This window comes from Nelumbo nucifera, chromosome 3 (assembly GCF_055504915.1).
Source record: "Nelumbo nucifera cultivar China Antique chromosome 3, China Antique-T2T, whole genome shotgun sequence".
In the NCBI taxonomy this organism is placed as follows: Eukaryota; Viridiplantae; Streptophyta; class Magnoliopsida; order Proteales; family Nelumbonaceae; genus Nelumbo; species Nelumbo nucifera.
The window spans coordinates 52,328,522-52,400,610 of record NC_142651.1 but is presented as its reverse complement, the minus strand read 5'-3'; the positions used below and the strand labels follow the sequence as shown (position 1 = coordinate 52,400,610).

The 72,089-nt window shown below is 38.8% G+C and overlaps 1 protein-coding gene across 1 annotated transcript; it reads right to left on the bottom strand.

Moving 5' to 3' along the window:
* Window positions 1-20,203: 20,203 nt before the first annotated feature.
* On the bottom strand, window positions 20,204-58,648 carry LOC104600879 (putative E3 ubiquitin-protein ligase XBAT35). Its single transcript, XM_010264025.3, has 9 exons — window positions 58,065-58,648; window positions 57,724-57,838; window positions 57,504-57,584; window positions 57,272-57,360; window positions 57,089-57,180; window positions 56,704-56,785; window positions 40,328-40,430; window positions 25,388-25,473; window positions 20,204-21,138 (listed from the first exon to the last, which is right to left on the bottom strand). Exons 1-9 carry the CDS (start codon window positions 58,164-58,166, stop codon window positions 20,434-20,436), a joined length of 1,455 nt encoding a protein of 484 aa, XP_010262327.1. The 5' UTR covers window positions 58,167-58,648; the 3' UTR covers window positions 20,204-20,433.
* Between the last annotated feature and the right edge of the window lie 13,441 nt (window positions 58,649-72,089).

Genomic DNA, 72,089 nt, shown 5'->3' with positions numbered 1-72,089 from the left:
ATTGTCACAAGCGAGTAGAACCACATTAGTTAAATCAGTTCTACAATCAATCCCTGTATACCCCATGTCAACATCTATTTTGCCAAAGTCAACCACCTCATCTCTTGAAAAAATGATAAGATCCTTCTAGTGGGGGGATTGTAACAAAACTTCTCATCATACCATTGCTTGGAGGAAGCTATGTCAACCAAAGAATCACGGAGGCTTGGGTTTCAGATCTTCTGACTCCATGAATCAAGCAATGTTTTGTAAGCAGATATGGAGGCTATTAACGGATAGACAAGGTTTATGGAGCATGCAAATCAAGTCTAGGTATTTTCCGAATACCTCTATCTTCTTTTTAGAAAAAGGCAAATTCAGTTCACAGTGGTGGCAACAAGCTCGTAGGATGGCACTTTTGCTAAGATCCAACTTACTGTCGTCAATCAAGGATGGTATGGCAATATCAGCCTACTATGACCCTTGGATACCTACACTACTAGGACAAGTTCCATCGCCAACCTCTTCACAACAACCTCAACGGCCTGGATTAAAAGTCTCAGAACTAATTAATTCTGATGGATCCTGGAACCTCCTTCAACTACAAGAATATTTTCATGCTTCCACTATCCAACATATACTTGCAGTTACCCTGGAGCCTAGCCAAACTAGCGACCTACTAGTCTGGAAGCACAATGCTTCAGGTATTTATTCATTCAAATCGGCTTACCAATTCTTCTCATCATTAGGGGCTTCAGTATCATCCACACATTTCAATTGGAAGCTAGTATGGAAGTTAAAGGTGCCATACAGATTCCAAAATTTTCTTTGGAAAGTTCTTTGGGATGGTTTGCTTACAAAACATAAGTGATCGTCCCAGTTAAATGAATATGACCGGCTTTGCGTTTTTTGCAGACTGCAGGAAGAAACACTTCATCATCTCATTTTTCAATGCCCGCTTGCACAAACTGTTTGGTTTGGTGCCCAGATTGGATTAAATCCCTCCAACATAGGTCAGGATCCGATTCACACTATCATCATTAACTGGTTTACAGGGCTACGTACAATGTTGGGTAAGTAGTAAGCAATAACAAGTCTAAGCAGATTTGCTTTGATCATCTACCATATATGGGAAGCGAGGAATAAGAAAATATTAATCTGGATCCTATGCAAGTGGTTAAATTAGCATTGTCATTCCAATTGGAGTACCCAACAAATGAGGCTAGGCCACCACTATCTTTTAGTAATTTGCCTCGTTTATTTACCGATGGCTCCTATGATCCAGCATGAAGTGCTGCAGGGTGAGGCTTCATCATCCAACATGCCACTAAAAGATACACCATCGCAGAAGGAGGACATTCGCGGGCTCTCACAAGCTATGACGCTAAAATTCGAGCCATGTTAAGTGGATTACAAATGGCTCTCTCTCATGGTATCACTTGTCTTTTGGTATATATAGATAATGCTGCTTTAGTAGATTTTGCAAGACCAGATCGAGTTGCTCACAGAATTAATCAGCTACCTAGAAGCCACTTGAGACGACTCATAAACTCTTTTGATTATATACATTTTGCACATGTTGTAAGGCAAGAGAACCAGGTAGCACATCTTTTTGCTTACTTATCTTGTAAGGGTCAAATCGGAGTTAACTACAACTCGAGGCAATCCCATCATGTAACTTTTTCTATATAAATATATTCCTTCCCTTTTTGAAAAAAAAACCCTCATGCAAAGTATTGATACAAGACTCTAATACCTTATTTATTTTTCCTACCTATCTTGTTGGTATATAGTGAGGTACGGTGAGATGAAACATTCCTATATCATATGCTTTATTTGCATGGAATCATGATCCATGCATTATATTGGTCTTGTAATGCCAAAATTCTATTAGACCCTTTAGGTTCTCTTGATGTTTCTACTATTGTATCATTGACTTTTGACACCATAGTGTTCTCTTGATGAAGTATACTCAAATATTCCTTTTTTATACAAGTTTTGAAGGAATGGTGTGTTTTTGTTATCGAAAAATTTTTGGAATATATCCTTAAGGCCCTATTCACTTTTCGGTAAATTATTTACCCAGGTAAGTATTTCCCAAGAAAAACTTACCTAAGTAATTGCATTTACCCACGTTCCTTTATTTCCTAGGTAAATAAGGTAATGATCATTTTAGCCATAAAAATCTATTATTAAAAGGGGCATTTTTGTCCCATTCAAGTGTTAGCAACTTTCCCCCTAGGTGGGAAAGTTATTTACCCACCTAGGAGATGGGTATCACTTACCCGGGCAAGTGATATCTAGAAAAATAAACTTTCCCTGATCCCCACATAAATCTGAAAAATGAACATGGGATTCTTGGTCAATGGGAACCAAAATCCCATTGACCTACTTTCCCCCTCTCAAAATCCAAAAAAAGAACACCCCCTAAGAGTCAAGACATTTGAGAATACATTTTTTATGTATAAAAAGTTTTCCAAAACTTTTCCAATTCCACTCTTGTGTTAATGGGGGAATTCTGCTAGTTGCTTGGGAAGCCAAGCTTGCTGTCCTTGTCCTTCCAAGGGCCAACTCAGTTGCAAGTGAAGCAAATAGTAGGTATAGTTTTCTTATAAGATAGCAGAGAATACCATTGTCCATCAACCTGAATACGAGTATTTAATGGTCGTTTAGCTCAAACCAATTTCTACACATACCCATACAAAACATCCTTTGGTAGCTTGAAGAGTTACACCATTCATCTTAACAAGACAACCTATTCACGCGATTACCTATAATCTGTAAAATCTCATGATTGAAATATATATTTGATGTAGGGATACTTGGCAAACTTGGATCGTGCCATGTGGTACTGGCCAAATTAAATCCTAACCGCACATCACCAACTGCTTTCAACCACTTCAAAGCAAGGTCAACTATAAAAGGGGGTGTTTATCTCAAGGTAAACATACTTACATTCAGAATCCCAAGAGAATCATTCTTGGCTATTAAGGACTAAGCTTTGGGTCCTCGTCTCTAGCCTGGTCCGACCTCTCTTAAACACTTGACTAACTTGACTGTCGGAGTCTCTGCCCTTGAGATAACACCTAAGGCCTTTATGTGTATTCTTTTCTTGTTTATAGGTTGGACCCATCGACTTCAGTCACCAACAATATTCAATAGGTAATTCTGCAATATAGAAACCCAAACAATCATTATCATTTTGGTGATGTCCTCTCGTACTGTTTAGAAAGAAGATTTTCGACAACTTACAGATAGCTTTTGTTTGGCAACTGTCCAAGGACCCTCAAGCATAGCTCAATGAACTTAAAGTGTAGAAATTGTTCAACAAAGTCAATGATATCAAGATGACCCGACGGCTTCCATGGTTGATTTATACGTTGAACTAGTAGTTTGGTAAGAAATTAAAAAGACCTACCTAGAATTTTTCCAACCAGTGTCAATTGCCAGGGACAACAAATTGTACTCCTTTATAGTTGGTGGTATAAAAACTGATCTCTTTGCTTCATCATTAAAGGATCTGACATCTTTGTATCCTTTAGAGAGCCTTGTCTCCAATGTATACTACTCCTTGATCATTCGATTAATTCTTCTGAAATTGAGTGAAACTACATGTTTTCTTTATTAGGAAAGAAAGTCTAAAAAGCAAAAAAAAAAAAAGAATATTATATAATCAATTGTTAATAAACTCATACAGTACTAGATGAAGTAAAAGCAATGATGGAAATGCAAATGATTTGTAACTTTAGATAGCTATAAAAAATAATTGGGAAGAAAGGAATGGATTCGGTATTAGGGTCTATCCGATTTAATTGGACAAGAAATCTGACTAATCCGAATTTGATAAGAATATATTGGATTTTGAAGATTATGATTCGAATTTGAATTTGAATATATTATCGAATATCTGATTTGTACCCGATTTGATTTGGTTTGTAATAAAAAATCTTGATGATAGAAAAAATGACTCATGATAGGTGTCCATGGTGGGGCTGGTAGCAATCGTAAAGAAGTCTGTTTTGGATGCAAAACCTTGGGCGATGGATAGGCATTTGAAATGACAAAGATTCCAAGAAGGAAAGCAATGTTTGACTATCGTCCATATTAAATTGGAATTCTATAGTTGGGTAAAAAACCATAAAATAGTATGTTGTTGCCTTGTTGGGTTTCAAGTTCTAATGGCGCAAATAATTGTCCATCAACTTAGTTCGAGTTATGGAACAACTTGGTAACATAAGACCTAAATGAGAGCTTTGATTTTAATATATATATATTGTTTTATCAAATTTTGATTGTTCATGGCAGCAATAGAGGTAGATTTGAGCCAAGCCATCTTGCTTTATGAGCTCAGCTCACTAATAGATTATTAGGCTCGAGCTCGATTCGAGCTAGAGACTAGAGTTTAAATTCAACTCGAGTCAAAAGTTTAGAATTTCGAGCTTGACGTAGCTCGAGTTTGATTCGAGATAGAGACTTGAGCTTGAATTCGGCTCAAGTCAAAAGCTTAGAAGTTCGAGCTCGATTACGAATTAAATGTTTTATAAAAATAAAAATTATACATATAATTTTTTTTTTATTTGACATATAAAAAATTAAGAATTATAAAAAATTAATTATTATTTTATATAAAAATTAAAATTATATATATATAATATTTTTATATGTATATATATTAATATATATACATATGTATGTATGTATACATATATATATGTATATATGTAAAAGCTTGATTAGGCTCGCGAGCCTCACAAACCGAGTTTTATTAGACTTGAGATCGGCTCAATTAGCAAACAAGCCTATATAGTAGGCCCAGGTTCAGATCGAAGCTTGGTTCAGACCGAGATGAGTCGTGCTCAAACAGCTCGTGAAAAGCTCGACTCTCAACCACCCCTAGCAGCAAATGATGGTTTGGTAATTTTCCCACTATAATGTCCGTTAATGATGTTAACTAAAGTGGTTTTCTTCAAAAGTTTAGGTACTATAGTGGCACTTTTTAGGTTCAGATACCCAAGTGAGATCACCCCAAATTACAGGATATGAGGGGTGGATTTGAGCCAAATCAAGCCGAATATTTGACTACTTGAGGTGGCTTGCCTAAAAGCTATGAGACTTAAGCTCGAATTTGGCTTGACTCACCTAAAAGCTATTAGACTTGAGCTTGAATTTAGGTCGTCTCAAGCTCTAATGTGAGCCAAACTTCCTATAAAATAAAAAGTAATAATTATAAAAATTAATTATTACTATACACACACGTACTCATGAGTCTTTATCAGGCTCGAACACAAGCATATATATTCGGCTCTTGAAACTCGATTTAAAATTAACAGATTTAAACTTTTCACAAATCAAGCTCCAACAACTCGCAAAACACTTGATTCGTGTCCACACCTACACGATACTAATATGTAATTTACCAAAAATTTTAACCCTCTAAGCATTTACTTGACAGTTTTAGCCAGCGTTGATGATCTCACACTCACATAGACATACTCGCGTATATCCATATAATCTTATGGATGGACTCATGGACCCCCAACGCTACACTGGATACTTTGTTTGTTCTTTTTGGAAACAGAGACGCCTTTGTAGGCTTGGACCGGCATTGATGTATACCCCCCCTTGTCGTGAATGCATCCAATCGCCAACATGTCCAAAGTTAAACCAAATTTGTTAATTCAAGTCCAAGCAATGAGCCAGCTTCTCCCCAGCCCTACGTTAATAAAAAGAAAACACTGTGATTGCCTCCGTGAATTAAGGGGTCGTTTGGTTATGGCTGAAGTTGAAGAATTTACACTTCATCAATCAAGGGGCCCTCTGATAACAACTGAATTGGCTGAACTGAGATACTTTTTGTTTAGTATTTTTGGAAATAAACTTTTAAGGAGATTGTGAACATTTTATTATTTAACTATTTTATTTACTAAAAACAAAATAATAAGTCTTTCAGTTCAATAACTTCATGTTAGACAATTATGCCCTTAGCATCAATTAGATTGATGTACCTTTTTGACATTTATTGTAAATGAATAAAGTACATAATTGATTTATGTCATTGTGGTGTGTTTCTGTGTAATACCCTTAAACTGGACACTTAATGAGACTTGTGTTAGTTTAGAATCTTCATAGCCGTTGGATAGATCCAGGGAGATTTATCCTGTCAAGGCTGACACTGATGTGCCGCCAAGTTAGTAGGGGTGGCTTGTCTTAGCTGCTAGGATGTGACGTAAGGTACATGCAGTGTGGTTTTTCTTGAAACCCTGAACCGAACTAAAATTCCAGTATTGCCCTGGGCCTTGGAGATAGATGGGCAAAACTAGAATGTTACACCTGACCCCTAGACTTGATTATGATACTACACTAGGTGTCAGATTTGGATGTCTTTGATATGCCAATCAGTGAGATCCTTAGAGGGGGTCAAAACCTGGGTATGCTGGGACAGTCCGAGAATTTATCTGAGTGGATGATCATAGTGACAGGATCAGCCCCTTTGCCGGACAGAGTGAATGATCGGGAATGCACTCTCTCTAATGGAAACCTAAACTGTCGGCAGTTGATTTCAACCGTTCAAATTTTTTTTGCAAAATATATTTATATACATACATACATACATACATACATACATACATACATACATACATACATACATACATACATACATACATACATACATACATACATACATACATACATACATACATACATATATATATTATGGTTTCAAAATGTTTGCAAAAGGTTTTAATTCCCGGGATCTATGTGAGTAAGAGTGCAGCACTATACGTTGCAGTCGAGGGAGAGGTCCTCTCTTGTCAGGTAGTGTTTGATCATTATGGGCTAAGATGTTAAATATAAGACCATTGAGAGTAATACCTGATGGGATAATCTTGAGTCTGCCTACAGTCCTTGGGTTTTCATAAGGTGGCTGGACCCAATGACCATTTAGTGTAAATGTTGGGCCCATTAAAAGCCCATGGTGATGGACTCAAGGGTTCACTGTCTCCTACAGTGAATTCGGCCAGGCCTTGTAACAAAGGTTGGACTGAACCCATGTGGTTGATGTATAGATCAATGTTTGGGTCCCACGCCATACAAGGATAGCCAACTGGCCAGTAGGTTAAGAGGTTAAGTGAGCACATAGACTTTATGGGCCTAAAGCCCATTCGAACTGTTTTAATAAGATTAATTAAATAAGGGGCGGTTCTGGGATTTGGATCAGCTGATAGGATAAGGGATTATCCCTATCCACTCAAAGAGTCTAGATCCAATTAAAGATTTGGATAAGGAAACTCCGAATTTGATTAGGAACGTTGATCTTTATCTGTAAATAAGATAAGGGATTATCCTTATTTCTTAAAGAGAGTCCAAATCTAAATACAAGATTTGGATTAGGAAACTCATAATAGGATTAAGAGAACCTCTCTTTAAGGCTATAAATAGGAGAGCAGGGCGGACCTCCAAACACACTCACAGTCTGTTGAATTAAGAGGGAAGACAACACACAGTTCGACTGTTCCTGTCTTTTGCTCTTTTCTTCTTGTTCTTGCTGCCCCTAGCTAGTTCGATCTCCACCTGTGGGAGTGATTAATAACCGTTCTTGATATTGCTTCTTGCTAGAAGAGGTAATCTGAAGTTATTCTCACCAGCCGTTTACTACATTCTTGTTGTAGAATTTGGTTCTTGTTGAAGAGTCGTCTTGTTGATTCTGCTTCACCTCACACTATGTCATTTTCAATGGGAGCAGATTTTGGTTTTCTCCTTGGGTGTGAATACCTTCGTTGAGAGTTACTATTACTCTATATCAGGTATATCCCTCTCCTTCCTTTTAGTTTCAGATCTGGTACGGTTTGTTTCAAGATTGATCATTGAAAATGCACTTTTCTAAAATAGGGAATGTGATTCCCAGATGAGAGAGAGAGAAGTTTTTGGAAATTTGCCCAACCTTCCTACAGGGTTCGGCCATCCATATGATGGATCTCTCATCCCTTCAGTGGTATTAGAGTCAGGTTCAAATCTTGAACCAAATTAAACCAGATCTGGATCTACACAAATGGGCAGAAGGCGTTCTACCCAATTTGCATAGTATTTCTAGGAAATTGGTTTCCAGTTTTGGGCGATTGATATGAAATTAAATCTTTATAAATATGATTAATGTTTAGAATTGTTCTATATATTTTTCTTGATTTTTGGGTTGTTCGTATGATGGAAATCGAATTCTTTAATGGTGCAAGAAATCTGCACTATTCTATTCATTCTTGGTTTGTAATTAATTATTTTTAATTTTTAGACAGAATGTATAGGAATTTAAATCTGGTGTAAACTCTCGAGATTTGAGTCTCTATAATTGTTCTTCTTTTTCAAGCCCGTAATGGTACTGTTTTGTAAGAGACTGAAGTTGCTCATGGCTCTGGTTATCTGTAAAGTTCACTTGGAGAGCTAAGATTTGTTCTGACAGCTTGAGAATGTGGCTTTGTATTCGATCAAAGTGGTCTTTATTCCATGATTTGAGGGCTGATTTGCAATATTTCAACTTGGTGATAACTTGATGAGCAGGAGAGCCTTGGACTAGTTGATTCCAAGAATCAGAAACAATGTGCTTACATTGTGGATGGTCAGTCCAAAAATGTAAGAAGTGGAAGTGACATTTCCTTCAAGGTGCCATTAGGGAGGTATTGATGGAAATAGGTGCATGGTCAGAAGTATTTATTGGAAAGTGGTGAAGCTGTGTGTTTGGGAATAACTGGCACCATGATGGGACTGCCAATGTCGGATCCAATGTCTTCGCGACTCTGGCTACCCCTTGTTGACCATTGGTCCATGTGAAAGGGGGTCCGACAAAATCAAAGTCGATCAGGTCAAAGGTGCTTATGAATTGGTGCATGTATTTGGAAAGACTAGGTTTGGTATTTTTAAAAGACTTGTGGCCATCTAGTTTGTAAATGTCATTCAATTCTCCGATTAGGAGCCAAGGGAGATTGGTATTCAATTGTAATTGCATTAACTGCTACCATAGATCTTTGCAAAGGTGGCGGACTGGATGACCGTAGAATAATAGAGGTGCCATTTGCGGTTTGGAGGATAATTTGTAATATCGAGGTGGATCAGATGGTTATCCACTTCAAGAATATCTGCATGTATGGAGTTTGACCAACAAGAAAGTAGACCTCCCGATTAACTGGATGCTTCTTGAAAGACAGACTTAAAGTACCCCAATTTTTTGGCAAGGGAAGAGCTTTTGTTAGGAGAGAGTTTTGTTTCGGATAAAACTAATATTTCTAGCTGTTCATGTCTCCTCTGCTAAGATCTCTGATCTTCTTCCGGTCATTTGCTCCTTGAATATTCCATGAATGATTTTCATTTTGGAAAGCAAGTAATAATATAAAAAAATAATAGAAGTAATATGTAATATATGAACCACAATGAAAATGAGAAGGTATACCTATTGCAATGTAGGACCTGCATGTGGTGGTGATGGATACGTTGAGGGTGCTGCAGTTGGGTGAATTCCCTCACCGGATATCATAGGTTGAGGGTTGCTTTAAAAAGCTAAAGGGAAGAAGAAGAACAACAACAAATACAAGAAGAGAGAGAGCAAGAGATTAATAGTGTAGAGAAGAGTTGGACTAGTGGTGGATATGGGAATCTATTCATTGTTGTTCTAGTTTAGCCTTGAGGAAGAGGATGATGAACAATGTCTTCTTCCAAAAGGTAATTTTAGGATTTTAAAATGTTTCAAATTGCATGTGACATCACGTGCATAGACAACTGGTTGGACTAAAGAGACATTTTTTGAAAGTTCAGGTGTTATAATGGCACTTTTCACAGTTAAGGTACTAAAGTGAGAACCCCCAAAGTATAGGGACAAATCTACCATTTACCCTAAAATTTTCATACACTCTTATTCTATGTTTTCAACCTGCTGTCACCCTTTTTGTCTTGTACTAAATCTGTTGCTGACCTAATGGGTCTGATTGGTGACCCATCACAATCTCATTTCGGATGAACCTTTAACCCATTACATTAAAACAAAAGATAAAATCTATGATGCCGAAAAGGATGATAATGGAAGAGCATTGACCAATCAAAACCCTCCATTAATTCTAATGAAAACCACCCTAATTGGTTTCCACTTTCATGATACCGGTTGATTAGCTATAAGTTTTTCTTATATCATAGTTAAACCCATATATATATAAGGAAATCTATGATACGGGAAAGATATGGTATGAGAAGAGTTTTGACCAATCAAAACCCACCTATGAATTTTGATAAATAACACCTAATTGGCTATCATGTTTATGATACCAGTTGATTGATCAAAAAAATTTCACATATGGCATCTTTCCCATATCATAATCGAACCCTTGTATATATAGCATATAAAATGATAAATTCAATCAATAATATGATTGAATGGTTGACCTATTCACTCTCTCCCCTATTTTGTATAATTGTAATTATTAAATATTATAATAATAACACCAAAGAAATGATTTATACACAATGAACTAAGGTTTAAAGTAATGAGACGCACGATATATACAAAAAAAAAGCCTATCATGCGTTGTCAAGCCTCATATTCATAGTCACCCCTTTTGTAATCATCTTCTTTTGACTATTTGAAAATAGCCTTAATATGCCATTAGTATAATTTACAATTGAGTAAGCATCCGAATTTATATTGAGTATCATTGGATTGAAAAGCCAACACATATCAATATTTTAAACTTATTCATAGAAATATAATCAACCCCATATACTTGGGACATGGCTTCAATTAAGGATGATGAACATGTAACATTGACTGATTGTAGGGATACAAACATATCAGGGTATGATCTCACAAATGGTGATTTGAATTTGAATCCATTAAAGATGCCAGATATTGGAACATGATCTAATCCAATTCAAATTTTGATATTTTAATAAATTATAAAAGAAAAAATAAAACAGTTTAAATAAAGAAAAACAACAAAAATATAAGTATTTTTTTAATTATTTTCATTATATATATGTATATTTATATATATGTTTATATTGCATTTAAAAAAAATGCAATATAAACATATTTATAAATAAATATGTTAATAAACATATTAATATATACATGTTTTTTATAATTAAATATGTTTATAAATATATACATATATTTAAGTTGGACCAGAACAGATCCTTTTAGATCGGACAGGAGTGATCTGAATTTGATCCGATTTTTAACCAGATCCTATTATCTGATTTAGTCCAATCCAAAAATCCCACAAAGGGTTATCCGTATCTCTCTAAGCCGGGTTTTAAAACATTGGTCTCATTACATGAATTTAGTTTTTTTCCCCTCTTTTTTTAATTTCCTTTGCCGGCCCGTATACGTCATGCTGCCGCAAACCATTAAAGAGATGGATCCGTAAACGAAATCACAATGAAGAAAGTGAGAGGTTGGGTCTCTTGTCAGGCCCCTACAAGGCTACAATCTATTTCTATTTCCCTTTCTTAGGCTCATGCCGTCCTTCCCTTGAAGCATGCCATGTGCTATCAAAGCCTGAAAACCATCTATGTTGGAAATATGGGGCCCTCGTATTTAGGTCCAATTTTCCATCTCTGGTCTCCCATTTCATGGCTGAGTGTTTGCAACTTCACGTGTTAATGATTGGTTTTGGATTGGACCCCGTTCAGTTCAAAATCAATTTGGATGGATTGAAGGGACCAATAAGATATATTGGAATGGATTAATCCAGTCTAAAATATTTATTAGATTAGATTGGACATGGTCCGTTTGTAAAAAAAATTATATTGGATTGGGTTGGATTAAGCCAATATTTTAATCTATTGATATAAGATAAGAATATATGTGTCAATGAACTAGATTTGGGTTGAAACCAATTTAAATCAAAATGAATTTGAACAGGTTATACGGTCCAGACATTAAATTGGACTGATCCAAATTGATCCAAAACATTCATTGAATTGGATTAGACCTGATCCATTTATAATGAATTCACATTGGACTGGATCAGATTGGACCAAATCGTCCAATTGACACCCCTATAATCATAGGAATTTCTCTTCCTTCACATAAAAGGCATTATCAAATTGGGGCATGAAATGGTCCCACGCCTGAAGTGGATCCAACCCAATCTGAATCCAGATTTGAACAGGTACAGCCGAACAGGGAACAGGCTTGAGTGATCCTCGTTGGATGTCATTAGCCCTGTTCATGGCCAGGTAGCCCAACCCAATGGGCTGTCCTGGTCCTGAATGTTTTTCAGGTCAGATACGGATTTTCTCAAATAAACTAAGTCCAAGTTTAAACCCGGTTCAATAATATTCTATATAATATATAATATTATTTCATCAAATATACTATAATATATTTATCTAGATCGGGCTTTGGACATTATATAAAGGCTGGGGTCGAACTCGGGCTTGGTCATTTTCTGTTGCAAAGTCCGATTCCAATTCAGCCCATGTACTGGTCCAGATCTCATAGGGCGAGCCCCAACCAATCCCTTTATGGATTTGAATGTCGTTTTGAATTTTGGTTGTACCCCTGTTATTGTTAATGGATTTATTCGAAATGTGGGTCTTTGAGAAGATCCAACCCTAACTGCATACCCTTACGGAGTAGAAGAGTGTTATTGGATACCGGGCCAATCCGCTCCATTTTAAGATTTGAGGTTATATGATGACACTAGTTGGCTCTTGATGGCTCAAATTGGCACCAAGAGTTCTCATAAATGACCGATGTTACTCCATCCTAAACCAAAATATGAGACTAACAGGCGGTAATTTATAGCCGTTGATTTTGAATTTCTCCCATCATGGGCCTGGGTTAAGCCGGTGTAAAGTTGGGTCCCAGCCCACAAGCAGAAGAAAAGACTCCAAAATACAAATTAACAGCTAGAGTCGATATAAATCAGTCAAATTCCTCTGTGGTAATGGCAAGAGATGATAAAGAGTGGGCCAAAACTTTATTGGGCCAGTGGTGTCAGAATGTCCATGCACGGAACAACATCATGTGTAAAATCTGTCATCCTCGTCAAACTTCACCAGTAGATCCAAAACACATCCTACGCTCAGGTGGTTTCAGACAAGAGCTCCATATGTTTGCTATGTTATTCTCTCCTTGGGGATTGAGGTGCAACTTGACCAGGTTAATCCAAACCCAATTATAAAATTGGGTTGGGTTGAAGTTCAGTTAAGGCTAGGGTTGAGGTATTAGACAATCTAATTTAATGTAGATTCATCATATCTTCATAAATATATAGTGTAGGAGCATGCATGTTATATACATGTATAAATAAGTTACTTACCCAGGTAACTGGTGAAGTTTTGCCGTTCGTTAGGGTAAGTTATTTACCCATCTAGATTTAAGGCCTAGTTTATTTTTCGGTAAGTTATTTACTCAAGTAAATGCAGTTATCTGGGTAAGTTTTTCCTGCGAAACACTTACCCGGGTAAGTTTTTCCTGCGAAACACTTACCCGGGTAAGTGCATTTATCTATAATCTTTTATTTCTCATGTAAATAAGGTAATGACCATTTTAGCCATAAAAATCTATTATTAAAAGGGGCATTTTTGTCATATTCAAGTATTGGCAACTTTGCCCCTAGGTGGGAAAGTTATTTACCCACCTAAGTAAGTGATAACCAGAAAAATAAACTTTCCCTGGTCCCCATATAAATTTGAAAAAAAACATAGGATTCTTGGTCAATGAGAACCAAAATCCCATTTTTCCCCATTTCAAAATCTGAAAAAGGAAACACCCCCTAAGACTCAAATTTATGGTTTAAAGTATCGACACATTTGGGCTCAGTTTAGAAAGAGTACAAATGCAAATTTGTAGAGTGCAAAACCTTGTATTTTGTAATATTTTGTATGCATTTGCTTAGTACATATTTGCATTTGTACTCTTTCCAAACTCAGCCTTGATTTCTTTTAATATTACAAGCGATTCCAATAATCAAAACATGTATTTATATTAAGTTTCAGTAAATGCCCACCAGACTACGTACATTTAACACCTGCTACCATATACAGATGCTTTGGACCATCCTCCGAATTTACCGTAACTCTTTCCCAACGATTTAAGTGCCTATTTGTGGAGTCCGGATCTCCTGTCCAAACTCTGTCCACATTTATCTTAGCCATATATGGAGAATATCTCATCCTCTGCACTATGCAGAGAAACTGTGTAATCAATGAGAATGGCCCACGCCAATCATAATTAAATACTTGGACCAATAACCATTCGATATCTCACCTAGCATCTATTGCTATTACTGGCATGGGATGTTATTATTAGTTCCACAGCCTATCAAACAGCCAACAGCCATCACATTCAGCTAATCCAGACTCACTTAACTAATTCCAAGCCCCAAAAAGATAAAACATTTGCTTTTAAGCAAAAAATAGATAGAATCGGATTAGTTTAGGATTGATCTTGACCTGACCCGGCTCAACTTGAACTCGTAGGTAAAAACATAGGGGTGGGGACTGAGCCATGGAGTAGGGTGCACACGAGGCCCACTGACCATACCATAGAGAGCCTGTAAATCCATGGATTTCAATCCGGGTCTCCGCTTTGGGAGTGATGCCAAGAGACCATCTCAACTACCGGTATTTGACAGATCTGGATATGAATATGATACCCCTTCTTAGTATGACAGATCCAAGCTTCATAATCTTTACCACTTTGTAGGAGTTGTCTAGTTAGCAATTTGGTACTTTTAACAGCTGGAAATTACTAGGAAAAGACAAGCCACCATGCACAGATGTATAAAAAAGAAAGCTTGTCTGTCCTAAGTCCATAAACATGAAAGGGTCGCTTTCTAACGAACTGCATCTGAATTTAAATAAAGGTGCAACTTGAGGTGGTCTAGCTGGAGTCCGAACTAACTCAGCTAGACCCAATTTTACACAGGTTGGAGTTGAATTTTTGGTTCTTGGGCTGGGCCTAGGCCTAAGGCTCAGGTCTTGCCTCTAGTTTAGGTAACCCAACTCAGGTCCAACCTTATCCCTATCTGAGTCCGGTTTGACTATATACATAATGTATAGGCGCATATTTGGATGTATACAAACATACATTTATATCAGATTTTAGTGTGAGCTGATTGTCCAATCCAAGCTCAGCTGGGCCTGAGCCCAACCCAAATGCATTAGATTTTAAAGCAAGCAGGGTTGGATTGAGTTTAAAATTGGTCCAGCCCACCTGACTTGCACCTGAATTTTCGGATTTGTAATTTTCAATTACCAAAACATTAGAAATCTAAAATTTTCCCCGCTCTCAAAAGGCCAGAACCTTAAATAAACAAAGAAAGAAGACAATGAAAAAATCAATCGCCCCCTTCAGATCTCTAAGCCTGCAAGCCACAAACACCTTCACCTGACCAAGAACTAATACCCTTACTGAGTTAATTCCTCAAGTTCATAAATTGTCCAAGCACTTTTATTAAGCACTACAAATCAATATTTAGAGAAAGTCACCCCTACATACCAAAGATCAGTTGTAGTTGAGATGGTCACTTAGGCCATGTTTGGTTCACTGCTTTGGGCCTCATTCTTTTATTTCTTGCTCATTCTGAAAAAGAATAAATAACATTAGAGTGTTAGGCTACAAAATTCTAGCCATGGGCCACATTCTTTTTAGAATGAAAAATCAGCCCACAACACAAAAATTGGGGTAGCTTGCAGGCTGCAGCATGAAAAATAATCATGCTTCATGTTGCTCATTTTCATTCTTTTAGAAAACTTTGCCTATAAAACTTCTGCCATAGATGTGCTTACCAGTGGGCTACCATGGAAGTATTTTTATGAAAGCACTTTTACAAAAGTACTTTTACATGAAAGCACTTTAATAAAAGCATTTTTACAAAAGCACTTAAAGTACTTGTACACGAAAGCACAAAAGTGCTTTTACAAAAGTACATTTATGAAAGCATTTTTTGTAAAAGCACTTTTGCGAAAGTACTTTTATAAAAGCACTTTTACGGAAGTACTTTTATAAAAGTACTTTTACAAGAAAACACTTTTATGAAAGAACTTTTACGAAAGAACTTTTACAAAAGTACTTGTGAAAGTAATTTTATAAAAGTACTTTTGTGAAAGTAATTTTATAAAAGTACTTTTGTGAAAGTAATTTTATAAAAGTACTTTTATAAAAATACTTATTTTTATAAAAGTAATTTTATAAAAGTACTTTTACATAGGACACTTGTCAGTCTCAAAAGAATTCATTTTTAGGAAAAAAGTATTTGATTGATAGCAATATTTTCTCATTGTGCCTATTTTGCCCATTATTGTCCATTTTAGAATTTCATCTTAGGTAAGAATGAGAAAGAATGAAAATTGAGCCAAACATGACCTTAATGTCTCTCAAAAAATTGGAGATGCAGGATCAAATCTAATTAATTGCAAGCTCTCCATGACCTGGCCAATAGAGCCTCATATGCACCTACTCTATCTCCACCTAAGCCTCCCAATGTTTAATATATATTAGCAACATTTAATAATTTGTGGGCACTAAAATTTGCTTCTCTAAATAGTGAAAAAGAAGGATTTGCCAGTCTCGATGTAACAACTTGGAAACGTCTGTGACTAGATTTGCCAATTTTCAGCTCTTTTTTCTTGTATGCCCAAATCTGCGTTTTGAATAGCGCAACAGTACATCACCACACTTACAAGTTATAAACCCCCTCCCCAAATATGGTGGTAGCAGGATTAGAATCTCATCTCCGTCTCTACCAGAATGAATTAGTTAATATATTATATACCAACTAACCCACCCTTCAGTTAAAATCGCTTATCTAGCTAGAGACTAGGAGGTATTTTGTAGTGTGGATGAGAAATTAGTGGGTGTGGACTGGTCCATACCACACCCTATGGCAATGACCAATCCACACCACATCACAGTCTACAGTTGTTCTGAACTGTGGATAGAATGTGTGCGGACTAGTCCACACTCACGGTGATGTTCTATAGGTGTAGTGTGGACCAGTCTACACCACACTTTTTGATTCCATGTATCTCATATACATTTCATGGGAGGTCTATACAGTCGATCATAAATGTCTAATTTTTGTATTTTATATGATAAATAAATTGAGAAAAAAGCATCAACAAATTAATATGTAGGTAACAATTGCATTTTCTAAATAATTAAAAATTATTATTTTAAATATTAAATTTTTTTAAAAATTATATTTTAAATATTATTTTATTGATAAAAATATTAAAAATTTAATATTTAAATAATAAAAAAGAGTGGAGAAGGAGAACCATTGGACTTGTGCTAAAATTAACATTAAAAATTATTATTTAATTGATAAAATATTAAAAATTTAAAATTTAAAAATGATTAAAAGAATAAATAAATGAAAGTAATTGGACTAATGTAACACAGGTGCGTTACATTGAAACCTTCCCACAAACTGTCCACACCATAGTGTGGACCATCCACAAGAAAATATTGTAGACAATAAATTGGGGCATAGCTTGTCCCTGTCCACGCTATTTTGTGGACAGGAACCGTCCACACATAGTAAAACACCATATCTTACCGTGGACAGGACCAGTCCACGATATTTATACACTACCAAACACCACCTAGAATTTACCCCCACCCACATTTGAGCCACATTATTGGATGTATAACAATAGTGCCCATCATGCCAATTGCCAAAGGCTGCCCACTCTGGTGACAGTGTGATGCGATGACGGCAATCTTTTTATTTTTCCTATGTAAAAATTTTATTAAGGTTCAGTTTTGAAAGAGTGCAAATATAATTATACATGGTACAAATGCATACAAAATGTAAGGTTTTACACTCTACATATTTGTATATTTGTATTTGTATTCTTTCTAAATTGAGCTTAAAAAATTTAAAAGAATCAACTAACATGACATTGCACTGTGCATTGGGAGCAAATTTTTTTGCTGCTCCATCTACATTAAGTTTGGCCCACCCTCCAATATTAGTAGGGCTACAATTTGGGTGGACTTGAACCAAGAATTTGCCAAATTTTGAATAGGCCCCCTCTATGGTCTAAGCCTGATGTTGTATAAATGTTTCAAGTCCAGGCCCTGACTTGCACCCCGATCCAAGAAGTCCGGATCTGCTCCTCACAAAGTGCTCCTCGCACTGACCTCAGTATATATCAGCCGTAAATCGGAAACATCTCCCATAGTCATACTTGTATATTATTATTATTATTATTATTATTATTATTATTATTCATGGTAGATGTTCCCCATACATGGTGGGATGTAACTGTGAGGTTAGTGTGAGGAGCAGATCCCAATTCTTATCCACTGCCCACCCCCCTTGATGAGATTCTTTGCAAGTAAAACTTTGCATACACTCTGAAAACATTGAAATATAACCACACATTAGGAACATCTTTTCATGAATTTAACATACATGTACAGGAGATATTCCCAATGTATGATTGGGATCAGATGTGTGTAGAGTTTCTGCTACATGTAAAGAAGATATTCCCAATGTATAATTGGGATTGGATGTTGTGCTATGTGTGCAGAGTTTTTGCTTTCAGGAGATCTGCCCCAGCCCCCTTTTTGAAACTAGCTCTCCTTGAATAATACCTTGGATCTATTTGTTCGTCTGTATCTTGGAAGGCATCAATGTTCAGAGAACCAGACCGGGCATTGACCCGACAAAGGCAGAGGTTCACGGGTCAGAGGTTCAAACGGGGTTAAACCGTTTAAATTTAAAAATCGGTTTGGAATTTAGAAATCAGTGGAAGAAGAAGAAGGTGGAGGAGGAAAGGAATCGGCCGACAGAGTTGGAGGGAGAGGGGCACGGTGAACAAAGTCCACTGGTGGGAAGAAGAAGAGAGAGAGAGAGAACTTGTCGATGGTGACGGTAATGGCGTCAGCAGAGATGGGGGCGCCAGTGGTGGTGGTCAGTTCGATGGTTTTGAGGTTTTTGAATTTGGGATCAATTGGATTTGGACGTAAGGGCCTGTTTGGCCCAATTTAACTTTTTTTTTTCTTTTGTGCTAAATCTGAAAATGAAAAAAACCGGCCACTTATACAAAATCAGGACCGGTTTTATGGTTCTCTGGTTGAACCGGCCAGGTGACCGGTTATTCTCGGTTTTTTTGACATGCCAGTTTTGGGGGTTTATCCAAACCGACCAGGGGCCGGTGGTGGTCCAACCGGCCGGTCCGGTCCGGTTTTCAGTACATTGATTGACATACGTCCCACTTTATGACCTCAGTTCTGAGTTGAGGTTTTCCCTTCTCGTGTTTTTCCACAAAGTAATAGGACACATGATATATGTATATATAATGGGTTGGGCCAGGTTAGAAATAATCACGTTACTGAGAAGATTTTCAAATTTGAACAACCTGCATCCCAAGTTGTGTTGGGTTTGGCTTAGCTGAGGTTTAAGTTGACAAAATTGGACTTTAACCTCGATTCAGGGCTGGGCCTAAGGCTCATTGTGTTTGGAATTGGTCTATAACTCTACCAACTCATTTAATTTATACCCCTACTTTATGAAGAATTTAGAGAGATTGAAGATGAGAGGAAGGGATTTAAGAGAGAAAAGTTAAGATGGATTTTATTAGAGATAATGAGACTTGAGATGCTTATGTAGTTTTTTATATTTTAATTTAAAAATAAATAAACCACAGAAAGGAGAGGGGTGTGTGTGTATAAGCATTGAGATGAGAGGGCTCCTGACCTCCCTCTTTATTTTAGGGGTTCTGTTGGTTGGATGTTTAAGACAAGTTAGCCTGCTCTTAAAGTCTATGGTTGGTTGCAGTTGACAGCTGGGATCGAATTCCCCCTTCGCCCAACATCCGGATTGGGGGACTAGAGAACACGTAGATCTCATTTGCCCTGCAAACAAATAAAGTCTTAATAACCAAGCCATTCCATATGAACACATTATATCATTCTTATAAATATAGACAACCATTTGAACCTTGGAATTTGCTACAAAATATGAGAATTCTCTATTTCTATGCATGTGGGTTGAATTGTCTTCTGTATTTATTGTTATAAAAGAGACCTCATTTTCCTTCCAAAAATTCACTAAGGCTGCATTTGAAAATGATGCAAATGGAGTGTAAATCCCAATTTAGGGTAAATTTGTATTCTAGTTCACTTTTGCCTGACAACATTACATTTATGCATTAACAAATGACAGAAAACACATTTTCCAATGTATATTTACATTGATGATAAGATATAAAAGTACATCAATAAAAAAGAAGTAAATTTGCATTCAAGTGGGCTTTTGATAAAAAAAAAGGTATATGCTTTATTGGATTGCATCCATTACAGCTAAAAGTTTGTTTGGTAAGAAAATAAATTTATCAGTGCAAAACTAACCCAACTTAACAATTTATATAGACCGTTTTACACTCTACATATTTGCATTGTTTCCAAACACAGCCTAATAATTCCACCCACCATACCAAAAAACTCACTAATCATACAACAGCATACAACCTTATAACCTGATCTATCTTGGCACGGCAAACCGGGCAGCCCCATTTCTTGGCTTTGATCTCATTCAAACAAGACATGCATCCAGCCATGTGGCCACAGGGGATGCATGCCCCCTCAATTGGAGCATCCAAGCATATTATACATGACGAAGAACCACCATCTTTCACCTCGCTTGTTCTGGACAGTCCATCCACGGTTGCAGCGGATGAATCAACTGGGCTAGAGTCGATTGACGGATAATGAATAGGACCATCATCTGCAACCACTTCAGGAATTGGTGGAGCTGATGGAGTTGAAGAAACAGCTAGAGAAGACACATGGGCAGCTTGGATATGCTGATTGGGATTCCTACTTGGTCCAGCTTCTGAAATACCCCATCCATTGCATGCATCGTTAACTGGTTCACCCAACCATCCACTACTACTAGCTTTCGAATGAGGTGCAGGTCCTCCACTTGGGCCCCAACCATTATAACTGGAATTATCTACAGAGTCCCCCCAACCATTTGTGTGGCTTTCTTCAGGGCCCGAGTGGATGTTTGGAATAATTGGTGGTCTCTCTTCCCTCAGTGACTGGAGGGAGGCACTGATTGCCATGGCCAACTCTACATCTTCTGCAGTAGATGGGGGTGCAGTTGCTGGAACAACTGGTGGAGTCTGGGTATTAGATGACAGTGGGGGATGTACCTGCAAATATTAAGTCAAAAACTGAAATGTAAGCATCCTTTCAATGACCAGAGAAGGCAATTTCACCTAGTACACTACAAGTACATGAGGCTTCACTCTTTTATTGTTAAAACTGTCGTTAATTTTACATTAATTGCAAGGCCAACAAGCAAATGCTAGTTACATACTACATCTGAACAAATTCATGTGCATGGACAACTAGATGCAAATCAAAATCTCTAACGTGAGTGATATGAAGGTTTTTAGCTATATTGCATATTACCATTAAATTCTGAAAGACGAAAGTAATATGCTATAAAACTATAAATAAAAGAAGATGATTCAGATGCATGGTGCGCACAGGACTCTGGCCATGAGCAAAGCATTAGTAAAAAGAGAACCATTGCATATAACCCAAATTCCAAAATCACTCAGCAAGTCATGGTCCACCCCAAACTTGTTCGAACTTCAAATATGATAGATATCTATACTTTTTTTGACGAGTAATAGTAAAATTTTGTTAATTCATATCCTGATTTAGAAGTGTAATTTCGTACAACCCATGGAGAGGCAAGAGCTGCAACCCCTCCTAGAAGCTTACAAGTACACTAAAATAAATTACAGAATCACAGTTGAGCCCAAAACATTTCTTCCCTATTTACCCCTTGTTTGGCTAACACATCAGCCATACCATTTTGATCTCCCCACCCACTGTATAGAAACCAACATATTCCTTGTCAGCCATATGACTTTCTTAATTTCATTCTTGTAGCACCAGATGGTATCCTCAGGGTTTTTCAGCCAGCCCATCACCACCTTGGAATCCCCTTCAATTATTAACTGCTCTACCCCCAATTGGTTTGCAAATTGTACCCCTTGTACAGCAGCTAATAGCTCTGCCCTAATAGTCTCCAAGTCCTACTCTCCACTCTCGTTCCTTAGAACACCGCCCCCCCCTCCCCCCCCCAATTCCAGAAGGCCCTGGGTTACCCAAGCTACTTCCATCAAAGTTCACCTTCAGTGAACCTTCAGACAGAGGAGACCACCTTGTAACTATCTTGTTCTTGAAGGACGAGCACCTTGCTACTGCTAACCAATTTCTCCTAAAATCATTATATGAAAATTGTTGAAAATTTTCCAAAGTCTTCAACCAATGTATTGCCTTATTCAACAGTCTTTTAATTCCTAGCTGCTCCTGTCCTCTTGAAAAATTCTAGCATTCTTTTCTTCCCACAGTGTCCAAATTAGGACTGCTTAGACACATCTCCACATAATTCTCCCTCTTTTTGTAGGCCAAGAAAAAGTAGAATGGTCAAAGACCATGCAAAACTTCTGCTGGTAAGCTCCAACTACTCCCAAACAGCAAAAGTAATCAAGCCCATAAGTCTGTAGAAAAAGGACACACTATTAATAGACGGTAACAATCCTCCCCATGAGCTCTATAGAGGGTACACCAGTTGGGAGAAATACAAAGGAAAGGTCTTCTCTTTTGTAAGTTATCTAGAGTGTTTATTTTCCCATTATAGATATCTATACTTGAATCCTCCCTCTTGCATTCAGGCTTTAATGCTTGCTGATGCTATCACTATTTCTTATTATCCTTAGATGCGCTTGTCATAGTGTTTTAGATAATACCCTAAGGATAAATTTAAGAAAAAAGAGCAGCTAGCTTCATTGAACATGATTAAGCTTCAAAACTGATTACTTCTGGTATGGCACTAGAGCCCTCAAAGGTAGGGGTGTAACCGAGCCACGCTATTCAAATTTGGCTTGCTAAATACTCGAAGATAATCGAGTTTGAGTCAAGCCCGACTCAAGTTGAGTTTGAGCTTCGCAATACCCAACTCGAGTGGCTCAAAAATCTAATTGAGCTTATAATAAAATATTAATTTTTAATATATTTTTTAAAATATAACTAAATATTAATTTATTTATAATATAAATAAATAAATTTATAATCTAGTTTCATATATTTTTATATATAATAATTTAATATTAATATATTTATAATCAGCTCAAGTCAAGTTCAAATAGGGAAACTTGAAACTCCGTTGAGCTCAAGTAGTTCAATACTCAACTTGACTCATCTCAATTACAGCCCTACTCAAATGTAAATATTTATATCCTTTTATTTCCCATGCACATGTCCACCACAGCCACAAAACCTATCAACTTCAACCATCTCACGACAACCACAACTCTTGTTAACCTTGATCCAATTATACCCACCTCATCTAAACAGACCTGGAAATGGGACCACTTTCTGTCTAGGTGGCAGGCTAGCAGTTCAACCATCAAGGTCAAATGGGTCAACTGTGATGTCATAAATTAAATAAATATATAAAAACATCAAAAATACAGGGAAATATAAAAATTTACAAAAACTCTGCAAGAAAAATGTGGTTATGTCTCTAATATTGTATATTCATCATATTAAACAAAAATAAGTTTGATAAATGAGAATTGTTGCCACCAATGATGGAAATGACTAAAAATGAGAGTAAAAGAATAAATGTCTAGGCCAAGGTTTCAAATATCAATACACACCGATATGCCAGATGGGCCGTATCAGGTGATTCGAGTTTTTTCAAAACTTGCCAAGAGGGGTCGGTCTAAGGCTTCTCTACCCCCCCCCCCCCCCCCCCCCCCCCCCCCCCCCCCCCCCGCCAAAAAAAAAAAAAAAAAAAAAACAGGTCAAAACACCAAAGCATGCATATTTGGCATATCAGTGACCCACCAATATGATATGTATCAGCCAATACATGCCGATACATGACAAAATTTTGAACCATGGTCTTGACCCATGTCCCACTGACCCACCTGGTAAAACAGACCCAGAATCCTGGCCAGGTGGCAGTTCAATCGGTCTGACCCATCTCTTGTCTAAGTCATAATAAATGCCAATTCTCAAAAGCCATTGGCTGCTCAGTTATGTGGAAGAGACCTTTCTCTGTAGTCCTTCCTCCCTAATTCTTGCGACCTAATCAAGTCATGTATCCCTTCCGTCCACAGCCAACCCACTATACACCATATGGATGCCCAGGACCAGCTCTTATATGGTTGGGTGTTACCTTCTCTCACTAAGCCCATGTTGACACAAACCATTGGCTGTTCACCTCTCAAAATGTATGGTCCACACTCTGTCAATGACTAGTGCACATCTGTAAAAGACAGATTCTGCAGCAGGATAACCAATGAACTTGATCTTATTTATCATGCTGAATCCAAGACCATGACCACCTTCATCACCACTCAATCCAATACCATCTTCAAAAACCTGTAGAGCATGCTCTTAAATCACAAGATTCAGTTGAAGCATTCCAAATTAACACTTGAGCTTGCCTTGGCTTCAACCAACATGGCAACCAGAGGCAGATTTAATTGAGATCATCCCAACAAATAACAAATATAACCCATGTTCAACTCCAACAGATTTCATCCATGGATTTTAATGCCATTCAAACTCATCCATTCAACTAAAGAGACATCACTAGTGATCCAAATCTACCAAAAAGAGGCAGCCTTCATTAGATCAAATGGCCTTGTAGCTAGATACCATACAGAGCTGAGACAACAAAACCATCAGGATGAAATACTCCAAATAGATAGCCCCAGTTTTTTTATTAGAAAAGGTGACATGTGTATGCAGTATTGCATTACAATCAAAGCCTCAACCTTAGAGCACATATAATCAGGCCTAAACCTCACCTGAATCTGATCATCTTCCCCCAAATACTCTCTGGCAGTCCCCTCGTTGTGATCAGAAATATTTGAAATATGAACCCATACAGACCCTTTTCTTTTATCAGTCATACAGACCCTTTTGCACTACTGGGACAACCAAAGTCAGCATATTCTTCATTGTCATCCCAAGTACAACCATAGTAAAATTCAGATAAAGATCAAGCATAGCACTTCTAACTAAATTCCGTATCATAGACTACTCACTTTAGTTTGGCCATTAAGCTTTCCTTTTTTTTTTTTTGAAAACAAGAAGATTGAATTGATAAAACAAAAGATTTCAGGAATATACAACTAACTTCCATGAACATCAGGGTTCTATGTCAAAAGAAAAGCACCCAACAAAGATTTAGTAAGGTCAATAACAAACTTCTCAATTAACATCCAGGTCAAACTCTCAGTTTAAGAGAATCTTTTGTCAAGTTGCAGTGGATCCTGTTGATCCCACATCCAAAGGCAAAAGAATGTAGCATGCTTGTATAGTTTCAAAAGTGTGTGAAACATAAAAGAACTTTGTTTGAAGTCATACCTGGGAAACTCCCCTACATGCATTATAAAACAAGAAAACTTGCTGCTTGTCACCCTCATTTGCAGATGCAAACTTATAGCGTGTTTCTGTAAAGAGCACACAAAACCAAGGTTGAGGAATAACAAAAGGTAACAATTCAAAGTGAATACAAGGTATAACAAACCTCTAATGCACCCCTCCACCCAAATATGAAAATAAGCAAAGCCCTCAGCAATATTGGTATCAGTAGAGATCACTAATTGCAGATTTAGTCGAGTTTCTTGTGAAGGAAAGAGGGGGAAGATGAAGATTTCAGCAGTAGAGAAGAAAGGAGAAGAAGAAGAGAGTAGGAAGTCAACCAGGATTATGAAATTAACCCTAGCCGCCCCCCTCTCATTATATTTATACTTAACTTAAAAAGATGAGATATTACAAGGATGCCCTTAGTAGGGCAGCTACTAAAAGCTGAACAGTCACAACTTAAAAAAACATAAACTAATGGGCCTAAAGCCCAACAACTTCCTAACTAAATAAAAACAAACCGGACCAACTCAACACTCTCCCTCAAGTTGGGAGTAAATGTCACACATTCCCAACTTGCGTAGCTCATGCTCCATCTTGTTCTTTGCAACGCCTTTTGTGAGAACATCTGCGAGCTGCAGATCAGAAGCAATGTATGGAAGACAAACTTCTCCAGAAGTTACCCTTTCTCTGATAAAATGTCTATCCACTTCAATGTGCTTAGTTCGGTCATGCTAGACTGGGTTATGGGCAATGTTAATTGTTGCTTGGTTATCATAGTATAGCATCATAGGTTCTTCTGCCTGTACACCAATTTCTTCTAACAGGGAATGGATCCAGAGAAGTTCTAAAATGCCATGGCCCTGTATTCGGCTTCAGCACTTGATCTTGCCACCACTGTTTGTTTCTTACTCTTCCATGAGACAAGGTTACCCCCAACTAGGGTGCACACTCCTGAAGTTGATCTCCTGTCATCAAGGCATCCTACTCAATTTGCATCTGTATAAACCTCTAGTTTCAACTGTCCATGATCAGTAAACAATATGCCTCTGCCCGGGTGTCCCTTCAGATAAGCAATGCTGGACTCGTGGAGCATGCATGTATTGACTAACTACACTTACTGCATAGGAGATGTCTGGTCTTGTCATACACAAGTATAGCAGCCAACCCACAAGTCTCTGATATCTCCCAATGTCCTTTACTGGTTCACCTTCTGATGCATTGATTTTATGGTTCTGATCAATAGGGGTGCTGATTGCCTTTGTTCCAAGCTTCCCTGTCTCTTGAAGAAGATCCAAGACATACTTCCTTTGTGAGATAAAAATTCCATGTTTTGATCTTGCAACTTCAATGCCTAAGAAGTATCTCAGTTCTCCAAGATCCTGAATTTCAAATTCTTTATGTAGGTTCTTTTTCAGACCATCAATCTCACTCAGATCATTCCCGGTGACAACAATATCATCCACATAAACAATTAGGACTGACACCAAAGATCCCCTTCGCTTCACAAACAAGGTGTGATCGGATTGAGTCTGATTGTAGCCAAAAGCAATCAAGGCCTGCCTGAATCTGTCAAACCATGCTCTGGGAGATTGTTTCAAGCCATAAAGTGACTTCTTAAGCCTGCATACCTTTCCCTTTTTAGTATCATTGTAAAAACCAGCAGAAAGATCCATATACACTTCTTCTTGCAGATCCCCATTTAGGAAAGCATTCTTCACATCAAGTTGAAACAAGGGCCAAGAGTATGAGGCAACAAGAGAAAGAAGTATCCGAACGGAGGTCATCTTTGCAACTGGCGCAAAGGTCTCTAAGTAATCAATGCCATAGGTCTGTGTGTACCCTTTTGCAACAAGTCTTGCCTTGTACCTTTCTATACTTCCATCTGCCTTATATTTTACTGTGTAAACCCATCTGCATCCAACTATCTCCTTGCCTTCTGGTAGATCCACAATGTCCCATGTCTGATTCTTAATCAAAGCTGCCATCTCTTCTTGCATAGTTGTCTTCCACTCAAGTTTGGAGAGAGCCTCACTAACACCCTTGGGTATAGACACTGAATCAAGAAAGGAGAGAAAAGCACGGTATGAAGGAGAAAGTCCATTGCAGGATAAGTATTGTAAAATACAATGAGCAGTGAAACTTTCTCTTCCCTTTTCTGAGAGCAATAGGGAGATCAAGGTTATCTGTAACAGAGTTAATAGGATCAATGGGAACTGAAACAGTAGTGGGACCAAGAGGAATACCTGAATCCATGGCAGCTGAATCTGGAGTCTCCAAGGAATCGACGAGAAGTGATGTGAGTTTTGCTGTAGTGGAATCAACCTCCTTGTGAAGTCTCTATCGTAAGTAATGTTGAGAAGCAGAACGCAAAGGAGGTGGCTAGGTAGGTGGCAAGGTAGGTGCCAAAGGGTGGTGGTCAAGCACAGGAGTACACACAGGGACTGGAACTGGGAGAGGAATAGATTGCTGACTCACTTCCCCAAAACACTCCCCCTGAGAAGGATTCTTTGAGAAGAAGTACGTGGATTCAAAAAAGGTGACATCCATGGTAACATACCGGCTCCCAGAGACTGGATCATAGCAACTGTACCCTTTCTGATTCTCTACATATCCAAGGAAGACATACTTCTTTGCCTTGGAATCAAGCTTCGAGCGGTGAGGACCAAGGATATGTGCAAAGCAGACACACCCAAACACCCTGAGAGGAATATGAAACATCTCCCCCTGAGGAAAAAGAAGACTGAATGGGGTGCTGAATCCAAGTATACGAGAGGGCATCCTGTTAATCAGATATACTGCTGTAAGAACTGCATCACCCCAAAACCGAACCGGAACTGTAGATGTGATCATCATGCTTCTTGCAGTCTCAACAATGTGTTTGTTCTTCCTTTCTACAACACCATTCTGCCGTGGACTGTAGGGGCAACCGCTCTGATGGACAACACCATATTCTAACAGATATGAGGCAAGATGTCTTTCAAAATATTCCCTGGCATTGTCAGATCTGAGCACCTTTATTCTTGTTCCAAACTGTGTTAGTACCATCTGATGAAATTGCCTCACCAAGGATGGTACATCATCCCGGGATCTCATCATGTAAATCCAAGAGTATCGTGAGAAATCATCAACAAATAAGAGAAAATAGCGATAGCCTCCCATAGAAGGAACATGGTAAGAGCCCCACACATCCGAATGAATAACATCAAAAGAAGAAGAACATCTTTTATTACTAGGCTTCAATGAATGTCTACAATGCTTTCCAAGTTGGCAACCTTCACACTCCAGACTTGACAAACTAACTGACTCAAAAAGTTTTGGAAACAAAAAACTCAAAGAAGAAAATGGTAAATGACCCAAACGATTATGCCAAAGCATAATTTGACTCACAGACCCTGACTCACTATCCCAACTGACATGATGACTCTGATGAGAAGTACATCCAGGAGGTAGATTCCATTCACTTCACGACCACTCCCAATCGTCCTCTTTGAATCCAGATCCTACAAAATACAACGACCAGGAGAAAAAATTACTGAGCAGTTCAAGTTCTTAGTCAAACTACTAACAGATAACAAATTAGTGTTCAATCTGGGAACATGAAGGACAGAGGGTAGAGAAATAGAATCACTAATCTTGACAGATCCCTTCCCAGCAATAGGAACATGGGATCCATCAGCTGTGGAGACCCTATCTCTGCCAGAACAGAGCTGGTAAGTTGAAAAAATAGTAGAGCTCTGGGTCATGTGCTTTGAGGCTCCAGAATCTATAATCCATGGAGGTCCCTCCTTACCTGAAGTGGAAACATAATTTGCAGTGACGTGTGAACTACCTGTGTGAGCAAAGGAAGTAGAGTGGACTCCACCAGTGCCACCTATACCTTGTTGTCCGCTTGCGGCTGAACTGGAATTGGTTGTATCCCGCTGGTTTAGAAGTAGCCCATACCTCTCAAGTTCGGCCCTTACTGCAGCAGCTGCAACAGACTCTAGAGCAGCTGTAGTAGGAGGGGCCGGAATGTCACCAGTAACTGCCATGTGCGCATTTCCCTTCTTATTTTTCAATCTAGTCAGCACAAGATGTGGGTGAAGCTTCCAACAAGTATCTCTTGTATGTTTAGGCTTCTTACAGTAGTCACAGATCATATCTCTTTTATCTTCCTTCTTGATGTCACTACCACTTTGTTTAGGTTTCACAACACTTACCATGGCAGACTGATCAGAAATATGGTTTTTCATCATCACATCTCTCCTGCACTCCTCCCCTAACACAAAGGCATATGCTAGGGAGAGAGTAACACTGTCCCTAGAAAGAAGGTATTGTCGTGCAATATCATACTCAGGATTAAGGCCAACAAGGAATTCAAACACCCTATACTTCTCTAGATGTTTCTGATAGGTAGTTGCATCCTTAGTGGTTTCCCAAGCAAATGCCTCTAAATGGTCAATCTCCTGCCACAGGGTTTTAAGGACTGAAAAAATAGGCTGCAACAGATCTATCTCCCTGCCTTGTAGCAATAATCTGATTTCTCAATTGATAAGCCCTAGCAACATTCTCCCTCTATGAATAGGTTTCTGCAACCCCATCCCATATTTCCTTAGCTGTATTTGCCCATAAAAAATTTTTACTTATATGTGGCAACATGGAATTACACAACTAAGTCATCACCATATAATTCTCCTGTACCCACCGGGAGTTGCTAGTTTTGGGTTTCACCTCTTCACCAGTGATATACCCTAATTTCCCACAAGCACCAATGGCCATCTTTGCAGATTGTGACCATTCTAAGTAATTTGCACCATCCAACCTAACTGTAGTAATGGTCCCAGCCCCAAAAGGGTCTCTAGCACCTCCTCCCACTAGTCTCATTTCACTCCCGGGCTTATTTTCAACTCCGTGGCCCTCCATGCTTCTCAAAAAATGTAAAGAAAATAATTGAAATTTGCAACAAGATCAAACAAAACACCTTTTGGAACCAACAACACCTTTTTGGTGTCCTAGACTTTTTCCCACAAAAGATTCATTTTCTGTGGGACGGGAGAAGAGAGAGAAGAGGCAGCCGCCCTCTCTAGAAGCCTCCAAATCAAGCAGGACTTGAATCACCCCTTACAAAAAACTCCAAGGAACCCTAAAAATTTAGGGCGCGCCACTTCCTAGGTCAAAATTGAAGAGTCCAACAAAAACATGACTCTTCCCCTTTCTCCAGTTTTTCCTGATTTTGATGAGAAACCCTAGACCAGCTACAGGGCACATAGATCCACCAAAAAAATCCAAAAACTGGGCTTACCTGAGAGCTTCGATCAACCTCTTAAATCACCATGCATTCGGCCGATCTAGGGCTGCATGAGAGAACAACTTCAAGGAACCTTTGGCCTGCTCTGATACCAAGTAGAGATCACTAATTGCAGATCTAGTCGAGTTTCTTGTGAAGGAAAGAGGGGGAAGATGAAGATTTCAGCAGTAGAGAAGAAAGGAGAAGAATAAGAGAGTAGGAAGTTAACCAGGATTATGAAATTAACCCTAGCCGCCCCTCTCTCATTATATTTATACTTAACTTAAAAAGATGAGATACTACAAGGATGCCCTTAGTAGGGCAGCTACTAAAAGTTGAACAATCACAACTTAAAAAAACATAAACTAATGGACCTAAAGCCCAACAACTTCCTAACTAAATAAAAACAAACCAGATCAACTCAACAGTATCAATTGAAGGAGATTGAGAAATTGGCAGCTGAAGTAAATGCAAGATTCATTTGAACATGCAGATCAGCAAATGGACTAATCGATACAATGGCTTGGCAAGGGGCAAACAGGGTACAAATGTTTTGGGGTAATCTATTGTAAGATTCAAAAGGAGTTGGCAAGTGTATTCAATCACATTGAGGGTAGTTGAGGCTAACCATTCTTTTACTTTTTTGTACTTTAATTGATTTTAATAAATTTTTACTGTTACTGATTTTTTTTATCACAATTCACAAAAAAAGAACTCGAGTAGAATTAGGGTTTCCCTATTCAGAGTGTATAAGTACACACCATGTCTGCTAAAACCCCTTCATTATATTCCTTAGAGAAAATACCCTTTGATTTTGATATTATGTGAAAGAGTTACTATGTAAGGGTTAAACCCAGTAACAGGTATAAGCACGCCCACCAACTTGAACTCTTAGTGGGTTATACCCATGAGCAGGCCCCCCATTTGGTAGATAGGTCATGGGACCCACACACTATTGGGTACTTATGTATTTTAAACTTATACGTCTTAATAGTGGGTCCGTTAATCGGTAAAAAGTGGGACTCACTATGCAGATTTAATGGTGGGCATGGCCTACATAAATATTTTAACAGTGGACCCCGCTAAAAAATGGGACCCACTACACAAATCTGATAGTGGACATGACCCACTTTGATATTTTAAACTTAATTATTTTAACAGTGAGCCCCGCTGATGGATGGGACCCACTATGATGACTTGATAGTAGGAGTGGCCCACCTTAATGTTTTAAACTTGAATATTTTAACAGTGAGCCCCACTATGTTGATTTGAAAGTGAGTGTGGCCCACTTTGACATTTTAAACTTGAATATTTTAACAGTGAGCCCCGCTGCAAGTGGGACCCACTATGTTGATTTGATAGTGGACATGGCCCACTTGAATATTTTAAGTGGGACCTACTATGCTGAATGGGCCCCCACCAAATCAAGTTATTTAACACCTGTTATGACAGTGGATATAGCCCACTAGAGCATTGAATTCTTGTTATTAAGCTCCCATTTTTTTATAATGGGTGGGACCCACCAAATCAGAACAATCTAACTTGTCGTAACAGTGGATAGTCCATTGTTGACCTTCTTTTGAGGTGGATAAGATCCACCGAGTGTGACAGTGGGTCCCCCAATTATTAATTTCTGATCATTAGATCCTATGGGTGGGACCCATTAAAATAGAATCATGTGTATCTTTATAACAGTGGATGATCCACCGATGGTATTCTTTTGAGGTGGATGAGACCCACCGAATATGGTATTCTAAATATTGACTTTTATTGGTTTTGTTTACAGGCATCAATATACTTGTTGAAACACTTGGCAGCTCATTAATAACAGTGGGTCCCAAGTATGAACCTTTGTTTTCTTTTTTTTAATCTGTTGTATTACTAGGCAATCCATTGAGAATTCTATTCTTTTGAGGTGGATAAAATCCAGCGAACAGGACAGCGGGTCCGAGGTACTAGTTTTTATTTTTAATCTATTGTAACAAACTGAGAAACCCACCGAGAATTCTGTTCTTTGAGGTGAGCAAAATCCACTAGATATAATACAACCAATCAAAGAAAGAGTGAGAGAGAGAACTCTAATAGAACTCTAGATAGAGATAAGATTTAGAGTTCTAATAGAACTCTAGAGAGAGAAAGAGATAAGGATTGAGAGTAGATAAAGCTTAAAGGGATAGAAGATAAGAGACCAAAAGAAAAAAAAAAATCTGGTACCTATGTATTTATCCTCTTCAATTAGCAGAATTGCAGTTCTCTCTTCTATTTTCTCTCTTATTCTCTCTCTTCTCTCTTTTCTCCTTTCTTTCTCTATCCGTCGCCCATTTTTTCCTCTCCTCTCTCCCTTTTATAAAGGAGGCGATTATGGATAGGGAGGTTAGAGCAACCTCCCCACTCTTCATACATGGGGTGGTTGCTTAACTCCCCCCATAACCAAAATAATTTAAATTTTAAATTTATGTGAAGTGGGCCAACTATCAAATCTGGCCCCCTCAAGCCTTATCTTCTTATCTAGGAGATAAGGCTTGACCTTAGTCCCTATCAAATAAATCATGTGATTCAAATATGAATCATTCTCTTGGGATCATAAATTCTTGTTTCTGCTTTTTTTTTTTTTTTTGCTTCTACCAAATAAGACAAGTTTGGGGCGTCACTTTTCTTTGAAGCTAACTCAAGTAAACTGCTTTCCTTTAGTTTTTTTTTCTTCATTGTTTCTCTCTCTCTTCTTTACCAAGAAATCTACTATTTTGATCATCAGTTGGTCTTTCTTGGATTTAATAGTTCCACTTTGGGAGGGCTCAACTTTCTTTGGACCTTATTGTTCTACCATTTTGATAGCCTTAGCTGGTCTTCCTTGGACTCAACAGTTCCGCTTTGGGAGGACTCAGCTTTCCTTGGACCTTATGGTTCCATTTGGGAGAGTTATCTTTCCCTTTGTTTAGAACTATTGGTTCCAATCCCTATGAAAACCAATGTAGAGTTTAAAGCTCTCTGTTGTATATTAATCTAAATCAGGACTGATTATAGACTTCAAATCAATTCATTGTATGATTTCTCTACAAATCTACCCATATATTGCAAATAATGGTTATCAGAGCACCGTGGAATATTTGGGACAAAATTCTATCCTTTTAAGGTGGATGAGATCCACATCCTGTGTTGTAATAGCGGATAAGACCCACATCTTAATAATGGATAATAGTGCTGTAACCACATGGCACTATGTGTTGTTGCAGGTGGCAAACTAGCACATCTGTCCCCAACACATTTTAATAATGTTGTAATAGGTGGCAAACCAGCATCTTAATAATGGATAATAGTGTTGTTACCAAACCAGCACATCTGTCCCCAACATATCTTAATAGTGCTGTAACAGGTGCCAAACCAGCTTCTTAATAGTGGACAACAGTGCTGCAACCAAGTGGCAAACTAGCACATCTTAATAGTGCTGTAACAGGTGGGAAACCAGCTTCTTAATAGTGGACAACAGTGTTGTAACCAAGTGGCAAACCAGCACATCTTAATAGTATAAAATCCATTTGGCTCCACCCAGGAATTTGAAACTGAATCTCTAAAACTTGAAAGTCTCCTGCAAGAAATTTCTGGACTAGATATGCTATAGTCCAAAATCTGTTACAGGAGAATGTTGGGTTGAATTTAAGCCCAACCAAACAAATTGTCAATCAAAATGTAATGAACTGACTATAATTAAAACCACTTATTCTTATCATTTTTGGCAAACAGATATAACCATACCCTACGTATTTCCCTTTTAGGAATAATAATCTGCTTTGACTCTTTTTTATTCATAGATGTATGGATAATTGGGATAATGGCATTGGACCTTTATACAACATTTCCATTAATTATTTCTACGAATTATTTCCTTTTCCTTTTGTCTTGTGTTGTTGGTAGCATAATTTCTGATCTTTAATATCTGGCTTAGCCTATCCTAATCTGTTGTGTTTTGCTTAATGCTTAATATAGTTTCTTTTCATATTAGATGGAGGTGGATATTTTGGCATACACTTGATTATAATTGAAAAAAATATATATATATATATATATCAGCAATAACAACCACACACACACAAACCAGTATTGTAGCATCTTATGCTTCTAGGTTGTAATTGCTGAAGTAGCAGAGAACACAATGGCATATTAATCCCAAACACTGATCAAATATGCCATCGTGTTCTCTGCTACTTCAGCAATTACAACTTAGAAGCATAAGATGCTACAATACTAGTTTGTGTGTGTGTTTGTAGTTGTTATTGCTGAACTGAAATATATATTGTTTTTTCAATTATAATCAAGTGTATGCCAAAATATCCACCTCCATCTAATATGAAAAGAAACTATATTAAACGTTAAGCAAAACACAACAGATTAGGATACTAGGCTAAGCCAGATATTAAAGATCAGAAATTATGCTACCAACAACACAAGACAAAAGAAAAAGGAAATAATTCGTAGAAATAATTAATGGAGATGTTGTATAAAGGTCCAATACCATTATCCCAATTATCCATACATCTATTAATAAAAAAGAGTCAAAGCAGATTATTATTCCTAAAAGGAAATACGTAGGGTATAGTTATATCTGTTTGCCAAAAATGATAAGAATAAGCGGTTTGAATTAAAAAGTTGAAGAGAGGCAGAGATAATTAGCAACAACTAAAATTCACTAAACCAAACTTTTACTCATCAAAAAAGAAATGTTGGCTTGTATCTCCCTTTAGAAATTCCAATTTGGATTAAATTGACCTGAAATAACTCCTAATTGCTTTAGAACAAAAACAAATCAATGTATAGCCCATAAAAACACTTAAATATGGGCTCTTGATCGCTAATGTTCAATGCTAATCTTACTAAAACTAGAACAAAAAATGCAACTTAAGGTATAAAACTTTCTATTCTGTTGCACACGCCTATTTAGTTAAAATGGTCGTAACTTGCTCAAAACGCATCACAGGTACAAGATCTTGGTCTCGTTGGATAGATAACCAACTTAATGTCACTAGGGATGCAAGTTGGATACCCAACTTGAAGAATTTACACTTTATCAAACCCCTGGGCCCTTGGGGTGGTACCATTTAAATTTTAAAAATGCTCAACCCAAAGCCAGCCAAAGTTGCAGCCCTAAATGACACCAATACCATGAAAAATGGGCAAGTTTTGACCCCAGAACAATAGGGTGAATAAAAGTGGCATGACTGCTGCTTCACCCAATGTTACTGATGCAGTAAAGTGATGACTAGTTGTATTGGCCTCTTTGACTAGTCAACAAAGAAAGATCTCTTCTAAATTTAAGATATTGATGCTAATAGTCCTAACATTAAAAAGTTAGGCTTGATAGGTTAGAATAGGGAATTACAGCAACTGTTTTTACACAGAAAGAGTGCAACCTAACTATTTGATGTACCCCTTGTTTGTGGAAACTCCATACCAACACACCACTAATCATCGTTGTTGTCGTAGTCATCGTCAAAACCGTACCCCAACTATATGGGGTCAGCTATTTGAATCCTGTTTCACCATTCCTTTCAGTTTAATGCAATATCTATTGTTAAATTGCGAGCACTTAAATCCTGTTTCCCTTGGCTGTTTTGTGGTTAGTTTGGTTGGAAAGAAACTCAAGAATCCTTGAACAGAAGAGTAATCTGCTGGAGAAAGTGAACAATGGTGTAGTGGAGGCTCCAAGACAACAGTTATCAATCTCTCCATTTTCCAAATGGCAGTAATCTCTCCTCTTTTTTGGCTGTTAACTTTTTTGGGGAAATCTGAAATCTTGTGTAAAATACAGTCTTTTTTTTTTTTGGAAAAGGTAAGGATTTTATTAAATCAATAGCCAGTACAAAGGAGCCTAGGCCATTAGAGGCTGCCTAGAGCCACCACAAATTACAGATACATCCAGTTCTGAGCCATTGCCGACACCCAGGACAGAAGTTTACCCACAGCTTTCTGCACCATTTCCTCTGGAGATTTAGCTTTGCCCTGAAAAATGCTGTTTTTTCTTTCAATCCAGATAGTCCAAAGCACAGCAGCCGGGATAGTCTTCCAAATCAAGGTACCTTTCTTGCTGAGACCATCAATATGCCAACACAACAGCAGATCCTTCACAGAATTTGGCATTACCCAGCTGATTTCCAAAGCTTGAAGAAAATGCCTCCAAATATAATTCGAGACTGGGCAATGTAAGGCAAGATGTTCAGTAGTTTCTACTGCCCCTCCACACAAGCCACATGACATGTCCAAAATTTGTATGCCACGTTTCACTAGATTAATTTTGGATAGACATTTATTTAAAGCCATTGTCCAGAGCAAAAACTTCACTTTAGAAGGACTGATTGAGTTCCAAATCTGCCTAGCCGGAAAGTTTCCCTGACCTGAACTTATCAACTTACTGAACATAGACTTTACAGAGAACCTGCCATCAGGTTCCCATTTCCATGTCCAAGCATCCTCCATGTTTGGGTCAATCCTCTGGTTATGGAGCAGGCCCAACAGATTTGCATACTCCTCAATTTCCCAGTCAAAGAGACGTCTCCTACAAGTTAGGTTCCAACTGAAAGAGTTACCATCCACATTGAAATTCTCAGCCACCGAGGAATCCTGATTTACAGAAATTTGATACAAGAGAGGGAAGGCATCTTTCAAACACACTTCAGAACACCAAGAGTCTTTCCAAATTTAATTCGTTCCCCATTTCCCAAGTTGTAACCGATTCCTTCCTCAAATAAATTAGAGTTCTTCATTAATACAATTTACCTTACCTCATTGTACAGTTACACATATTGATGATAATTAATACAATTTACCTTACCTCTTCTCAAAAAGAAATAATTTCTTACCACTTCAGACAATGTCCTTTTTGGTTTGCTCCTAACCCTTCTAGCCCCTTCAACTTGCAACTGATTGAAAGAAAACTTAAAAGAACCTTTTCACCACTTACATTTTTTGTTGTGTGCCTTATTTCCATTTTATAGGGATCATTGTTTGGTATAATTGGTAAAATCTTGGGCTGAAAAGCATGAGAGCATGAGTTCAATTCTGAGAGCGGGGGGGAGACGAGCCAAAGTTTAGGTCTGTATCCAGTCCACTCATCCCAAGACCCTAGATAACTGGAACCAACATTTGGTAAAGGCCTTTTGGCCTTATTTCTATTTAATATACCACCAGCAAACCATGTCCCACAAGAAAAACCTAAGATATAAAAAAAGTAAAATTCTTTTGATAGTATATATAAAAATTATATTATATTATATTATATTATTTTAAATTGTCATCTAATCCCAATTAAATGTTGTCAGCTACACGAATCCTGTTGCATCATTCCTTTCTATTTAATGCCATATCAACTGTCAAATTATGAGCGCACAAATCATCTAATTACTACTTCAACCCATGTCCTTTTTGGTCTGCCCCTAGCCCTTGTAGCTCCTTCAACTTGTAATAAATTGTTTTTTTTACTGGTATTAGATGGCCAAACCATCTTAGTCTACTTTCTCTAGTTCTATCACCTATTTTGAACTTACTCTATTAACTTAATAGCAACAAATTAGAAAATAACTTTTAAAAAAACTCAAATCAACCAAAATCCAAATCACCAGAAATTATGAAATTGCATTGGTCATGGGATTTGCAAGAATTTGATTTCTTCCATGGTTTCATTCCTTTTCAACATTTTAATAGTAACATTATAGATATGCAAAGCATTTTTTTTTTTTTGTTTTGAAAAGGTAAGATAAATTTATTAGAACAAACTCATAAAAGTACAAAACAGAACCTGCCAACAAACAGGCAGGCCTGATGGACCCCTATTACAAGCACCAAATTAACTGATTTCTCAATAAATGAGTTATATTTGTGTGTCTGAATTCTGGGGTGACTGAAATCCAAGAGAGCAGTTTACCAACAGCTAGCTGAACTATAGCCTCGGATCCTCTCACTCTTTGATTAAAAATTTTGTTGTTTCTCTCAGACCAAATGGCCCAAATCACAGCTGACAAGATAGTGATCCAAACCAATTTCCCCCTTTTCTTCAATTTACTAATCTTCCAGCAATATAGTAATTCCTTAACCGATTTAGGCATGACCCAACAAATCCCCACCGCCTTCAAGAAATGATACCACACCTGAGCAGCAAACGGGCAATGAATGCATATATGATTCGTTGATTCCTGATGATCACCACAAAGGACACAGGACTTATCCAGGATCTGCAATCCTCTTCTCTCAAGATTGGTTCTGGACAAACATTTGTCTAATGCCATTGTCTAGACTAGAAAGTTAACTTTAGAAGGGCAGACTGAGTTCCAAATCTGTTTAGCAAGGAAATCCCCCACTGCCACTCTACTACAAAGTTTACTAGCCATTGATTTAACTGAGAAAACACCCGCTTTGGACCAGATCCAACTCCACTGATCATCCTGACTGTGGTCAATGATTTGAGCCTGTAGAGTCTCCAACAGTTTTGAAGCTTCTTGAATTTCCCAATCAAAAAGATATCTTCTAAATTGAGGAGCCCAAATCACTTCATTGCCCAAAACTGTGTAAGTTTCAGCAACCGAGGCATTCTGGTTGGAGGCACATTGGAAGATAAGAGGGAATTCATCAGCCAAGGAATGATTCAGACACCAATGATCTTTCCAAAATTTGATTTTATCCCCTTTTCCGACTTTGAAGTTAATTCCCCCATCAAACAAGGGAAAAACCATCATGATACTTTTCCATAAAGAATAACTCCAGTTAGATGGGGGGGTTAGTTCTCCAGTTTCCCCACTCAACCCTAAATTTAGATGCAATTAGGCTTCTCCACCAAGCTCTCCTTTCAGTGGCAAATCTCCATATCCATTTGCAAAGCAGTGCTGAATTTGTTACCTTAATTCTTCTCAAACCTAGACCCCCTTGTTCCTTAGGAAGGCAAATTTGGTTCCAATTCACAAGGTGGATTTTCCTTTTTTCCTCCCAACCCCTCCACAAAAAGTTTTTCTGGAGAGTCTCTATTTTTCTAGCCACTTTATTTCGGATAGGGAAAAGAGAAAGAAAGTAGGTAGGAAGGTTGGAGAGAGTACTTTCTAGAAGGGTCATTCTACCACCAAAGAAGAGATACTTAGCCTTCCACGAGGATAATTTCTTTTACAATCTTTCAATTATTGGATCCCATATGGCAAAGGAGGAACATTTAGTCCCCAATGGAAGGCCCAGGTACCTTACCGGAGCTGATCCACCTAACTAGCCAAAACATTAGCACAATCTTCGAGGTTAGGGATTTCACCCATTGGGATGATTTGACTTTCATTATGGTTGACTTTCAAACCTGTGACTACTTCAAACCAACTGAGAATCCCAAGCAGATTTTCCAACTATACAAGAGAAGCATCAATAAAGCATAAGGTATCATCTGCAAACTGAAGGATGTTCACTTTTTCACCCCTGGGGAAATTGCAAACCCCTCCCACAACCAAATAGGGAAAAAAACATAAACATATTCTAACCACAATTAAAAAAAAATTAATTAATAAATACATTCTTAATTTATCTATGACACAAAACATGGATGTAATGCAGTTTGCCAATATCTAGTCACAAATAGAATTATAGTTCAAAATATTTATACATCATATGGAAATGGAAAAAAAAAAGTCCAAAGGTATCATCAAAGAGCTTACTAGTTGACTTGTCAAAGATTATCACCGAAGGATCAAGTTGATTAATTTTTGGTTCCTCAATCTTAGCTTTCCAAAGTGCAATAACTGTGCGAGGTTGTGCATCCTGCTCATTCAATAAAAACTCCTCATAAGGAATTTACAATGTCTATAAAAACTAATCATTTAGTTTTAACTAAAGAAGAACAAAGCATTATAACAGAATATAGCATCAATTGAAGGTGTATACAAGTATGAGCTGCATAAACTCAAATACAGCAACAAACAAGTTGTGAGTTCAACTTCTCCTCTAATCTATATATGTATATAGATATAGATATAATTGATTACCATGTTCTATGGATATGATGGTTTCCACCCACCCCTCATCATTCTAGTAAAAAAGTATTGTTATCACCTTAATTAGCAAAGCACATAAAATGGAACTTTAGCAGACATCCCCTTCCCACAACACACACACACACAGAATATTAAATAGATGCCCTTGTCTGTGTCATCATCAGCCAGTGCAAGTAACAAGGGTGGGAAGTGGAGATTGAGTGTTTGGTTGATGGGGATGTAAAGGTGGGCAAGAGCTTAGGTCTGTTTTTTTTGGGGCAGAGAGGAGTTTGCTAGAAGGGCTTTCGAAGCATTTGAGAAAAGCAAGAGGGAAGAGAGCTTGAAGAAGATCGTTGTTGGGGAAGGAGAAGAGGTGTGGAATGAGGAAAGAGATGGACAAGAAAAAATGTTTGAAGAAGATGTTTAAGATGTGTTGTTCGGGGTGGCATTCTTTCTTTCCCTTATGGTTGTGCTATTGAATTATGTTTTTGTTGTTTGTTCGGTGGGTGTTATCTTAACACCTGGATGGTGATTGTAATCGGTCTTCTCTTTTTTTTATTTTAATAATTTTTTTTTCCTTTTAACTTTCAAAAATAAAAAGCTTGGAACAGGAAAACAATACTGGATAAGAACAGAGATTCTGAAGGAACAGTGTTGGCAATGGTAGTGTTTGAAGAAGGATTGATGGATAAGAGGTGTATGTTCATGTAGCAAATGTTTAGATAAACATACGCAACTTCTGATGCACTTCAAAGCTACAACCGATAATAGGAACATTTTTTTCATTGATATTGGAAATATGCGTAAGGTCATTGTAGGCAAAGACTTCTCTATTTGAAGGAGAAAAAGAAAGTTGAAGACCACTGCTATAAGGATGCATTCCACAAATCATTTTCAAGGCAATGAAAGTAACAAATATGAAGTCATTTGTTGAACTCGGTTTAGAAATTTTTAACAAATATGAAGTCATTTGTTGAACCCGGTTTAGAAATTAAAAAAAAAAAAAAAAAAATCAATGTCCTAGATGTTTGCAATTGAAAAGCTCACTACAATTAGAAACATAAAATATGCAGTTGCAAATGAGCATCAAGAACCCTAAAAACAATAGAACTGTTTTCAATATGCTAACCATGACTTGACAAACCAAAAGGAATGCTAACACATCAGGCACCACCATACATTGTGTTTAGCAGAGGTAGGTGAAATGGCTTTTAATATAAAGCATGCTTCCTTTTTCCTTTTTAGGTAGGCAAATGAGCTACACAATCAGGTGGCATCCCTCAACCATAAAGCATGTCTTGGTCCTCTTGGATCTGACTGCTAAGGGCCCGTGAATAGGATCTCGTCACGGGTCGGTCCACGGGGAAAACCTCCTGTTTTCCCTTGTTCCTCCCTTTTCTTGAGGAACCTATCTTGGTGCCTTAATGGTGATTTGTCCAAGAGATCACCAACCCTCCTCTGCTCTTTCTTGACTGAAAATTTCGATGCCTTTATTGAATATCATCAGCTCCTTAAATAGGAGATTACAAGAAGATAAGAGTCCTACTTTTAGGAAGACTCCTTACTGACTAGGAAGACTCCCTACTAATCTATACTACTGAACTGATAAGATAAGAACACTGAACAGATAAGACTCCCTACTAATCCATACTACTGGAAACAGATAAGATAAGAATACTGAACAGATAAGATAGAACTGTATCTAGCTAGAATTAGATAAGATGAGAATCAACAAATCTTGCACCCTTTACTGTTGCTGCCGGCAGTGATATTTCTTCCCAATAAAAGCGTCCACATCATTACTCCCCTCCTGGACTAAGAGCTTGTTCTCAAGCTCGAAACCAGGATATGTGTCTTGAAACTCAGTCAAAAGGATCCAGGTAGCTTCGGCTGATGGTAAGCTGGCCCATTCCACCAGGACTTCAAGAACACCCCGATTGATTTTGGAGCGAACAAGAGCCCGAGGTTGGGGAATGAGTTTGCCTTCTTTCAAGGGTGGTAAGGGGGGAACTCTGTCAGGAGGAATACCCTTAAACGGCTTGAGCAAGGAAATGTGGAAAACATCATGGATCCTACTGTGCTCTGGCAGATCCAGCTGGTATGCAATCGTACCAATCCGCCGCAAAACCTTGAAGGGTCCATAAAATTTAGGAGCTAATTTAGGAGCAGCCCTGTGACCCAAGGAGCGTTGTCGATAGGGCTGAAGCTTCAACCAAACAAACTGTCCCGATTCAAATGACAATTCCCGATGATGCTGGTCATAGGCATGCTTCATGCGTAGTTGTGCTTGTTGTAAGCGAAGAGAAACTTCAACTAGAAGGGCATCGCGTTCATGTAGGGAACGATCAATCTCCTCCAAACGAGTAGAACCGGGTTCATAGGATAACAAACGAGGAGGGTCACGGCCATAGACGACCCGGAAAGGTGTCATTCCTAGGGAAGATGATAGGCAGTGTTATAACAATACTCGGCCCAAGGAAGCCAATCAACCCACCGTCGCGGTTGATCTCCAACAAAACAACGGAGATACATTTCGATCGTTCAATTCACCACCTCTGTTTGCCCGTCCGACTGAGGATGATACGCGGAAGAGAATGCTAGGGTGGTACCATGTAACCGAAACAATTCCTTCTAGAAGGTACTAGTAAAAACCGGGTCCCTGTCGCTGACAATAGATTCCGGTAACCCATGTAGATGGAAAACATGAGTAAAAAAAACGTGGGCGACAGAAGTAGCATTGTACGGATGTGACAGAGGGATGAAATGGGCATACTTAGAGAAGCGGTCCACCACCACGTAAAGAACTGATTTTCCTCCAACCTTGGGTAGTCCCTCTATGAAATTCATTGAGATATCAGCCCATATTTGTGCTGGAATCGAAAGGGGCTGAAGAAGGCCAGCCGGGTGCAGGTTTTCCCATTTGTGTTGTTGACAAGTGGAGCAGTTTTGGATAAAGTCCCTAATAGAAGCCTTCATACCTTGCCAATGGAAATCAGCTTGGACGCGATGCAGTGTCTTTTGAATGCCTTCATGGGTGGAGTTATGAATACTGGAGATGATGGAGAGAATTAAAGAGGAATCTGCTGGAAGATGTACCCGACCTTTATACATCACAAGCCCGTCATGAAGGGACCAATTGGAGTCGGCAGCTCCAGACTGAATTTTCTAAACAAGGGTCGTCCATTCTGGTGAGTGTGGCATCGCCTTCTTGATGTCGTCTAACAAGGTGACTCGGGGATGGGAGATCCCACAAAGAAGAATAGTGTCCTCGTCGCGCCTAGACAGTGCATCCGCGACGCGATTTAAGGATCCCGCTTTGTAGTCTACCCGGAAATCAAAACCAAGTAGCTTGTTAACCCAATGTTGTTGAGGAGAAGTGGTAAGTCGCTGCTCCAACAAGTACTTGAGGCTATAGTGATCAGTTTTGACGACGAATGACCTTCCCTACAAGTACAGTCTCTAGTGTTGGACTGCTCTAGCTAATCGAATCAATTCGCGTTCATAGGCGGGTAATTTTAAATGACGGTCAGCAAGTTTACGGCTGAAGAAGGCAATCGGGTGTCCTTGTTGCTGTAATACAGCTCCAATCCCTATTCCGGATGCATCGTACTCAACTGTAAATTCGATATCAAAGTTCGGTAATTGCAGAACTGGAGTGGAGGAGAGGGCATTCCGTAAATTTACAAAAGCCGCATCGGCTGTGTCGTCCCAATGAAAGGCATTCTTCTTTAGCAGGTTGGTTAATGGGGCAGCCAACAGGCCATAATTCTGTACAAACTTGCGGTAAAATCCTATCAAACCGAGGAACCCGCGGAGAGCCTTGGCGGATTGGGGCTTGGGCCATTCCTTGATTGCTTGAATTTTGGAACTATCCACCGTTACACCTTGCCCGTTGATGGCATGACCCAAGTAAAGAACCTGGCGCTCCCCAAAAGAGCACTTGGACCGTTTAAGGAAGAGCTTGTGTTGGTGCAGGAGCTCAAAACCAGTCCTCAGATGATGCACATGTTCTATCCATGATTTAGTGTAAACCAAAATGTCGTCAAAGAACACTAAAACAAATTTGCGAAGGTGGGACTGAAATACCTCATTCATTAAGGACTGGAATGTGGATGGGGCGTTTGTGAGACCGAACGGCATAACTAAAAACTCAAAGTGGCCATGATGAGTTCTGAAGGCAGTTTTCTCAACGTCTCCGGAAGCCATTCGGACCTGAAAGTATCCCGACCTGAGGTCTAATTTGGAGAAGTACCGGGCACCATGAAGTTCATCCAACAACTCGTCCACAATGGGAATAGGGAATTTATCCTTGACAGTCCGGTTATTGAGCTCTCTGTAGTCAACACAATCTCCAAGTACCGTCCCGCTTTGCCACCAATAGGACTGGCGAGGAGAAGGGAGAACGGCTAAGGCGGATGATCCCCTGTTTCATCATTTCAGCACATTGCTTCTCTATCTCGTCTTTTTGCAGATGTGGGTAGCGATAGGGTCCAATGACGACTGGTTCTGAACCCGTCACCAGAGGGATCCGGTGATCGCAAGCTCTGGAAGGAGGAAGTCCCTTGGATTCTTGGAGCGCATGAACCTGTGGTTTTTTTGCCTTTACCCTGTTACCCTGCCAAGTAACTTGCTTCCCATTCAAGCGGAATGTCATCGTTAGGGTGCTGAAATCCCATAGGATTGGGCCTAGGGTGATCAACCATTTTACCCCAAGAACTATATCAAATCCATCCAAGGATAGCACAAACAAATCAGCAAAGAAGGATTCAGATTCGACCTGTATTTGGACGTCCTTACAGATTCCCGGATTGTGAACTCTTTCACCGTTTGCTACGGCTACCTACAGTCTTGGTCTGATTTCCATTGGAAGCTCCAACTGAAGGGCAGCTTGCTTACTTACAAAATTGTGTGTGCTTCCCGAATCAACGAGGATCCGTACTGGTCTTCCCGCAACCCGTGCCTACAACTACATAGTCTGAGAGGTTCTTATTCCTATGATTGCGTGGAGAGAAATCTCGGGTTCGAACGATGAGGGTTCATCCTCGTCTTCCTCTTGTTCATCCACCAGGAGGCAGAAAAGTCTCTTGCACCTGTGTCCCGCCGAATAAAGATCGTCACAGTTGAAACGTTGTCCCTTCGCTCGGCGTTCTACCATCTCGGCCCTAGACAAGCGCTTAATGGGGGGGCCACCACGCTGCTTCCCACACGGGATGCCGACCTCGGAACGTTGCTCGTATGAGGCTTCTATTCTCGGCTGGCTGCAGAAGATGGGGCCATTCCGGGTGTTTTTGGGGGTGCCCATGTTGTCGGCGGCCGCCCTATACTGAAAGTTTCGTGGCTGAGTTGCAGCTTGCATTCAAAAGCGCGAGCTAGATTCATGGCCGTAACCAGGTTGGGGGGATTTTGCATCTCCACATCCACCCTCAAAGGTTCTGCTAACCGTGCGATGAACATGTCTACCTGCTAGTCTGGCCGTACCGATGCTTCTTTGGCAAGGAGGGTCTGGAACTGGCACTGATATTCAGCCACCGTTCCCGTCTGTTTGAGGTTGATCAGTTCGCCTAATGGATTGCTTGTTAATGGGGGCCCAAACCTGAGAAGGCAGTAGGATTTGAATTGGGTCCAACTGAGCCCGGGTTCCTCCTGTTCCAATCGATAGAACCAAAGTTGCGCCTCCTCCGTCAAGTGGAATGCGGCTAGGCTTACCTTGTCTCTGTCCTCTGTCCGTTGGTTGCGGAAGAACTGCTCACATCGGTAAAGCCACCCCAAGGGATCTCCAGCGCCGTTGTAAGAAGGGAACTCCAGCCTGCTGTATTTGGGAACAACCGCGGCTCCCTGGGCGACAACCTACTGCTCGTCGGACGATTCCGCCATGTCTGGTCGGCGGTCGTTTGTGGTTGCAGCCCCTTCTGGATTCCTTTCCTTGTTAGAGAAATATAACTCCATCAAGCGTCGTAACTCTCAGACGTCGTCCTTGATCTCGCGCACCTCCGTGCTATTCTCCACGAGCTTGTGCTCCAGTTCATGCACCCTAGACGTCAACTGCTCTAGGTCACCCATGACGCCTTGCTCTGGTACCAGATTGCTAAGCGCGAATAGGATCTCGTCACGGGTCGGTCCACGGGGAAAACCTCCTGTTTTCCCTTGTTCCTCCCTTTTCTTGAGGAACCTATCTTGGCGCCTTAATGGTGATTTGTCCAAGAGATCACCAACCCTCCTCTGCTCTTTCTTGACTGAAAATTTCGATGCCTTTATTGAATATCATCAACTCCTTAAATAGGAGATTACAAGAAGATAAGAGTCCTACTTTTAGGAAGACTCCTTACTGATTATGAAGACTCCCTACTAATCTATACTATTGAACAGATAATATAAGAATACTGAACAGATAAGACTCCCTACTAATCCATACTACTGGAAACAGATAAGATAAGAATACTGAACAGATAAGATAGAACTGTATCTAGCTAGAATTAGATAAGATGAGAATCAGCAAATCTTGCACCCTTTACTGCTGCTGCCGGCGGCGATATTTCTTCCCAATAAAAGCGTCCACATCACTGACCTTGTGCAAATTTAGTGTGACTGAAATCTCCTATTATTAGTAATGTAGTATTACCACCTAATATTATCAACACAAACAGCTCAGGCAAAAAGAAATCAGTGTTTCAATTGGTTACAAAGTTCTCTCTGTACCACTGAGAATTTCATCAAATTGTATAATGTGGTTGTGGAATCAACTAGAAGAAAGGAATCAGGGAAGAAGGAATACCAGGATTTTTCCAAGAAAAGGAGAGAAGCCTCTCAGAAGTGAAAGTTTGTAACAAGGGCAATCCATTGGATGAAAACCCTAGATTCTTTTAATTCCTATTCCTTTGGTGACGGTTGGAGGGGTGGGTCCGCAATAGCTAATATTTCTCTCAAGAAGAATAGTATTATAGCAGTCTGGATACCACCTCCGGAAGGTTTTATTAAATTGAACTTTGATGGGAACAGTCAGGGTAATCCTGGACTGTCAGGTATTGGAGGGGTTCTGAGAAATGAGGACAGCAATATCATATCCTTATTCTCAGGCCTGGTGAGAATATGTGATTCTACAAGGGCTGAGTTACTAGATGCAGTACAAGAGATCAAGACTGCCAATCAGATTAGGGTGGAAAAGTTACTAATTGAAGGAGACTCAAAGATGGTTGTAGGTTGGCTGTTGGATCCAGATTCTGTCATTTGGAGTTACAGGAACATCTTAAAAAAAAAAAAAAGGTGAAATGGTTAACAAGGCACATGACAATTAGAATCCAATGGGTGGGCAGATCAGCAAATGCTATGGCTAACTTTCTTGCTAAACAAGGGGCTTCCCAGGAACTATTATATTGGGTTGCGTTGTAATTTTTTTTAATCAATAACAGTGAATTTTATTAAAGTATTGAAAATTACAAAGCAAAGGAGCTAAACAATCTTAACACCCAGATACAACCAATGTACACCCAAAATGTAAAGCAATTACAGCACAGCCCAAAACACAGAGTTTCTGTTCACTCCTTGCCTAGCTAGACCATCTGCACATGAATTTGCACTTCTCTTTACCCATGTAAATTGAATTTCAATGTCCTTAGTCAGCCACTTAAATTTCTTCTTTTCATTGCTGTAATTCCAGAGCCTAGAATTGTCCTCTTTTAGCCAGTTCACCACAATTTCAGAATCTCCTTCTATGATCAATTTATTAATATTCATGTCCTTGACCCTTTGTACCCCTTCAAGGGCTGCTAGTATCTCAGCCCTCAAAGAATCTCCCACCCCAATTGGACCAGAATGTATAGCTAACAGATTCCCTTTTTCATCTCTTATCACTCCCCTATTCCGGAGGGCCCTGGATTGCCCATACTGCTGCCATCGAAATTCAGTTTAGTAAAACCATAAGGTGGAGGGAGGGGTCGAGCAGGAACTTGAAGCCTTTTTAGCTGAAGCTGATTCTGCAATATCCTTCCAATTCCTTAGCAACTCATCAACTAAGAAATCTGCAAACAAGTCCAAAGTTTTCAACCAATGTATCACCCTAATATGAATAACCTCCAAAATTACTTCCAAGCTTCTCTCCTTATCTGAAAAAATCCGTGAATTCCTCTCCTCCCAAACAGTCCAACAAACTGCAGCCCTAACACATCTCCACATAGTCTTGGCCCTTTTTGTCGACCATTTAGGCATGGAAGTGAATAAGCTTTGCACATTCAAAGGGGGAGTCAACCTGCACCCAAACAAAGAAGTAAACCATTCCCAAATGACTTTAGCAAACTAACAGGAAATTAGTAAATGGTATCCAGACTCACCATCAGATTTATAAGAGGACACACCACTGAGGAGACAAACAACTATTAGGTCTTTTTCTTTGAAGTAAATCGCATGTATCTTTCCAAAAAGGCTTCCCAACAGAAACTCCCAACCTTTGGAGGTATAGGTTGACACCACACCTCTTTAACAGGAAAGGACAGTCCAGCAAAAGAAGGTTGTATTAGGGCTTTAAAGAAAGAGGCACAGGTGAAGGAACCCGAGGGAGTGAGTGTCCAAATTCTACTATCTTCCTTTGTTGGCTCTAGGAAGACACCCCTTCAAGGATGGATAACAAGGATAAAGTATAGCCTAACTCGGTGTCCCTGATGTCTCTTCTCAAACCCAAGTTCCAACCAAACCCAGAAGTTGAGTTGGAAGGTACAAGGAAGGAGGAAACTAATTCATTTTTAAGGGTAGAGATAGCAAAAAGAGTCGGAAATTGATCTTTTAAAGAAGTATCCCCAACCCAAACATGTTCCCAAAATTTAATGAGGTTACCTGAGTGTAAATCATACCTGATCCAGGGAGAGAACAAGGGAAAAATAGCTTGAATGGCTTTCCACGTAGATGCTCTTGTAGTCCTTGCCAGAATCCCAGAGTCCCATCCATTGTCTACAACCCCATGAATACTACCCACTGTCTTAACCCAAAGTTTTTCTTTTTTTTTTTTTTGATGAATGATAATAAATTTATTAATTCAGAGGCAAATTTAGAGTGAATTCATACAACATCCCAGGGAGAGGCGCGAGCTGCAGCCCCTCCTTGAATCTTACAAGTAAACTAGGAAAGAAAAGCAAGAATCACAACTAAGCCCAAAACATATTTACCCCTTGCTTAGCTAACACATCTGACACAAAGTATTTGTTGATCTCCCCACCCACTGTACAGTGACCAACATATTCCTTGTCAACCAACTAAATTTCTTCATTTCATTCTTGTAACGTCACATAGCCTCTTCAGGATTTTTCAACCAACCCACCACCACTTTGGAATCCCCCTCGATTGTTAGGTGTTGTACCCCCAGTTGGTTTGCAAATTGCACCCCTTGTACAACAGCTAAAAGTTCTGCCCTGATGGAGTCCCCAATTCCCAAGGGACCTGAGTAGAGCAACAAAATCTCTCCCTTCTCATTTCTCAAAGCACCCCCCCCCCATTCCAGATAATCCTAGATTACCCATGCTACTTCCATCAAAGTTCAACTTCAATGAGCCTTCGGATGGAGGAGACCAGCTTGTAATTGATTTGTCCTTTAGAGATGAACACCTCGCTACTGCTGACCAATTTCTCCAAAGGTCATTAAAGGAGAATTGATGAAAGATTTCCAAGGTCTTCAGCCAAGGTATTGCCCTATTTAACACACAGTCTTTCAATTCCCGACTGCTCCTTTCCTTTTCTTGAAAAATTCTAATATTCCTTTCTTCCCAAAGAGTCCAAATCAAGGCAGCACGAGCACATCTCCACATAATTCTCCCTATTGTTGTAGGCCAATAAAAGGTAGAATGATTGAAGAGTATGTGAAATTCTACTGGTAGACTCCAACTACTCCCAAACAACGAAAGTAGCCAAGCCCAAAGGTCTGCAGAAAAGGGACAAGATATTAATAGGTTAGCTTGCCTTGATACACCAACATCCCATCCATTCTCTGACCTCCCATGAATGCTTCCCACCACCTCATGCCACAATCTCTCTCTTTCCAATGGCCATCGCCACAACCATTTCCCTAACAGAGTTTGATTTTTTCTAGTTACCCTCCCAAGTCCCAAACCCCCCTCTTCTTTACTTCTGCACACAATTTCCCAATTAACCAAGTGATCATTTTTTTCTTGTCCCGGCTCCCATAAGAAATCTCTCATCAACTTCTCCAGTTTCCTAGCTTCCCTAACTGGTATCCTAAAAACAGACAAAAAATAGGTAGGTAAGTTAGCCAAGGTAGCTCTTATTAGGGTAATTCTCCCTCCTAAAGAGACATAATTCCTCTTCCATGAGGCTAATCTCTTCTCAAACTTTTCTATCACTGGGGTCCAAAATCTACTCTCCCGAGGATTTGCCCCTAAAGGAAGCCCTAAATATGACATAGGCCAAGCAAAGGTGGAACACTCAAGACACTCCGCAATAGCCTCGACCTCCCCTACCTCCAAATTTATACCCGCTATGCAGCTCTTTTCCAAATTTATTCTCAAATTAGAAATACTTTCAAATCCTTTGATTAGCTCCTTTAGGTTTGCTACCTTTTCGCTAAAACCTCCTTCACAAAAGATCATTAGGTCATCTGCAAACTAAAGGTGGGTGATAGGGACTTGTGTCTCCCTATTCTCCAACCCCTAATGGCATCTTCACTGTCAGCCTTAGTAATGATCCTACTAATCACATCAGCTACTAAGGTAAAAAGGAAGGGTGAGAGTGGATCCCCTTACCTGACACCCCTGCAAGCTGGAAAAAAGTCCCTCACCATACCATTTACCAGAATAGAGTAGTGACAAGTACTGATACACCCAAAAATCCAACTACACCACGTGTTCCCAAATCCACAGTTTCACATAACCTCTAATAGAAACTCCCAGTCCACCAAATCAAAGACCTTTTCAAGATCCAATTTACAAATGAAACCTGTCTTACTAGACCTTTTCATTTCCTCCACACACTCATTCACAATTAAGATTTGATCTATTATTTTCGCCCTTGAATGAAAGCCCCCTGGGTTTCACTAATGATAGAAGGGAGGACTGTTTTGATCCTCAACGAGAGCACTTTAGCCAGAATTTTATAGATGCTTGTCACTAGACTAATAGGCCTATAATCTTTTGGGTGGTTGGCATCATTCTTCATAGGTATCAAGGCCAAAAAGGTGGCATTAATTCCAGGGCTTATAATGTGATTGTCTGCAAATTCCTTAAAGACTTCAACTAAATCCTCTTTCAACACCTCCCAACAGTCTTGATAAAACCCCATTGTAAAGCCATCTGGACCTGGAGCCTTGGATCTATCCATTAGAAAAACAACTTTCTTAATCTCTTCTTCCTCGAAATCCCTTTCCAGCCACCTTGCCACTCCGTCATCAATTCTTGGCCATTCCACCCCTTCCACAACTGCTCTCTCACTCAAAGGTCTTCTATAAATCGATTTGAAGTGGTCCACAAATTTTCTGGCTATGTCATCCTAGTTGGTAATCACCTCCTCTCCTATCTCTAGCTTGGTCACAAGATTCTTTCTTCGTCTCCTATTTGCCAAATCATGGAAAAATCTAGTGTTCCCATCGCCTTCCTTAATCCACTTGTGTCTAGATTTTTGTCTCCAACTGATTTCTTCCCTCAGTAACACCTCTTCCAAATCCTTTTTCAATTGTCTCCTTAACACTCTGTCCTCCTCGGTCAACCCATTTTGAGATTCCTTTACATCCAAGTTTTCTATTCGAGAGATTAGGCACAATTTTTGCTCCTCAATTCTACCAAAATGATCTCTATTCCACTCTTTTATTTTGGTTCTCAACCTTTTTAATTTCTTATGAAACTTGATCCCCTTCCATCTTACCCCCTCTCCTCCTCACCCCACCATTCCTTCACTTTTTCACAAAATCTGGATGGGAAAGCCACATATTTTCGAATCTAAAAGGTTTGGATCCTATAGGAAAAAACTCAGTACCTATCTGGATAGGACAGTGATCGGAGGTGACCCTGGGTAATGCTCTAGCAACCAAGTTTTCCAAACTATTCTCCCAGGCAAGGTTAAATAAGAACCTGTCCAACTTCGAACACAAAGGGGTTTCCTGAAGGTTGGACCAAGTGTAACTGGCTTGCAGCAGAGGTATTTCCTTCAGTTCACATTCTTCAATAAAACCATTAAATTTCCTCATGCTTGTTGTAATTACCTGTTGGGGATTACTGGTTTCATCAGAGAATCTAATGACATTAAAATCCCCACCCAGGCACCAAGGGCCATCCCATAGCCCCTTGATTGCATATAGTTCCTTCCACATCTCATTCCTCTCTCTATAGGAATTAGGGCCATAAACATTGGTTAAGACCCATACACACCCATTCTCTACATTTTTACACTTAATGGAAACTGAGAACCTGCCTATCAATTCTTCCACTACTTCCACCACATCCTCCCTCCACAGTGTTACGATCCCCCCCGAGGCTCCCCAAGAAGGAGACGAGCTCCAACCTAAACCTCTAGACCTCCAAAAACTCCTCACCCATCTCCCATCTAACCATCATTTTGGATTCTTGTAATAGCACAATATCGGGTTTTTCCCTTCGGAGTAGGTCTTTTATCACCCTTCTCTTTCTTGCACTCCCTAACCCTCTTACATTCCAACTAATAATTTTCATCGAGATAAAATAGCAAAAAAACCCATGAAAAGGCCATAATCTCCTCATTTTAGGCCCTTCCTCCTATCCCATCTACCACTAAATTCTAAATCTCCCTCAATGTCTGAGATTAGCCTTTCCACTTCAGATCTTTTTTTCTTCGTTGTTCCTCCCCCCCCCCCCTTCCTAATACAACAATCATCCTTTTTCTTTTCTTTTCTCCATCCTTTCCAGCCAATGTCTGAGGAAGAATTTTACCCTTCTCACACTTATTTTGGCTACAACATCTCTCTAAGAATCCTTCCTTTTTTTTTAGTTCCTCCATCATTGTACAGATCAACTCCCAAATTCTGTCCGCCTCCCCCTTACTACTTCCTTCCATCACCCTCTCTCCTCCTTCCACTATCACCCTCTCTCTTGCATCAGAACCTCCTGGATGAGAAGCTGGAATATCTGTTACTGGCATGGCAGACAAGTTAGTACCTAAAAATGAATTGACAGCCATACCTGGTAGGACGGGGGTAGGACTAGAATCACTGGAATTGAGTTGTTGACAGGCGACAAATGGTTTTAAGGCCTTTCCCCTTTTTGGACAAAGTTGTGAAGTAGACATAGTGAAAGAATCACTTCCTGACGACCTACCCACTTGGAAAACCTTTCTCTGTGTTTCCGACACTGGAATACCCACATCCATCCTCACGGCCGATTCTTGTCCCTCCCCACCAACATCCTATAATTCATTAGACTCGGGGTCAGCTCCCTCGACGAAGGGAAGAGGAGTTTTCATAGCTTTAGGACCATTTTCTTCACCATTTCTAGTCTTCCCGCCACCTGCCTCTTCAATCTCTTCCTCTAAAAACAACAGCTCTGTATGCAAACTTTCTATTTCAAGTAAATCATTGTTGCTCTTCGGAGACAGACTTCCCAAACTTAAAGTTTCGTCTCTATTAGAATTGTCACTGTTGTTTTGTTCACTCAACCAATCTTCAAACCCTGTTCTGTTCAAATCTAGGCTTCAAGTATCTTGGGTTGCGCCTATCTGGTGAGAGACGGTTCGCCAGGTTGGATGGGACCCACTGTAGAGAGCCTCGAGATTGAGTTGCCTTCTCCGACCGAAAGGAGGGATTCAGGGTAGAAGAAGATAGACGCTTAATCTCGTCTATCAGCTCATCCCTCCTCCCAGTCACGTGCTTACTTAAAGGGTTCCTTGGCCCACCTGTCTTGTAATGGGCCTTGGGCTCAAAACTTATAATATAAGAACCCAGCTTTAAAGCCTTTACTTGAGTTGCCTTCTCCGACCCACCAGAAAAGGGATCCACTCAACTGGACCCATTTTCTAAGTCTTTTCCTCCCACGTGACCTCTTAACAAATCACGCCCCCCTGTTTTAATGGTCGAACCAGCAACCCTCCCTGTCTGAGGTTGCTGGTTCAGCCCTCTCCCTTTAGACACTGGTATATTTTTGTCTATTTCCCCTGACACCACCAGCGCTAAAGATCTGCCATTTGTCATAGCCTTTTCTTGCTTTCTATAGGTTTGACCTTCCATCTGCCCCAAAGCTTTTTGGCTTCCCAGAATTTGTTGGCCCTTTTAGTGAAACATTCCTTCCCACTTGAATTAACCAATCTCACAAGTCCACGTAATGCTTCTTCTTCCTCCTTCTCCCCTCCTACCATACGAGCCTCCTTCCACAACCTTGCTTCAATGGAGGATGCTAGCCACACAGAGACAAAACTCCCCTCTGTTTTCTTTCTCCAATAAGAATCTCCACAACCATTTCCTTAGTAGTGTCAGGTTCCTATTCCTTATGTTCCCAATACCCAGACCTCCCTCCTTCTTACTCCTACACACCACCTCCCACTTAACCCTATAGTCCTTCTTCTCCTCCCCCGGCTCACAAAGAAAATCTCTCATTAGTTTTTCCAGCCTACTAGCCACTCTAACTGGAATCTTAAAGACTGATAAAAAATAGACATGAAGGTTAGCTAGGGTAGACCTAATTAGAGTTTTTGAAAACTTGTAATCAATGTAAAAGGAGAGATCACACTTGTCTCTATCTCGCACCTCTCCTAGGAATGCTTGAAAAAGTTTTATCCTATTGATTAATGAAACTTCCACTCAATTATCAAAAGAAAAATCAACTGGAAATAAGAAAACAATTTTTCTGGAGATTATCCATGCACCATAAGCACAGACAAGGAAAATATAATTGCTAACTACACTAATCAATGCATATTACTATCCAAACATATTGATCTAACTTCTAACAAGGCTTTCTACATCCCTCCCTATTTTTGATCTTAATGGAATTAGTTATCTTCCCTCAAATATATATATATATATATATATATATATATATATTTAAAACGCGAAGGCATGATACGAGGCGTTCCACTACCTAGAGGCATGAGGCGTAGTTCAGAACGCAAGAGGTGTAAGCCTCCTTAAGAGGATAGGGGTTAGGAGGAGGATGAAGAGGAAGGGGGGATATCATTTTTTCTTTATTTTTAATAAAAATATTTTATATTAAGAAGAATAAAGATGCATAGCATTAGTTGAAAGGGGGGGTCTTGTCGAAGCGGAGATATGGTATTGATGTATCTAAGAAAAGAAAGACTTCCAAGGGGAAAATATAGAAAATTGAATTTGAAGAAGTTCGGGCCATGCAAAACACTGAAAAAGATCAGCAACAATGCCTACATTATAGATCTATCAGATCACTTGCAAATTAGTCCGATCTTTAATGTTGCAGATTTGTCTTATTATGAAGGATTTGATGGAGATGAAGAAGTTGTAGTATCTGGAGTAGAGCATCTGCCAAAGAAACCACCTGAAGTTATTGAAGACATCCTAGATGTTAAGGAGGTTTGATCCCGTTGGAGAAATCAGTATCAAAGGGTCTTAGTGAAATGGCTAGGAAAGCCAGCAGCAGAAAGCACATGGATTACAGAAAAGGAGCTGAAACAACTTGATCCAGAGGATGTTTGCTGAATTCCAGCGAGCATACTCATCAGAGACAAGTTCTCACCCAGTAGATTGGTGCAGGAGCATGAAGGAGAATACAGCTCGTAGCACTGTAGTAGCACTGTTCACAGGATCCTGTAAAAGATTGCAGCCAGGGGTCTTTTGTTATTTCTTTTTTTCTATGAGGGTCCTTTTGTAATTTGGGTAGCTTAAATGTTTTATTGTCTTTGTTGTTAGTTTGTGACTTGGGCTGCAAGTTTCTTTAATGTGGCTTGCAAGGTAAGCTTCTTAGCTATTAACCTATATAAATAAAAGGGCAGATTTGTAAAGGGACTTTTAGCTTATTTTCAAGCCATACTATCAATTTGAAGGGCTTGTTATACAGCCTTATAGAACCTAACAAGAAATGTTCATATAACAATTCTAAGTTTCTACCAAGATGGCTAATCATGCTTTAGTATACCTGTAGACCACAATATAAAGCAAGCTCCAATTTGAGAGGCTTTGCAGGATTATGGGAGCCACAGGGTATAACCACAGCCCAACTGCAAATATTGGACATACTAGTCAGAACATATAAAGACAAATAATATAGACACATAAAAATCAGAGAAGGTTAATCTGCAATTGCAGATTCAAAGTCAAGATATTGCCAGTACTATCAAAACTCAAAAGAACTTCAAAATGACCAATCAATCAGCAAAGTAATATACTTTTTCCTAGATGGCCAAATCAGAAACCGTTGAACCCCAGATCTGGGTTTGAATCCCAACATCATCCACTGAACACTGTGCTTTATGATGAAGGGGTTGAAAGAAAAGTTCAATACAATCAGAAATCATACCCACATTTTTCGTGATACCCATTGAGGAGCTAATGCTTCAAGAAAGCCTGGTCCGTAAAGTTCCCTCAAGAAACCAGAGAAAAAGCATATATGGCTCTAAGAGAGCAACGAAATGGAAATAGCATTAGTTGAACAACAATAGGAACCTCACAAACTATAGCATCACTATTTTAAACTTCAATCGTACCTCAATTGTACGAACAACATTGCCATATCCCTTTGCTCTAGCTACTTCAAGTGGGGTCTGACAATCATCATTCATTATTAAAGGACTTGCTGGAATATGATGGAGGAATTCATTCAGTAAGAGAACCACAACAAATGACAGATGTGAGAACGGTTCCCACCCTAAAGGAACTAAATGTACATGCTTCCATCCCGTATATATATATCATCCATAGGAAGTTAAGAAAACACACCTCCATGGGAGAGAAGTAACTTCACCGTCTGGTCAAGGTTTCTTTTTGCTGCATGATGTAAGGGTGTCCCCGCGTGACTTCCTAAAATAATAAGAGAAAATGAAAAAGAAAAGTGTAATACTATACAGATTAACCAAATGACCTATATATATTAGAAGGAGAGAGGAAAGAAAGAGTAGCCCAACAAAGAATGACTTAGATAGAAACATGAGATTCTTACCAGGACGGTAAGCATTGACATTGGCGCCCAGTTCAATCAAAGTTTTAGCAACATTGAAAAGTTCAGAGTTCATACACGCAACAATCAGGGGAGTCTTTCCTTCTCTATCAACCCACTGCAACAAAAATCTAGTGAGACGCCACTTTGCAAAGACAAATAAATTAACATTTTACAAAGAGAACAGTCGCACAGCTTTACAACAAAATCATCCCCCATAAAAATATTGAAAGGGAATTCCGAGGTCAGATGCACTAAGCAGATGAAGAACCAAATTTCCAATTGAATTGATCAATAACATGAACTCAAAAGTTCACAGAATAGAAAGTAGCAATTTCCAATACCTCAAGGCCTGCACCTTCTCCTCGAAGAGACTTGATTCCTTCTGTGTTTGCATAATTGACCTGCTGATAAAGCAGCTCCTCCTTGGATTGCTGTTGACCCATTTCTTTTCTTCCACCACAAAACTAAAACTAGACGTAAAAATCAAGAAATAACAAAATCTTCCTCCCCAAACGACCTTAAAAGATGAAGAGACAATAAAATAAAATCCAGAGCAGCATCAACATTAAGATGCCTTACATGATGAAGAATTCAATATCAAGAAGCGAAAAAAAAAATAATAACAAAATCTCTACAAAAATTTTCCAAAATCCTGAAACAGAAACAGAAGAAAAAAAAATGCTTCTCTTTTATTCAACCCCAAAGAGGAAACCGAACCTCTTAAGGCCAGAAAGGAGATGCCGTTCCCTTTGTAAAATAACGATACCGATGAATCCCGAGTAGCTTTTAAGAAGCACAACAGAGATTCGTAGGTAGAGAAGGGATGTGAAGTCTGTTTCTGTCTCTGGCTTTCCAGGACGACGCTTGTATGTGAACCTCCCAAGTTCTTTGATTTTTCTGTTACTATAACTACTACGCGGGATTCGATCCGCCAACGGATGGTTTCTGGTGTTTTGTCTATGGGTAAATTACATAAAGCCACCCTGTATTTAAGGGAAAATGACACTTAGCCCTCCGAACTTCTTTTTGAGACAAAAAAATCCTAAGCCTGAGCTCGAAGATTTTAGCACTTTGTTGCAACCGTTAACATTCAATTAACTTTCTTCATGCTCAACTTTCTTTTGACAAAATTCATCTTGACAATGCCTTGAACGGACTGGTTCATTAATGCTTTGAGAGAGATTAAGATTTGTACTCTAATGGTTATTTTTATCATTTTTGTGTTTGTTGCCAATCAGTTGTATTTACCACCAACTTTATTAATGAATTAAGGGCAAAATACTAAAATTTAATAGTTTGGGGGGCATTTGTCCCAAAATAAAGTTGGAGCCTTGGAGGCAGTATTTATAGAGATGGCAATGTGGACCCTTCCACGAGAGACCCCACGCTGTGCTGATTTTTTGTTTTTGGGTAATTCCATCAGGAAGATAAGAAGACAAAAACAGAACAAACAAACTAAAAAAACACAAAGGCAAATCAACCTAGGAAGAAACAAACACTAGGGTGGCTTCCACAAAGCCACGTTTGAAAATTCAGAATCTTCTTTCATCTGAGTGACTAACCACCCCGGAGGGCTAGTCCACCTGTGCTTCCAGCCTTGTTTGCCTTTCTTTGCCAACTCATGAGCAGCAGTATTCCCTGATCTGTTAATAAACCTGAAAGCCAATTTGAACATTTGCTATAAGCATACAAACTTGTAACAGAGGCCACAACTGAGGGTCACACTCAAAAGATTTCTGGCTTAACATGTTAACTAGTGAATGACCCCGTATTAAGTATGGGGAATTAGTAATGTTAAATTTATATTATTGAATCAATAATGTTAAATTTACATTATGGAAGTAATAATGTTAAATTTATATCTATTAATATTTTAAATAATTATTAAAATTTTAAAAAATATTTATTTCAAAAAATAGTTTTTCAATAATTATTAGAATATGGATAGTTTTCTTTTGTTATGACCCATATGGGGTTAATGATTTATTGAAATTGATAGAATGTAGGCACAAATGCTTGTGGATAACCATTTTTGTATTTTCTGCATTTTTTAGTAATGGATTCAAAATGGTGGTAGTGGGTTGTGGGGTTTAGTAGCAACTACTCAGAAAATGCCATGTGTCTAACTTTCCAAAAATATGAGAAGCCATGTGTCTAAATGGTGAAGGGCTGTAGCCTGGTAGTGGGCTGTGGGCTTTAGTATAAATTTATCAACAGCATTCCACAATAGCAGAGATTCTTGAAAATTCAACTGACACTGATTTACAAATACCACAACCAGCTAAAAAAAATGACCCGAATTCACTTAAAATCTAAAAACCATAACCCCCTTAACCATTTATGCAAAAACTTCTATAAGTTCTTACTAAGCACTAATCTGACCCAATATTTTCCTTTTCAGTATCTATAGAGCCAACTGCTTTAACCTGTAAAAAATCTGTTGATTCTTGATGAGAAGCTCTCCACAATTCCTTTATCATCCTGTTTGCAAGCAAAAGAGTTAAATAGGGATTAGGCTGAGTAGATTCATAAACCGACTTGTTTCTTGCAATCCAAATATTCCATATAATGATAATCTTCTTCCATGACTTAGGGTCCATCTCATCTTGACTTGCATTGCTCAAATGGTTTTCTTGTAGAGTTGTGGTTAAGTGGTATGCAGACTTCATTGAGAATTTCCCTTTGCTGTCCAGGGTCCAAATCAACTTATTTTCCCCTCCAGATTTAGGCAAAACTATGCTGATTATGTGATTTACCATGGCTTGGTTAAATAAACTTTGCAATTTTCGAACTTTCCAACTATTATTCTAAGGATCAATTAAGTCACTCACTAGTTCAGCATTTTTAGTTATGGGTCTTGGACCCATAGGTTTAAAATTTGGTCATCCCAAATCTGATGATTTTCCCCATTCTCATTGAACCAATAAGCCCCCTCTTTCAAAATGTCTCTTCCAGCTAAACGGCTTCTGAAACCCCAATAACAGTTTTTTGGGACCTAAACTCCCCAAAAACTTGTCCTTCTCAAATATCTACCTTGCACTATTTGCACCCATAGGCTATCCTTGCATACACAAAACCTCCAAGCTAATTTGGTTAGGAGAGCCAAACTAAACTTGTAGGGATCTTTGAATCCTAAACCTCCCAAAGACTTGCCCATACAAATCTTTTCCCATCTGATCCAATTTACTTTCTTATGATTTTTTTATTCTCCACACATTAATTATTTTTGCAAGTTTCCTAAGTGCTAATATCTTTTGGAAGCAGGAAACAAGACATAGCATAAGAGGGGATAGCAATCAAAACTGCTTTAATCAAGACTTCTTTTCCTACAGGGGAGAGAAAAGAAACCTTCCACCCACTTACTTTGCTTTCCATTTTTTCTCCCAAAAACTTGAAAATACTTTTTTTGACCTACCATACACTGGGGGGAGCCCTAAATACTTGGATGGGTGACTAACTTTCTTGATACTCATCAGTCTTGTCAATTTTTTTTTTTTTGAAATTGCAGAATTAAATTTCAGATTTTGAGAAAATGTAGAAGTCATCTACAAAAAACAAATGGGTGACAACATGGCTATTGTGATTAACTCTTATTCCTAAGATAGATCCTTCCACCAAATGGGCTTTCTTAATGGCTAGGGAGAGGACTCCAGATACTTTTAAGAACAGATATGGAGATAAAGGATCTCCTTGTCTGAGCCCTTTAGTAGGCTTGAATTCACTACTTGGGCTCCCATTTATCAATAGTTGGAAAGAGGTAGATGTATGCAAGCCATATCCAATTTATGAAATTTTCCCCGAATCCCAGTTTTTCCATAGCCTTTTTAATGAAAATCCATTCCACTCTATCATATGCTTTGTTCATATCTGCTATAAACTTTTGTTTTGACTTTGTTGTTTTCATGAAGTGAATTAATTCATGTGAGACACAAAACATTATCAAAGATCATTCTTCCTGGCACAAAAAGTAGTCTGGTTTTGACTAACTACTTTTGGTAGAATGGTTTTCAGTCTATTCACTAAAACCATAGCTTTGGTTTTATAAATCGTGTTGCACAAACTAATTGGTCTAAAATGTGTTGCATCCTTTGGGTTTCTGCATTTTGGAATCACATCAGTGTATGTTTTATTGATTTCTTCATGAAGCACCCTGTAGACACCCCATTTTTGCGCTCTTGAGTCTTTCTGCAGCACTTTGAGCTTCAAGTATGCTTCAGCTAACATCTCAGCCAACCAAGGGTTATTTTTGGAATTTTATAAAAGTTGGGCCCCAAGGATCCAAGACCATAGGTACGTAGAGCCTAGAAAACCAAACCCAATGACACCAATAACACCCAAATCCAACACTATTTACCCCTTCATCTTTAAACCTAAAGCCGGAAAGAAGATCATCATATGGATGGCCGAACCATATAGGGTGGCTGGGGAAATTTTCAAAAATTTTATTTCTCCCTTCCGAAAATTGTATTCCCTGTTTTAGAAAAACTGCATTTTTCAAGATTTGTTCTTGAAACAAACCGAACCAGATTTGAAACCAAAAAAAAAAAGAAAGAGCTATACTTGATACGGAAGCCACAAGCGTAGCTCCCAACGTAGGTGTTCAGGCCCAAAGAGGTCACCAAATCCCGCCTCCACTGAAAATGACATAGCTTGAGATGAAGCAGGATTAGCAAAGCAGTTCTTCAACAAGAACTGCAATCCTTTAACAATAATCATGTAAGGGAGTGTAAGCATGATTCATATATGATTTTTCTAGCAAAAATCAGAATCAAGATCTAATCTTGATCGATCTAAGAGTTGGAGATCGAACAGGGTAGGGCGGCAAGAACAGAGGGAGAAAACTAATTGTAGTAAAAGTGCTAAACTAAAGGAATTCGCCCTCTATTTATAGTCTTTCAAGATCAGCTTCCTAATCATATCAGGAAAGAGTTATCTTATTCCCTTGCTGAACTCTTAAGTGGATAAGACTTATCTTATTCCCTTGCTGATCCAAATTTAGATCTAAACCCATATTCACCCATATTAATTAAATCATATTAACCCAGTTCGAAATGGGCTTTAGGCCCATTAAGTTTTTAGGCTCACTTCCCTTTTAATTGTTGGCTGACTTGGCTCTCTTTGTATGGCATGGGACCCTAACATTGATCTTCACAAAAGCTATATGGGTTGCCCAGCCTTTGTTACAAGGCCTGGCCGAATTTACTGCTAAACACAGTGAACCCCTAATCCCATCAGCATGGGCTCTTCGCAGGCCCAACATTTCAGAGAAAGTGTTGTCCCCGATCATTCACTTTGTCTAACAAAGGAGTTGATTCTGTCACTATGATCACCCACTCAGGTGAATTCTCAGACTGCTCCAACATACCTAGGTTTTGACCCCCGCTAAGGATCTCACTAATTAGCATATCAAAAACAGTCCGATCCAACACCTAGTGCAGTACCATAATCGAGTCTAGGGGTTAAGTGTAACTTTCCAGTTTTGCCCATCTGTCTCCAAGGTCTAGGGCATAACTAGAAAATGGTCAAGTTCAGAGTTTCAAGCAAACCCACACTACATGTGCTTCGGGTCTCACCTTGGCAGCTGAGACAAGTTACCCCAACCGACTTGGCAGCACATTAGTGTCAGCCTTGATAGAATAAACCTCCACAGGTTTATCCAACGTCTGTGAACATTCTAAACTAACACGAGTCTCATAAGTGTCCAGTTTAAGGGTAATACACAGAAACATACAAGATATAACATGAATCAATTATGTACTTTTATTCATTTATAATAAATGTCAAAATGTACATCAAACTGATTGGAGCTAAAGGTATACACTGTCTAACACAATTGGAGTCATTTTGACCCTAAACCTCATTTTACACCAAATTAGAAATCCAAAACCATAGGTACATAGATCCAAAAAATCCAAATCCAATGGCACCAAGATCACCCGATTCTGACACCGTTTATCCCTTTATCCCAAGACCCGAAGCCGAAACAGATTCCGATCGTCCGATCAGAGTCATTTTGATCCTAATACTCATTCCACATCAAATAAAAAATTCAAAATCATAATTGCATAGAGTCTGAAAATCCCAACCGATGATACCAAGATCACCCAAATTCGACACTGCTTACCCCTTCATCTCAAGACCCGAAGCCGGAACTGATTCTGATCGTCCGATCGGGGTCATCTTTCATCTTGAACCCTATGTCTCATGAAATCTGAAATCCAACATTTTAGATGGATAGAGCTTGAAATTTTGAGTCCAACGGTACCAAGATTGTGCAATTCTGACACCGTTAACTCCTCCATCTTGAGACCGAAAGCTAGATTCAATTCGGGCCCTTCATTTAAAATCCTCTTCACAATAACTTCAAACCTAGGGCATTCCACGACCAAAACTTCCTCTCAGCCTCTACAAGCATCTTAAAAATTCAAGATTTAACCAGTTAGGAGCCTCCAATCAATCAATCCAATCACATAAACTTGGAATGTCCAATTTAGGTAAATTGGTGAAATCTTTCACTCTTTGTCTTAATTGATTGAGAGGATCTCGTCCAAAGCTATCTTGACAACCCATTTTCTCAATTAATCTCCCTCCAAAAATCATATAAACCTCAGCCATTGATTTTCCTAGTCTCCCAATATCAGCCCTTCATTACCTTCTACACTCCTCCCCAAAATTCTATAAATACTACCCCTTTTCACATCCTAAACACGCAATTTAACCGAGACACAAGAAAGCCTAGAGAGATGATCCTACATCACTAGCCTAGAGAAATCCCTCCATCACATCTTAAGCATCTCCAAGCCTCCCTAACCCACACCAAACTCATGAAGAAAGCTCCAACACATCCAAAGAACCCGCTCAGTTGATCCAACATTGAAGAAGAAAGCCTTGAAGCACTATTGAAGCCATGAATGATTCTAAAGGTGTTCTCAGTCATACAGCAGCAGCATTCTTATTCTTTGGACCACATGGACTACATTTTCTCATTCTTTGGGCCAAGCATATCAGCTAGTCAAGTAGGATCGGCCTCCCAACAGTACGAAGATGAATAAGTGATTGTTAAATCCCTTGATTTTTTTTATCATTTTCTTTATGCTTTATCATGCCTTTTTATTTCCAACATTCTAGCTTTCATGACTTCATTTCTCATTTCTATCCTTTCGTATAGTTATTTCCCATTTATTTTCAAATTCTCTCATAGTTCATCAAATCAGCCCATCTAGGATCACATCACGTGTTATTCGTAGGTTTTGCATTCCCTTGTTCACATGATCAATAATTAAACATCTTACCCATTTTTCTTGGATTCATATCCCACACACCTCACATTTGAATGCAGCAATCCTTCAAGGAAGTTGCTTTCTAATCAGATTTGCATGACCACTTTTTTTTAGCATAGATACGTAGAGATTTCTATTATTTCTCATTTATCTCCCTTTAAATTACAGGCTTATTTATCATGTTTTGCCTGGTCTTTAAGCAATTCCCACGTTAGATCATATTACCAATCGGTATCAGTGTCTCACTGCATCTAGTCATAGGCATCTTTCAATTCATGGTATCTAGTATTGATGTTGCACAATCCAGGCACTCCTATCTGGCTGTTGACAGGCTCCTAACTAGCAATGGATGGCACTTGAGAAGAAGACGGTGAAGAATTCTCAGGAGACTTGCTCGGTGGGAATACTCCGATGTTTAAGTTAGAATGTTGGGAAAAATAGTAAAGAGTGTAAAGAGGCTAAGAGTGTAGGTCGTGCTAGATCACTAAATGCTCCAGATCAGCTCGAGAGCAAGCTTGAGTAAGGTAAGACGATTCAAGATCCAAAATCAGATCAGATCCCCTCCCCTTTGACTAAGGGGCTCTTATATAGGCGTTCTTGTCAAATCGGGCGTAATCGCCACTGGGCTTCTGTCGCAGTCGTTATCTGCCAGGGTTGCGCAGGTAACCGTTGCAGGGTACTACCCAATCGGGTGAGTGGCACGTCTCGGGAGGACAGTCACGCCACCATCTGTCGAGAGACGTGGGTGCAGTCTGTTGAATTGGCAGGGACTGCGCCGTCAGCCAGGAGACGTGGCGCAGTCTGACAAGTATGGTCTTGTCAAATAGAAGCTTCTTGAAAGCATCACGTCGCTTAGTCACGAGCTACCTTGTAGCGAGCTATCCTGTCGCGTAGCGAGCTACCCTATCGCGAGCTACTTTATAGCAAACTCCTAGAGGTACTTCGAAGTGACCCCCTCTCAAGGTTACCTTTGGGGCAATTTTTCTGCCTAAGTGTTGGAGCGAGCTGGTTACCCTAGCTCGCGAGCTAGGATAGACTTGGAGTATTCCCTTTCAGTAGATCGGAGGTCATCGAGCTCGCGTTATAGCAAGCTCTCCCTATAGCGAGCTATGACGTAACGAGCTATCCTGCGGGCTCATTACTTAACCGCGGTCAGACTATGGTGTTGAACTATTGCTTGTGCTGTGTCATGTCCACGTGTCATCGTCTCAAGAGGTCGGGTCAAATCACTCTCCATCAAGTATGGTCCCATAACTCTTACGGGCCTTGGGCTGAATTCATAGTTAACCATTTAGGCCTTAGTCACTCCATTAATTACATCATCAAGTTAGATAGATTAGTAGTTTATAGTGTTTTTTCTAAATATGTTCAAATCTCAAAGCATCAAAACCATTTAGCTTTTACATAGCATTTGCATATTTTTTTAGTATTCATTCTCCTTTTTTAGAAATAATTCTCTTATTTATGAATCTTTTAATTTCTTGTGACTTATATTTTAAAATAATACATTACATAGTCCACCACTTAGGATTTTTTAATTTTCGTAGCAAATAATTAGTTTTTAATTCATGTATCTTCACTTGTTTCAACGACAGGTTATGGCTTGAATGTTTTAGCTAGCTATTTGAATATTCTCTCTTCATTTGATATTGTCATTTCTTTAATTTCTTTTCTTTCAATAGTCTGAATATTGTTTGTCTGTTACTATGAAAATGTGTGTAAATAATATAGGCTCTGAGATTATTAAAGTTTCCTTGGAACATTGGTAAAGTAGAGGTCTGTTTAACCGGGCGTGTGTGGGGTGTCTAACACCTTCCCACACCATACCTTGGTCCCCAAACTCAAAAAATCTCATCCCCATTTTATAACACCTTCCGAGCTAGATTTTTGCTTTCATCTACACTTATCTTCCCTATTGAACACTACGTTCATATCTTCAATACAGGCCCATAGACCACTTACAAGGTTTGCTATCCGTTGCCATAGCTGAAGAAATTCTCTTTTCTTCTTCCTCCTAGGCTCCCCATAAATAAAGGATACGGTCCAAGGGCCTAGGGCTGTTCATAAGAATGCCCAACCTGACCAAACTGACCAACCTGGACCGACCCAACCCGAGTCGGCCGGGTTTTCATTCGTACTAGTCGGTTTCGGGTTGAGCACATACAAAAACCGATATCTCGGGTCGGTTTCGGTTTTCACATAAGAAAACCGAAACCGACCCGAACCGAACCGAACTAGTCTTTCTTCTACTAGTTTGGTAGTTCCTACTTCCTAGTTTGAGTAGTTTCCTAATTCCTACTAGTCTTCTAGACTTCTACTAGAAATAGAAGGCCCATTAGGCAATTACAATTAGAATTCAATTAATTAGATATCATTTTTTAGTTTTTTACCTAGATTAGGCAATTACAATTAGAATTCAATTAATTAGGTGTCCTTTTTTAGTTTTTTACCTAGATTAGGCAATTACAATTAGAATTCCTACTAGAACTAGAAGGTCCATTAGGCAATTACAATTAGAATTCCTAGTTTCCTACTAGTCTTCTAATTCCACTTTTGTCTTCTCTTAAAATCTTCTATTCTCTAACTTAACTTGGTTGGTCCGCCCCCCTCAACTCAAGTCCTCAACTAATTCAGAGTTTATTCGGCTTTGTACAGGAACAAAACCGAAACCGACCCAACCCGACCAGGTTGGTTTGGCCTATCAATGGGTCGGTTTCGGTTCCCACCTCTGGTAACTCGACTAGGTCGGATCGGTTGGAAAAATCCCATGAAACGAACTCAACCCGACCCGTGAACACCCCTACAAGGGCCCATGTCTTTGTATATCACTTCTGCTGTAATAATTCTCTCATTGGCAGATTTTATTCTCAGGTTTACTTTTCCATTCCATAATACTATCAAGCCCCCGGACAAACCCACTACATCAGACCCCCAACAATCCCAATCCCTCAGCCAGTTTAATTTCCTCCTACACATCAGAACCGAACATCTAGTTTCCATTGTGAAAATCATTGTTGGCTTTGTATCCAGGTAAGCTCTTTTTAGGGCTCGAACTATCATGGGAGAGCCAATCTCTTGACAGTTCCTACTTAATATTAACATTTTCCCTTTGGGAGCTGATTTAGGGCAGCCACCCACACCCTGTTCAAAATTTCAAATTGACTTTTATTCTCTATCCTCTTGTTTATTAAAGAAGATCCATGCTCCACATTTTTAGAAACTTTTCCTTCTTTACTTTTGAAATTAAATTTACTTTTTTTTCCTTATATTCTTTTCAACCTTTACTTTTTTTCTTAAGAGTCCCCATTGACTTCCTTTGTGATTCTTATTTTTCAATTTTTTTTTCCATTTCCTTTCATTTTGATACATTCTTCCCATGGCTGCAACAACCTCTTTTTTCTTGAGTTCCTCCCCCACCACTTTTTGCAATTTATTATATAGTTATAACATCTGAAGGACTTGATAAAAACTTACAATTCCAATTTTTGCATGTATGAATAGGGGTCCATAACTCAATTCCAATTACTTGTTTGTTGTCCTTTGTTGTGTAGGCTCCCGAGATGTCCTCGTCCACCAACATTCTCTTATCCAAACTTTCTTGGCTTCCCTCTCATGCGCTTTCCCTAGTATCTGATCCTCATTCCGACTCTGGTTTGCTACATCACTCTTCTCTCCTCCTTGGCTTGGGATGCCAGTAATCATTGCTGGTTGAGCCTCCGGCACATACATCACCCTTTCCGTATCACTATCTTGGCTTCCCTCTCATTACTTTTTTTAATTATGACCCATCCATCTGCTTCTAGGAGATCCAGTCTATCCTCCATGGTTATTTTTTTTCCTTCCTTTATTTTTCTCCAAACTCTGACCCGCGTTCTACTCTATTTTTGAGATCCCTATTTTTCTACACTCTTTGGGGTTTTTGTACTTTGATTTCCTTCCAATATGTTCTCAGTTTCCAAAACCTCCCTTTCCTTGTTGGTATTATTTTCTATCCAACACCTTTCCATCCCATCTTCCTTTTCCCCACTAATTTCTTGTTCATTTTCTTTGCTTTTCCTTGGACTTTCCAGCTGGCAATTCGACTATATTAACAACCTCGAAGCTTGTGCCAACAGGAATGCTCGGTCTTGCCATGTTCACCAAAAAACCACCATCCTCCAAGATCAGCCAGCGTCGGACCAGACTAAGCTCTTCATTGCCTGAACATATCTTGGTGCCTATTAGCGCTTGTGTACGCCCTACATCAATCTATGGCAACAGTACTGGTTGTAGATCTCCTTACTCGCAATCTTGTTCCATGTTTTCTTCAAGTGTCTTCCTCCGTGCACTTTGGAAACTTTCAGTTATCCCTTCCGTATTGAGAAATTTAGCATTTGCCTCCCCATTCTTTGCTCGTAACCAGGGCCCAAAACCTTTACCCTCTAGCCCAATACCAAATTTTTGTGACTCCAATAGGTTTGTGATTTGACAAACAAGATCGGCTCCCCAGAAAGCTTCACAGTTCTTTTGTTCATGTCCTAGTCTTCTACACTGAGTGCAAAAAATGGGCGAACGCTCGTATTGGATTGCATACCACTTAGTTTGGTCATTTTCTCGCTTTCTATGAACTACGCACACCAAATGTTTGAAAACATCCACCACAACCCTCACTCTAGCGTATTCTCCTTTATTAATGCATTTCCTGCATCACTACCTCTGCATTTTTTTACAGTTACCACCTCCCCAATCTGACTTCCTAGATTTTTGCCAATCGCCTTTGTCAGGCACTCTACTGGCAAATCAGGACCCTTACCCACAATTTTATTTTGTTAAGCAACGTTGTTTGGATGTCCAAATCAGGTTCCCATTCCCGCAGAACCATAAGGTAATCTTTGATGAGCCAGGGTTCTTCTTTCTAAAAACTTTATCTTGTCTTCTTTCGATTTAAACTTGAACCATAGAATGCCGCCTCTTAGTAGTCTCACTTTGTATCCTTGATCGAGTTGCATCATATTCTTCGATCTCTCCATCGCACCTTTCATGTTGATCTTCTTGTCCACTAGTATTTTCCCGAACATGCTCTCCTTACATTTTGCTTTGGCCATATCTTCCTCCCAGAAATCATCGCTTTCTTCTTCTATTGTGTTGTCTTGCCTAAGTTTCCCTTCTTGTTCCTTAGGAGTTGTTGCTTGACTAACAGTTTTCTACTTGTCTTTTGATCTGATTGCAGTTTCCTTCTTCGCCTTTCCACGCTCCTCAAAGCACTCCACGCTCCTCAGAGCACTTCTTGGTTGATCTGATTGTAGTTTTCATTGGTTGGGGCGGGTTTTTTTACCATTGAGTAGGTTCAAGGCGAGTTTATTATATAAAATATACCTAATATATATATATATATAATATTATTTAGAATATTAAAATATACATAATATTATTTATTTATTGAGAATGGATATATCAAAATTATAATTATAATTGATAAAAACAAACCATAGTTATGTTAGGTGAATTATTTGTCTATGAAATTTAAATTTTTATTAATATAATTATTTTTAATTTAATTAAGTTTAAAAATAATATAATTAATATTTAAGATTGCAAAAGGAAATGGTAACTATTTATCTGAATTCACATTAAGACTCAATTGATTTTGGCAAGTTAAAGTCCAATACAAGCAATATTTTTAGGTGATTTACTTATCTATGAATTTTAATCTTTCTCAATTAATTTTAAAAAGTTATCCATCTATTATTTCTAATTTCAAATGGACTTTAAATTAATGCTATTAGGATTTGGGATCACAAGTGGTATATATTTGCTTAAAGACGCAATTGGTCTAGGCAAGTTTAAGTCCAATTAATGGTGTAAGTTGGGTTGGCCTGAGTTAACAGTTTACACTATTTTAGGCTCGGGCTTTAGATTGGGCCAATTGAGATTTTAATAAAATTCCAACCCAACCAGCAAAAAAGTTGCACCCCTAAGTCTAATCCTAGAATTATTTTTAAGTGATTTACGTATCTGTGAATTTTTTTAAGTTAATTTTAATTTTATTGATGTAAACACTATGACAATTGATATCTATCTCAATGTTTGTTTAAATTCAAACTTGATTTGAAATGTTAAGTCTTAAGTTGTTTGGATCATATTAGGAATAGCGAATTAGCAATTTGTGGGGATTTTTAAGTACCCAATCCACCCCCACCATAAAAGCAATTTGTAAGGTGCTATTAGAAAGTTTAAGACTAAGAGACAAGTCCAACATTGTTGAATTTATTGATGGTACTATCGCGCCAATTTGCCAACACCTGAAGATCGAGATGTGTCTTTGCTAGGCGATCATGAACTAGAGATGATGATTACGTGATTATGGCAAAGATACAACCTAACACTCCTTTACATGCTTACAAATTAGACATTGATTTGTGGTTGCACATGCAAGGTCTACCCATTGGTTATATCTATACTATATATGAAAGTGTAAATGCAATGTGAAGCTTTTTTGGACAAAAATTACCCTTTACTTTTTTATTTGAGAAAGGGTATAAAAGCCATTTTATTGTTGCCTTAATGCCAGTTTTAATGGCTACTAAAATACCCATAATTGTGTATTTAGTCCATCTCTAATGGTAAGGATGAAAATGTAACTTCAATTGTTTTAAAACTGACTCAAAAACAAAATCATTTTTAATCCAAGTGGTGGCTAAGCAATTCAACCATCCAAATCAAACTGATCAACCTACAAAGTAATGGTTAGGTAATAAAATTTTTAAAATAGAAATAAATATAGAAACTTACAAAAAAATGTAGAAAAAATTAGACACATTTATGATATTTTTATTAATCAAATTTAAAAAACAAGTGTAATAAACAATAATTATTTTTATTGGTAATGAAAAAATTATTTTTTTGTATTGGTAATGAAATAATTATTTTTATTGGGTCAAACATGTTAACCTTTAATCTCTTAAATAAATAATAAAAGTTAATAAAATATAAAAATGAAAAACAAATATGAATTTTGCAAAAAATAAAAACATTCAAGCACATGTATAATATCATATATTTATCATATTAAACAAAATGTAAGTGTGACATATTAGAATAGTAAAA

Bases quoted from the DNA above. Each gene is read 5' to 3' on its own strand.
- LOC104600879 (XM_010264025.3), bottom strand. From the start codon at position 58,166: ATGGGTCAACAGCAATCCAAGGAGGAGCTGCTTTATCAGCAGGTCAAT. The intron at 40,431-56,703 runs GTATACTAAAGC...TTGAATGAGCAG, and splicing joins CTTTATATTGTGGTCTACAG to GATGCACAACCTCGCACAGT. The intron at 21,139-25,387 runs GTATGACTTCAA...TAATATTTGCAG, and splicing joins CATGTAGGGGAGTTTCCCAG to GTACATCCCCCACTGTCATC.